This window comes from Aphis gossypii, unplaced genomic scaffold, assembly GCF_020184175.1.
Source record: "Aphis gossypii isolate Hap1 unplaced genomic scaffold, ASM2018417v2 Contig00051, whole genome shotgun sequence".
NCBI lineage: Eukaryota > Metazoa > Arthropoda > Insecta > Hemiptera > Aphididae > Aphis > Aphis gossypii.
The window spans coordinates 38,429-110,517 of record NW_026082992.1 but is presented as its reverse complement, the minus strand read 5'-3'; the positions used below and the strand labels follow the sequence as shown (position 1 = coordinate 110,517).

Genomic DNA, 72,089 nt, shown 5'->3' with positions numbered 1-72,089 from the left:
GTTATAGTCTTTAAAATGTGAAACTTGTAACTCTATGTTCAAATACCACTATACATTAAAACGGCATAAGCGTGAAAAGCATGGCTTAATTGAAAATGTTCAAAAACAAAAACAAATCAGTTGTCCAGTGTGAAAAAAAATTTTGTCAAAAAAAAAATATGTTGCGCCATTTAAGAACAATTCATTATAATGGTGATAATGATACAAATAGTATGGACACAAGTGTAAGACATAAATATTGTTTTAACATAACAGCTTAAAAAAAGCCTCAATTATAGAATTTAATTTTGTAAAATATCTATAGGTGGTAAAATGTAATGTTGAAAAAAAATGTGCCCCTTTAAAGACTCATGAAAACAAATACCTTCAGGTAGTATTTTATTATTAAAAAATATATATTTGAATTAAGTAGATAAGTAATTTAAAACAATCAATATTAGGTACTCAAAATAATATTTCTTTTTTTTGTTTACTGAAATTATATTAATTTTTTTCTTATCTATGCTTGACTACACTCAGTTTTGGCACACCGCCACAGAATAACAGAATTCTGTGACACCACTACAATTCAACCCCTATATCTTGTACCATATCAGTCTTAAATAACCATAAAATAAAATTACATTGGTAATGGGTGCCTTAAAAAGGGCCCAAAGGCCACCAAGTTTCTAGCTACACCACTGAATTAAATTCACCAAAAGATTGAATGAAGAAATCTTAATTATAAATAATTAAGTAGTTTAAATAAATTATTATAATGTATTATTTATTTGCTATACAATAAAAATTTAAAATTAATGTATTATTTCTGGTTTACAGTGTTGTCTTTACATTTTAAAACTTTTTAGGGTTTGTTTTAAATTGTAAAGTACATAATATTTGAATGTATAGTTTCCCAACTTTAAAATATACGTAATAAATTTAACCAAAGTATCTGTTGTAGAGTTTACTTCCAGAAGGTTATAAGTATAAAATTGTTGAAAATAAAATGTTGGAAACAGAACACTTTATTGTAAGGCTTGAAATTAACGATTTTGGAATTGAAGATTGGGATAATGGATAACAGCCTTAAACACTAAAAGTAGAACAACATATCTAACTTCAAATGTTAGAAAATCAACATCCATAAATGTTTTACTTAAGGTAATAACAATTTAAAAAAATGTACTGGTTTGTTATAGCCACGGCGAGTGAAAACATTAAAGTTTATATTTAAAAACATACTAAGTATGTGAATGTATTTTAAAACCTATAATTAAATAATTAGAGACAAAAGTGCTTGTTACTATTATGAAGATTAATGACATTCTGAATAAAAAGCTAGTAAATAATTGTTTTCAAAAAATAACAAAATCTAATATTGAAATGTTTACTATAGAAACGTTACCGTTGCCACCATAACACTAGGCCAAACAAATTTGCCACTCCAAGTCCAAAACATTTTGGTTGCAAGGCTACATTATGTTTAAAAGTGGTTCGAGATAATACAAATTTACAAAACCAATGTGAATCACTGTAAGTAAAATAATGGGGACAATAACTTTAAATATAAAAAAACTGAAAATTTTGAATTTTTTTAGAAATGATAATGATTCTGATGAAAATATATTTTTGAACTATAATACAAAAGCAATTATAGATCTTAAACATATTCATAATCATGAATTATTGTGTGCTGATGTATTAAATACAGAATCCCAAACAAAGAAGTGAAAGCACATTTTTTGAAGTTATTTGAAGAAGGAAAAACTCCATCAAAAGCCCTTTTTTCATATAAATCACAACTTCGTCTTGAAAAGGTAATCACTACTATGTTTATGCTGGTGATCGAGGTGAATTGCCTAATCCAGAATGGGTTACAATCTTTATTATAAAGAATTAGTAAATATTTTGGTGCTTCTCATGGCCAAGAAATGCTAACTTCACTGAAAGATGCAGTTGAACAATATAATGTAGACTGTTCTGAAACTTGCGCTCTAATAGACACTTTTGAAGATGGAAATTTTGTTATTACCATTGCAAGCCCATTAATGAAAAGAATAAGCTCTGGATTGGATGAAAGCGGGGAAATTTTATTTATTGATGCATCGGGGAATGTCGATCGTTATGGTTGTAAAATTTTTCTTATATACACAAATAGCTGTGCAGGTGGACTACCAGTCGGTTCATTAATTTTAACAAGTGAATCAACTTCCATAATATCCAGAGGTTTAAAGCTCTGGACAGATTTACTTTCCCCAAGTGCGTTAGGTGGCAGAAACAAAAGAGGACCAAAAGTTTTCATGACTGATGACTCAAAAGCTGAGAGAAATGCATTGAATGAATTTTTCCTGAAGCAATACTTTTACTCTGTATATTCCATGTTTTACAGGCAACATGGAGATATTTGTGGGACTCAAATCATGGTATCATTTTACAACATCGTCAAATACTTTATAATGAAATTAAAAACATGATGTATTCAAAATCAAATGAAGAATTAGAATCATTATATATCAAAGCCATCCAAAATAATTTAACCAAAAAGTACCCTAAATTTGAGTCTTATGTTTTAAATCTTTATGAAAGACGTCATGAATGGGCACTTTGTCTTAGAAAATCGATCATAACACGCGGACAGAATACAAACAATATTAGTGAGGCTGGTTTTAAAATTATAAAAGACACTATATTAGATAGAACAAAGGCATACTCACCAGTTCAGTTATTTTTTTTTATAGTCAATGATTTAGAAGCTTTTTATGAGATAAAAATATTGGATGTGGCAGCTAATCGGCCAGCACAGTATTTAAAAAAGAAGTTTCTATTAACTAAAACACAAATCAAACATTTAGAGTACAAACAATTAGGATCTATATTTGAAGTAAAAAATAATTCTAAAAACACAATATATAATGTTGACTTAGATCTTGGTATATGTTCTTGTCCAGAAGGAGATACAGGGAAACCATGTAAGCATCAAATATTCATAGCAACAGATCTTAAGATTGATCTTTCACTTTGTTTGCCAACCACTGAAAATGTAAGAAAAAAATTACATACAATTGCTACAGGTAGTACAGAAATTCACCCTGGGTGGTACGGAGCACATACAAAAATAAACACTAATGATATTACTGAAAAAAATTCAAAAACCACAGATGAATTAGAAAAAAACACAGATAATTACTTAAATAAAGAAGTTAGTGAAATGGTTGAAGTCTCGGATGAAGCAGACCTATTAAAAACAGAAGACAAATGTTCAAATGAAGAAAATAATGACTTGAAGTATTTGATACAGTCGTTAAAAAAATAAGGGAAGCAATAGAATCAGACCCAACTACTTTTTACCAGGGATTAATGCCATGAATAATTCTTTCAAGAAAAATGTAAAAACACATGCAGGTCTGCTTTCAGCAATGATGACCTTTGGAAAATATTCAGGTATTGATCCCAATTCTAAGAAAATTAAGCTGGTTGGAAATAAACGGATTGGAACTCAACCAACTGCCAGGCCTAGGAGAAAAACCGAAATCGGAGGTAGAAAAAATTTAACAGCTGGGAGAGTACCCAAATGGAAACGTGCACCTGAACATAGTTATGGACAAAACCAAAATCTAGCTGTTTACCTAAGAAACAAAAATCGTTTAATCCTGATGTGATTCCTACAAAACCATATAAAAATCCCCATAGTTTAGCATATTGCACATCACATGATAAAACTTTAGGAACACTCACGGTAAAAAGTAAAACATTAAAAAATAATAATTATGTTCCACATAAATAATAAGAATATAATATAATTTTGAATGTTTAATGTACCTAAAAATATTTTAATTTCTTATATATAATTATTTTTAAATTAAAATAAAGAATTGAGAAGATAATATTTTATTATTTTATTATTTTGTTAATATTATTGATATTGTATTTGAAAATTTACTTCCCATTGAGAAATTAACCGTTATCAGTGATTAAACACCAGCTGCAGCTGTGCGCTGTTATCAATTATATGTATTATAGACGAAGCGAAGATGGGTGGGTTAAATGCGCCGTGACACGTTTTAAAATTTCGCGTCCGGAGCGGCGTCGCACACTCGCACATACCAATAACCGTGGTTAAATGAGTTAATTAGGCATGACAATAACCATCGTATAATTTTTGTATTAGAATTATACGTAAAATGTTACTGTCTATAAATTCACTGTGCCGTTGATTTGCGCTTCCCCAGTCGTATACACCAACGATAGAGAAGTGGTACTTCCACCGGTGACAGCACGACGACTAGAAGATAAGATGAGATAAGATTATACAGCGCGTAATAGTCCCTAATATTTTGTAATTTTGTACAGACGTACAGCACGGTCAGATTCTCACGACTGATGTACTTGCCAAATGGCAAAAACGCCAAGAATAATTGTACATTTAACTAGTGCACAATTATGGTGTTCACATGGCTGACATACTTGACTATAGTAATACAAGTAATATTGGCCGTTCCTTTGACTTGTATCACATTCACATTTACCGACAATCTTCGGGAACGGCACCAGTAACAAATAAATGTACAACTACTGTACAAGTATGTCGATCTGACGGCATGGCAAGTAACCATCACCAGCACCAAATATTGACGAAATACATCAGTCGTGGGAATCTGTTTTATTTTAAATAGCTATAATTATTATTATTATAATTAACATATTTTATAATATATCATTTATTGCTTTGTAATACACTCTAAAGTCCTAAAGAATAAAATAATATTATTTATTATAGATATATGATTGACGAATGACGATTATATTATGGATATATCATCGTTGCCACCCCTTATCTATAGAAAATAATAAACAATGCGTGCCCAAAGCCGCGATAACGCTAACCGCGAATTACCTATCCTTAACAGTACTTTTTATAATCATAATATATATACCTATATTATATTTAACAATATAGTAATAGTTAAAACTATAATAATTAAAACATGGATAATAATAATAATAATAATAATAATAATAAGAAAAAGAAAACAATAAAAAGAAATAAATTATTAAATTATTATTGATACAATTCAAAAAATAGGGAAATAAATTCGTTATTATTTGGTTTCCAAAAAGATTGCACAATCACTTCATATGTCCCGAAAAAAAAAATAGTTATACTGCTATCCACTCTGCATAATGACACTTCTATCAACCAAGACACAGGAGATTAACAAAAACCAGAGATGATTACATTTTACAACCAAACTAAATATGGCGTTGATAGATTAGACCAAATAAGTAGTCTATATAACGTTTCAAGAAATTCTTGTCGTTAGCCGCTTACCATATTTTTTAACCTAATTAATATATCATGTATAAATGTTTTAATGTGTATAAATTTAACAATATCAACAATAATATAAAAGATCAGACTTTTTAGAAGCATTAGCTTTACAACTGATGAAACCGAATATTGAAAGACGTATTAAAAATTCAAAATTACCAAAACATATTAGGAGTCGTGGTATGAAAATGTTAGGTCTCGTTGAAGATACACCTATTTTGTCTGTACGTCCTAAGGAATTGGTAGATGTTATTTGTGTGGAAGAGCAAGAAACAAAAGTACGAGAAAATCATGTGAACGTTGTTATAAATGGGTGTGTCCAGATCATTTAAAATATATTTTGTATTGGGTGTTGTGATGAAAAACAAAGTGAAGAATCATCTTAAATTATTTCAAAATGTATTTTTTTTATGATTTAAAGTTAACATGTAAAAATTTATAAAGTACTATTGTTTTTTTTGTAATTATTAATATAGAGAGCTAAAATATATGTAAAATACTTAAATATTAATATGTTTATACAGAAATATTATAAAAATTTAATAACATTGAGTATCATTACAATTAAAGAAAACATATTGTAATAAATTATTATTTATTCTCATTTAAGTTAAAATTCATAATATTCTAAAGTAAAAAAATAAAAATTTTAATTTTTTCTTTATTATAATTTAAATTTCCAATATAGACTTAAAACCTATTCAAAAAAAAAAAAAAAAAATGGATTACAACTGTAATCCGCGTGACTACTGGCGTACTATCAAGGCACGCGACCTACGCAGCAGGTTAATATAAGTATCAGAGCACGTTGCACTATTAACATTATAGGTTCGAGATAAAATATAAATAAGAATATACTTGAAAATATTTTATTAAAAATATAAAACAATAAAAATCGAATTAGAATAAAACAAAAATAATGCGAACGATAATAATATCGTTCATAGAGGAGTTTCATTATAGATTTCATGTGAAATCTATTATGAAACTTTTTTTACTTATTCCGTGAAAAATCAAATGTACCGCGGGCACCTGCTCGAGATTGTAGGCGACGATCTTTTCAGTCGTCATCTGCACTGATTTCGGCAAGAAGACGTTGATAACTCCACCGCCATCAAGCTCGCCGTAAGACGCACAAAATTGCAGGCCCGAACTTAGTGTCTACAACCTTCATTGACTTTACAGGGTAGGTTTTTAAATCCCCGATTGAGAGATTTACTGTATTTGTTTGTTGTTTAAGATTTGCTAAGAATGCCATCGTTACTGAGAACAGAAAAAATAAATATTAGAATATTAGATAAAAAAATAAATTGACGCGTATGCGCGTTCCGTTATATGTAAATAATAATTTTTATTACAATAATAATTTTAACAATTATTTTTTTTTTAAAAATATCCCATCATTTTATTAGAGTAAAAATTAACTCACTTTAAGTATATAGTATGAAGATGACTATGAAGATGACGAAATTATTGCCGATGATGATGATGACGATGATGATTGTCGTAGACGTCGAAGTTGAGCTAGTACTAAATTAAAAAAAAATATTGACTATTAATATCAAATAAAAATGGTGTTTAATATAGAATTATTTAATTAATTAAATTATCTCGCTTATACTCTCGAGGAGAAATGCGACTGCATATAATAATTATTATTAAATAAAACTCACTTTATTCGAACGGAGATGTTCCCACTGTGCAATCAATGTTTGAAAACATTCTAATTATATAAATTTTAGGTTACATTTCGAACATAATTTTTAGATGTTACATTTATGTAAAATAATTGTTTTAAATAAGTAAGTTAAAAAAAGTTCGATGAATTAACATTAACACGTTAGCCGCCGTGTGCCCGCTGGCGGTCATACCGCGGTCGTTTATTGATACGCCAAGTGTGTTTTCCCAAGTTATTACTAATTTGTATGTATTTATACCTTTGGTTCTAGTGTAGCTATTAAATCGATTCCAGGAGTAAAATTATTAGCGATAAGTTCTAATTTTAAACATTGTTATAACTTTGTATACTCGCCGGCGACCATGTGGCGTGGTGATAATACAATTTTACTTCTGACGCCATATACCTGCCGGCGACCAAACGACAAACATACTATTATTTTCTAAATTGTGTTTGTTTTAATTTTTTGTAAATGAAGTTATCAAAATGGCTAGCTCGAGCATGCCAAAGAGGCAGCGTATCAATGATTTGCAATGATGATGAAATAGTTAACGAACTTTTTTGTGATGAATTGAGTGATTTTAGTGATTATAGTGAAATTGACGATTCAGATGCTGATCATGATTATTTTCCTTCTGAATCAGAGAATTCAGTAGTAGATCGACTAATACAGGTAATAAAACCTTATTAATTTTTATTTAATATTTATTATTCATTTTTATTTTAAATTTTTTAAATTTTAAATTATTATTTTTACTTTATTTTATTTTATTGTATTTTACAATACGGACGTTTATAATTATTATTTAGGCCGGGACACATTTTTTAACACGGAATTTTTTATTCATAATTTTAAATCAAATATTTTAATCTAGTTGACATATTATTTTAAATTGTAGAGAATAATCAGGAATTCAATATTGAAATTAATCATAATACGTCTTCTACCGTTTGTGGTTCGATGTATCAGGAACATACCAAAAACCACTTACCTTCAATAAGACTCCGGGATTCAAAATTGATATTCCTGATAATGCCTCAGCTTTAAATTATTTTAAGTTATTCTGTAGTACAGATATTTTTGAGCTTATGGTAGTTGAAACTAATCGTAACGCTGAACAGTTATTTCCAAAGAGCAGGCTAACCAAGTCCAGTAGATTCTCTAAATGGTCACCAACAAACGTCGATGAAATTGAAAAGTTTATGGGCTTACTCTTGTGGTTTGGTTTAGTTCAAATGCCGAGTTTAGAAAGCTATTGGAGTACCAAAATTAGATACAAAAATAATGTTGCTCCTAAAATAATGTCTCGAAATCGATTTGAATTACTCTTAAGATTTTGGCATTTTGCGGATAACGAGGAAACCCCTGACAATGATCGTATCTATGAAGTTCGTGATTTGCTCGAACGTGTTGTAAAAAATTATCAAAATGTCATGGAACCAAATGAGTACTTAGCAATAGATGAGTCAATGGTTCCATTTCGTGGTCGATTGAAATTCAAGCAATACATACCCGGGAAGGCTCTTAAATATGGAGTGAAACTATTTAAAATATGTGAAAAAAATGGATATACACATGATTTACAAGTATATGCTGGTAAAAGTCAGGTAGATGGTAAAGGTCTAGCACTTAGAGTTGTAATGGAGTTAATTAGACCTTATTTAAATGTAGGACGTACTATAGTTACAGATAACTTTTATACATCCATGCCATTGGCTCGTGAATTATTGAAGAACAACACACATCTGGTAGGAACATTGAGAACAAATCGTGTGAAGTTACCTTAAGTGTTAAAAACAAATTTGAAAAAAGAACAAATAATTGGAAAAGAAAGTACAGACGGGGTAGTAATGGGGAAATGGTACGACAAACGAGATGTTGCAATGTTGTCTACCAAACATGGTATTGAAATTATCGATACAGGCAAAAAGAATCGAAATGATGAACCGATTTTAAAACTACAAATAATTATAGACTACAACTCTGGAAAGGCAGGGATAGACTTATCCGACCAATTATCAAGTTATAATTCACCGATACGTAAATCAATACGATGGTACCATAAAGTGGCCACTGAAATTGTATTAGGTACATCGGTGGTCAATGCTTTTATTATGTATAATATGAAGAAACTTCCAAACAAAAAAATTTCTATTACGAAATTTCGAGAAATGTTGGTAGATGAACTGTTAGGATTAGATCAATTAACCAACATATCTGAAGAGCCGTCTAATTCAAATAATAAACGTAAAAGAGTCAAACATGTTTTTGAAGAATCTGTAGAAAGGGACCATTGGAACAGGAAAATCAGAAAAATATGCTTACACTGTTACTCACATAAAACCACAGTTTTAGGTTCAAAGTCAGTTGCACTTGCAACCAAAAAGGTAAATACGCTTTGTTCAACATGTAAAATGTATACGTGCATTGATTGTTTTAATAAAAATCATGTAAATGAATTATTAAATATTAGATAAAATTATTATCTTTATTTTATATAATATAATTATATGTTTTATTTAAACTAAAATTAATTTTGTGTGTAATTTATCAGCTAAGCAACAATTATTTATTTTTAAACATTTTTTTAATACTTTTTAATAATAACTAAACTACTTTTGTAATATCAATGACATGTAAAAATGACAGTATTTTAGTTGTGTCAATGTTTCATAAGCACCAATTTATTTCCATATTTAACTATACAAATGATATGTTTGTTATAACAAAATAATCGTTAAAATTAAAAATATGTTGTGTTTTTTTATACCAATAGAATCATCATGTTCTCCTCTACGCCATAGTACTGTTTAAAAATGCATTATCGTAACGCCACAAAAATTATAAGCATTTGTTCAAATATGAATTTATGGTCGCCGGCGGGTATATGGTGGTTAACGTGTTAATTGAATATATGTTATTCAAAACCATACACATCAAATTAATGTAATCCTAAAATGTCGTAAAAATGTTTGATTATCATGGTGTTTAATAATAATGTTAAAACTACGTCTTATTTATGTTTTTACATAGAATATTATATAATATTCTAAAAATAAATAAATATAATTATCTTTATCTAATAAAACCCAATAAAACCCCTATGACTAAATAACTACTAGTACATATATGTTATTGTTGACGGCTTACCGCGGTATGGAGTGCGACGGGTCGGCGGCCGCCGGCAAATTCAGTCGCCTGCATTCAAGCATTCCGTCTTATAGAAAAAATATCTGCTATCTTCATTACCAAATATTGATATTTTCGCAATTTTATGGTTGATCAGTGATTACAGTTTTATTTTTTTACTCCACTATTAAGTGTTTTACAGTTTTCATCTTACACAATATAATAAACATTGTAAAATGTCAACTAGGAAGGTAAGTTAAAAATACAGCGTCGGGTGTGCTGTCTCCGTCTTACACTCTAACAAATATAGGTACAACATTACACATTTGTCGTGCTGTTAGTTTGTTAACTTTAATATTAAAATAAGTTAAAACGTTAAGTTATGTTATACACTGATAAGACGGAGACAACATATTCGAATGTGGTTTTATCAATAATTTATTTAATAAAATAATGGTTTACATTGTAACGAGACAGAATAAAACGACACTAAATTCCGGTGAATAGTGTATCAATGTTACCCGCGATCGACACGCCACCAGTAGACCGGTTGCCAACCAATATCACATGCGCGCTCGAGAGCGCATGACAACCACGCGCACTAGATGGCGCAGAATGACAAAACCACTAGGTATCTGATGTATATATCAACAGCATTTTTTTACACATTTAGTGATATTAAATGTTAATCGCAACAAATTATAAATGTTACATCAATTATTAAGCGAGTCAAAGAGAGCACAAATGACCACTAGTAAAGGATATTAAACACAATTACGAAAACAACACATGAAGTAATTAGGCTTCTACTAATCAACTAATCGATAACTACACGATAAATATGCCCTGTGAAATAGCCTGCAGTATCAGTAGCGAGTATTTGACTCGAGACCGTATCTGATATTTACCGACGAGGAAATACAAACAGTGCGGCCGAGTCAAATAATCGCATCACCGTATCGCCGCTATACTTGTACCGTGTTTGGTGCTTATATCATAAGTACAAACAGCACGGACAAGTCCCGTTCCTTTGCGCTGCCGAGTCCAGCAATCGCCGCCGCCGTAAATCGCGTCTTCGCCGACATTAAATCGTACATCCGCCACTATACTTGTACCGTGTCTGGTGCTTATCTAATAAGTACACACAGCACGGACAAGCCACGTCTTTTTTGACTACCACTGTCCATGCAGATACTACTACGGAAAGCTGCCAAACCACGATCAACTAAAGCTGTGAGTTCAAGTTCAATGATATATATATATATATACTATTCAATCCTTGTTATATGTATTTTTAAATGTACATTACCTCGAGTGATTAATTAATAAGGCAATAAAGAAAAGAAAATAACGTAATTATAATAAATGTTATAATGTGAAGAAGAAGAATAATAAAAAATCAATAAACAAAAAAAGAAAGACAAAGTGATTATTCATTTTATATTACAACATTTACATGTGTCATGTAGGTATATAATTTGTTTATATTTCAGAATAAGACGACATGGGGTATAGTATTATTTTCAAAATCGAAAGATTATAGTGTTGTACCGACTAACTGGCTCGTTCAAAATGATATTTTCAATTTAACAAATTGTAATATAGAATATTGTTATTGGCCAACTGGAAAGGTAACTAGCATGGAAATAATGGAAGCTAAGGATCTAGAACAGTCATGGTGTATGTACAAGATAAAATTACTCGGAGGAAACAAAACATATGGTATGTATGAATGACAAGTTAATTATTATGTAAATAAACAAAATACAATAATTATTAAAGGTTAGTGTTAATCCTAATAAATAATAAAAAGAAATAAAAAATACATCACATTCTATTTTCATTTATTTAATTTTTTTTGATTCATATAAATATGAGTTAGTGGAGTTTTTATTTTGGTAAAAATGATATGCATTTCGTAACATTAATATTTGTAAGTGTATCTATTTTATAAATTGAATGATTATTACTATTTCCTCTAAAATTTAAATTATATAGGTATGGCACTAATAATATTGCCAATAGTCTAATGGCATGGCACCTATGTTAAATCGGTTATTATAAGACATAGACACATATTATTTTATTTATTATTAGCTAACTAATTATTTTCGGTGATTTTTAATTTTTTAATGGTCTTAAGTGTTAAACTATACTATTATTTTTAGATAATTTCAAAAAAGCATGGCATACCAGAGTGGAAAAAGAATCAGAAAATTAAGAATTTCAAATACCATCCAAAGATTCCAAACGAAAGAAAACATTATTTGATTTAACTGATAGCAGTAGTGACGAAGGTATAATAAAGAAACTTGTTTATTCTATTTTTTTAACCAGTTTAATTGTTACACACTTTATTTAAACTATAATTAAGCATAACTGTATAATTATGTTACTAGTATTTGGTGTTATACCTTTAGAAAAATCTCAAAAGAACAAAAAAGTGTATACAGATTTACAAAATGCTGAAGCTCTTTTAAATTCGCAACAACCTTTTATGACTAGTTCACCAAATTTTTCTTCATACCTTTTATCTAACGAACATCAATCAACTTTAGCATATCATCCATCTAATGAATTAACTATTAAATACAACATTTAGGATTATCCAAAATGTATAAAGATAATGAACAAATTGCAAAACAATGTAAAATGATTACATCTTTAGCGTTTTTACCAGTTGATGAAATACCTAATGAAATAGTTAATATGTATTTAACTTTTACTCCAGAACTATTTCCATTAATATTTTATTTTGAATCAACATAATATATTAACGGAAAAAATGGTACACCTAGATTCCCCCTTAAAATTTGGAATGTCAGGCACCAAACTATTAACAATTCACACGGCTGCATGGTACTTGCGTCCCAAAAAAAAATATATTTTTCAGGTAGTAAATTTGACCGGTAAGTTGCGTCCCGTTTTGGGGGACGCAAGTTAGCCATATTATTATCATCGATATTATCTTCAAAAATCATTAAAATCGATAGTATCGTGTCAATAAAATCGATAATTCATAAATTGTACTGTAATAGTATATTATATAATAACTTAATTAATACATATGTCTTAATTAATAGCGTTAATACTCAAAAGAAAGATTATTGAAAAAAAAAAACATTTAAAATTAGATTACTTAAATAAACAAATTGAAAGTTTTAAAAAAACGATATTTCGCCATTAAATTTTATAATTAACGTTTCATTAAATTTCAACCAATATAATAATTCATAACATATGATTTTTTTATTATTTTTTATTATATTATACTATATTTATTATGACAAAATGTATAACATGAATTTTTATATTATTATTATTGCAATTGAATTGAACTGATAATTTATTATAACCATTTTTATTTGTATTAAATTTGTATCATCAATGTATATTTTTATATCGATTATATCGATATTTTCGGGACGCAATTAAGTCATAGAAAAAGGTATACCGGGACGCAAATACGCTATGACCTTTTTGAATCTTTTTTTTGCGGGACGCAACTCACCTACTGATAATAATTTCGGACGCAAATAGTATGCTCCCATTCACACAGGACAAATAATTTTACCGAAGGATGGAACAGTTCATTTAATAAATTGGCTGGACCAAAAGAATTTGTTTCATTAAGACCGAAATTATACTCTTACAAGACTGAAAACAACGATGAGGTTAAAAAAGCTAAAGGTGTGAAAAAATATGTAATTAATCAACATATGTATTTTAAAAATTCTATAGAAGTATTAAATGAGTGCATAAACCATATCTCTCTTGATAATAAACAAACTTGTAGAAACATGAATTTTATTCAATCGAATAAACATTTTGTTCATTTTAAAACAATAAATAAGCTTGTACTAAGTGGTAACGATGATAAACGTTTTATAACAAACGATGGGATTAATTCACTAGCATACGAACATTATGAATTAAAAAAATAATTATTCTAATATTCACTATGTTTAAGAGAATCGATATTAAATGTTTTTCCACGCTATCTAGTGATAATAATTATTTCTAAATTTAAATTATTATCATCAGTAGGTGTCGTTCAAAGTGAAAGGAAAACATTATATGAATAACTAAAATAATTTAATTTAATACTGTTTTTTTTATTTTTTATAAAAAGGTAAAATATATAAAAAAAAATTATTTAATAATATCTCTCGATAATATCCATGAATTATGACTGGAATTAAAACCCATCCATTTAACAAGCATTTTATCTTTAACTTTTTTTATAATACGTTCAATTAGAAATGTGTTCGGAAAATCGGTCAATTTAATTTCTTGCTCATAAAAACCACCTAGAATTATATTGTTTGATCCATTCTTTAGCTGATAAGTTATTGGTTCTGTATGTAATGTAAAACTTTTGAAACTGTGAAAATTTCTGTTGTCCAATTCGGTGTATATCCTTTACTAAATATATGCTTATATTTTGATATTCTTACTTTATCATTAATTTTAAATTTTGGTTTATAAAATGTTTTATTTGCTTGTATATTTGATTTTATTTTACTTGTATTTATTCTAGCTTCATTGGGTTTACATTTAATTGATCTATGTTTTGTATGATTATAATTATAAATAATTTTTGATATTTTGTTATACCAATTCCATGTACCTGTTGCAGTAAAATGTTTGTATATATTATTTTTTAGAGTTTGTATAACACGTTCTCCAATTGAACACTTGATAACGCTATACGTACTATAATGTCTAATTTTATTTTTTTTTCATTAACTGATGAAATTGATTATTATAAAATTCTGTACCATTATCTGTTTGTAATAATTTTGGATTAGCTTGTTTAAATATATTAAACATACCTTTTGTACATTCTTTTCCTGTTTTATTTTTCAATGATTCTACCCATACATATTTCGTGTATGTATCTATAACAACTAAAACATACTTAAAACCAAGATTTTGTTTAGAATGAGATTGCATATCCATTAAATCAGCTTACCAAAGGTCATCTTTAAATCGCGTAATTATACTACGTCTTGGAAATACTTTTCTTGCAGGTCGATGTAGCTCATTAGCTAAACCCTCTAATGTAGACATAAAACTATAATATTCCTCTCACGTAATTCTTCTATAATAGATATGATTTCATTATTTACACCAGTATTACCAGCATTTTGGGACGATGTTAAAAGATTTAATCTAACAACTAATTCATTTGGATCATCATAATACACTAATTGTGTATGAGGTATTACATCTTTATATAAACCAGATCCTTTCTTAACTGACGGTGATAAACTAAATTTAAATAGCTGATCAGTTGGGGGTTCTTCAAATTTAGAACTAATCACTGAAGAAGAAAAATCAAATAGTTCATTTGATATGGTTGTATCATTAATAATGTTTCTTCGTTTTGCGCCTGAGCTAGATAAAAAGTTATCAAATTCTTTTAATTTTAATTGAGAAGGAGTTTTAACTTTTGTGTTATTTATTTTCAATACTTCCTCATTTAATTGTTTTTCATCAATTTTCATTCGATCATATAGAGGTTTTACAACGTTCATCCATTTGAAATATCTTGAGGTTTTTGGTTTCCCATCTGTCTTTAAATAAACTTTACTTGTTTTTAGAATATTATAATATTATTCCATATCTTCTATCGTCATATTTTTTGGTACTTTCTCATATAATAAAGACCAAAGTACTTTAGTTCAAGGGTAGTAATTATCAAGCAAGCGTAAGTTACCATGATCAAAAGTGACAGGAATATCTGATATTTTAAGTTGATCATTAACCGAATCATAATGCATGCCATACGATTTATCATACCGTTGTAATTTAGGATTAGAAATTAAAAAACTATCGAACGATGAATTTGATTCGTTTTCACTATCTTCATCACTAGTGATCGAGGTATTTTTTTTTTTAGTAGTGTCAGAAATAAATTAAGTGTTTTTTTCTGGAATTGAAGTCAATGGTTTGAGTAAAGGTATAAATGTTTCGCGGAAATAGTTATCAGAATCTATAACATCACGCTTCATGTTCATTATTTTACGTTTGATATTTTTTTTGATAATATCAAATTTTTAACAAAACTTTATCTTTATTCATTGAGAATAATGAACTTAATATATCTGTTTCCTTCAACTAAAGATAATATTATGTAGATTTTGTCTATATTACAACTATATTTATATACTATTTTTTTAATAAAAGTATGGAAACCACATCTATATATACCTTCATTCATTTCACGTGTTTTATCAATAACCATAAATCCGTAATCACTATGATTCCAGCAGAAATGAGAAATTTTCCAAAATTCTGAGAAATCCATATCCGCTGATGAATGATCATTGAATATATGTTTTAAATTTGTATCATCATGTTTTAGAATTATTAATAAATTTGAATTATCTCTTATCAGTTGCTTCGTAATTTTAGAATATGTTTGTGCTAAATAGAATACAGAGCTAGCACATCATCGAAAATTATTACAGAATTCTTTTTAGTTAAATTCGGTTTTATAACTTTATCAGCGTCTGAAAATATAAAAATGTTAGCACCTTTTATATCATCTATTATTTTTTTTAATAAAACATATTTTTCTTGATTAGAAGTTTTTGAGTATAAATAAATATTTTCAAATCTTATTCCGTTTTCATGAGTGATTAGATTATACATTATATTGTTTTACCTGAACCACTAGGACCGACTATAATAGCACGTATAGTATCAGGTAATAACGGTCCATGTCTTGACGTTTTTTTTATTATTTGAGTATCAACGTTCGAAATATCTAATTTATCTTTCTGTCAATCAAATCCATTTTTTTTTTCTTATAAATACTCTGGATCTTTTAAATTTATAACCAGTGAAAGATGGTGTGCTCAACCTGTAAGTAGAAATCAGATAAGACTGGTGAAGGTTTTATAAACTTCTTTATAAATACTGAAATAAAGTATGATGAAGGTTAAACAGAAAATAGGTATGAGTTATAAAGGTAAACATAAAAGTAATAAAAAAATAAAAAAGAGAACACTAGCTGCAAAAAAAGGAAAGGTTAAGAAAAATCCTAATGGTAAAAGATTGATTTTAACACCAGGTCAGACAGGAGGTGCGATTCCTCTAATTCCTATTTTCGCAGGGTTATCAGCTCTCGGTAGTTTAATGTCTGGGAGTGCTAGTGTTTATAATGCAATTCAAAATTCGAAAAAAAAGAAAGGTAGCGGATTGAATTTAATCAATAATGGATCAAGGAAAAAAAACTGATAAAAACGTTACCTGACAGACCACTCACATCTAGAGACATTATGAAATACATTGCAAAGTTTAATATCAATCATTTCCGAGGAGTCTTTTCACGAGATGACTTACCTAAAAAACCACGAACAATTGAATGTGGTATATTAAACTTAGACGTATCTTCAGGTGATGGAAGTCATTGGGTAGCGTTTTACAAAATTAAAGATAAGGTTGTATATTTTGATAGCTTCGGTGATTTACCTCCACCAATTGAATTACAAAACTATTTCAAAGGAAACACGATTATATATAACTAGCTGAACCCGTGCACTTCGTAGCCCGTTAAAAATCCTACCTGTTATATGTCTCAAACTGTGTGTTAAATTCGTTGGATTTCTGTATGTCTATTAGTTTGTTCTTTATGCATTCCTAAACAGTAGGACAAATTGCGACGAAATTTGGTACAGAGATGTATTAGATTTATAAGCAGAAGATAAGCTAAATTAAAAAGTAATTGGCCCAACCCCGGGAGGTGCTCAAATAGAAATTTTGAAATTTACGGTGGAAAGTTTTGTCTATAGATGGTTAGGCATGATTTTTTCCATGGCAACAAACAAAGGACAGACAGATTATTATTGAAACTAATAGCAACCATCTATAAACAAAAATTTCCATCGTAAATCTCAAAATGTCTGTCGATTTTATGCTCCTTGCGAAATTCAAAAAAATCAGTAGTTTTGGCTGTACGTTGATTCCACTTTCGTTGCCCGTTAAAAATCGTACCTCTTCAATGAATAAAAATACCAACTATAATTACATATTTGTGTATCACCTCCCCGTCACCGTACTCTAGATTTTTAAATTTGCAATTTTTTTTTTCTACCCATGTTATATTCGAGGCAAAAAATTCTCCTGAATAGTACCGTCACCCTGGTGTTAGGGCGGTGTGAATAAAAAATAATTAAATAAAACATATATAAGCATTTATAAGTAAGTAATTGCTTTATTGTTAATCATTTCAATTATAATTATTAACAAAAATCAGTTATATTTTCATTGTAGAGCTTTGTGGTATACGATGTTTTTTGTTTGATCACCTGGCGCATAGACAAACAAATCTGATGGTTTCCCAACACGGGAACAGGCAACATATAATTGACTATGTGAGAAACATGGGTTTTCCAAATTAATACCACAAACACTTAATGATTGCCCCTGGGACTTGTTTATGGTCATAGCAAAAGCTAGCAGCAATGGAAACTGTAGTCGTTTAAACTCAAATGGCACATCAGTCGGAATCATTGGGATGCATGGTATAAGAACATCCTCTCCTTTATACTTTCCTTTCAGTATAGTTGCTTCTATCACGTTGTTCAGTAATTTTTTTATCGCTAACCGTGTGCCGTTGCACAGACGCGGTTGGTTGATATTTCGCAAGATTATAACTACCGATCCAACCTTTATTTGAAGATTGTGAGGTGGCAATCCTGGTAAATCCAGCGAATTTAAAAATTCCAGTGGATAGTTGACTACATCATCTTGGTTAGTTGCCGAATCAACTGATTTATATATCCTCGATTCACCTGTAATTTGTTCTTGAATTTTGAAATTTAATTCATTTACATCTATGTTTTTAACACCCAATATAACTCGTTCGCACAACCAATCATGGTCTCTGTAATTTCGAGTAATATCTAGAAACACCTTTTGAATAAGTTCATCTTTTGATCGAGTTAACTGACAAAAACTTCTTGGAAAGTTAATGCAGCCAGTCAACATGTCTACAGAAAATTTGCCATTACCAATGTCAATGAGTTGTTTAGAGAATATGTTTTCAGATTGATCGTTTTGCAACTCGACACGCATATTCTTGCTTAAATGAAGTATTTCGACATGTTTCCACAAATTAGAGGATTTTAGACATGCATTGAGTTCATCAACTGGCGTTGATCGTGGAATCACTGTCAATGTTTGACGAAAATCTCCTGCTAATAAAATCATTGAACCACCAAATAGGTTATGATTGCTCCGTATATCTTTTAAAGTTCTGTCTAAAGCCTCCAACGATTTTTTATGTTCCATCGTGCATTCATCCCAAACAATCAATTGACATTGCTGCAAAACTTTTGCCATTGCAGAGTTCTTCGAAATGTTGCAGCTTTAAATTTCATTGCTTTGCATATTTAATGGAAATTTTAGTGCTGAATGGGCTGTTCTACCACTTTCAAGCAAAGTTGCTGCGATTCCCGAAGAAGCGAGTGCAAGTGCAATTTTATTTTGTGAACGAATTGTTGCTAATATTAATGAAATCAAAAAAGTTTTTCCTGTACCACCAGGTGCATCCAAGAAGTATATCCCTCCAGTTTCATCATTTGTTACTTTCATAAGAGTATTAAATACATACTTCTGTTGTTCATTCAACAGTGGAAGATTTTTTTGAATTAATTTATTCGAATTGTTGAGATCATACATTTTTTCTCGGTGCACCTCTTGGTTAAAAACATCATGCATTGGACAATTGGGCGCGATCAGGCCTAATTGAATTAATAGTTTGTTTGACATCATCAAGCACATGTCCTCAATTGAAATCAATGCTTCGTTATAAATGTCTTCACTGATTTGTATATTTAGATTTCCCATTCTATTCCGTATTTGATACAAAATATCATCACACATATAATCCTTGTACTTGATCCACAAATCGATTGGCTTTGATGGGTAGCATGTACATATGATTATAGAAAACAATGTTCGTATTTGTTGAGCACTTGATGATATTACAGCATCATTTAGAGTTTGATCCCAATGATCGTCATTTTCTAGCAATTGCAAACGTTGACAGGCTTTTCTGTAGGATCCACACAATTCACCATCAACAGTTCGTAAATGTTGGAATGATGTTGGGCCACGTACATTGACCAATAGCAGTCGTAAATAAAAACATTCATTATTGCTGGGATGTACTGAATAAATTCGACCAATCACATCGGTGGAATATACATCTGGGTATTCTAGAATTGGTTTTCCTTGTTTCCGTCGTATAAATATCCTTGAGGATTTATTCCAAGTATAATATTTTGGCATTTCAGAATATAACAATGTTTGTGCAAAATCATCGTTTTGGCGTGTCTCAAAGAAACTGGTTAATGTAGTAGAAGGTGGCTGAGCAGCTCTCTGTACTGCGTTCTGTGCTGTAAAATACACTCTTTGTCCATTTTCTAAATGCACAGCTAAATGAACAACTGAAGGGTGTCTCTCATGAATAGGAAAAGAAAATATTCGCCAAACTGCTTCATTACTACTAACATAGCGGCCCATTTGGTATTGGGTAACTTCATCATTGCAATTCTCTGCACCAATGACAATCACAGCCATATCACTCCCTTTGGTTACATATTTGCAAATGTATTTAATAGATTTCACTGAATGGCAAGATTCAACATTTATGTGTGCTTTGAACGTCTTTGATAAAATTGGTGAATATGGAACAATCCAACGATTATCTATTTCAATATCTTGTTGATTTAATTTGAAAATTGTAGTTCTTCCATTGTCTACTCTTGATCGGCGACGATACAGTGGATAACCATCATTGCCAGTAATTGTTTCTGATATTAACGTCCGTGGATATCGTTTTGAACATTTACCATCCATCATACACGGTAAATTTTGATTAAGAGTTCCACATGGACCATGTATCATGTTTTTGATAACAACCTCATGCAATTCAGGATCTACTTGTACATTAGGTATTTCAGCTGATATCACTGCATCAACTTCATTTGGCCTTATCTTTTCAACCAACCAAATCAAAATGTGTGCATGTGGCAACCCTCGTCTCTGCCACTCCACAGAACACATCCAGCAGCGTGTCTCACCAAACACATAATGTTTCACGATGAAATCCATTAAAGATTTCAACTTTTGTCTAAAGACTCTGGCTGTAATGTCATGACGATCAATGGGTGATTGCCCAGGGAATAACTCCTGCTTGATTTCTATCCAGTGCGGATTGCATGTAAATGTTATGAACAAATCTGCTGTACCATAATGACGAACATACGACATGGTATCTTGAGCATATTCGTGCATATGTCGAGGGCTTCCGATGTATGTTGCTGGAAGAATAATCATCCGACCAACATTCTGTGCATTTCCATCAGTATTAATCGCATCTCGAAGGTGAATATACTCTTCAGATCGGAGTTTGGTCTGATTCAACCTGATGAATGTTAATCTCTCCGTTTCAATTTTAACATACATGTCAACAACATATTTGTGATATAATCGCTGGCATTTCAATATGTGATTGTCTTCATTTTCGCGAATCATTAGGCGGTATGAATAATAGTTCATTGAACTGACTTTTTTGTTTGTTTCAGAACCTGTAAATATATTTTGTTTTTATAACATTGAAATATAAAATTAAAATACATAATATGGTTACTGATATATTATCGCCATAGCTAAACTAATATTAATAGATCTGGTGGTGGATCCAATGGTATCAATTTCACTTTACCATTTGAGCAACACAAACCATTGGCCTCGTTTTTGTATTTCAAAGCCTTACAATATGAGCAAACTGAGTTCATAGAACCAATAACAACACACTGGTAGTTACTGCAGTCAATTGACACATCGTAACTAAAAGCAGCTCGATTCAAACTTGCGCGATTATTAGTTGAATTTCGCGTTCGCACTTCCCGCGTTTGTGATATCCGAATTCTTTCACGTTCATTTCGGTCGTCACGTTCTTGAGGATTTTGGTTAAATCGGTAATTAGCTTCGTTGGTAGCATTTCGGGTTATTCTACCTAGATTGCTTCGTCGTATAGGAGGCATATCAAATATAAATTATTATGTTTTTAAGGTCTTCCCAGGAATATTTTATTATATTTTATTCAAACAATTAAATTGAATAAATATTGTCTACTAGCTGACCCGACACGGCGTTGCCCGTGTGTTACTTTCTTTTTTTGCATTTTCGTATACCGTGTGAGTTTTTAATTTAATCGTATTGATAGTGTTAATATTGTTACAGCAACTATTTATAAACAAAAATTCCATCGTAAATTTTAGCTGTCCCACCCGGCGTTGCCCGCGCAAAAGTCACCTCAGGTGAAAACCGAGATTTTTTTTATATTATATTAATAATAATAATAGCTGACCCGGCAGACTTCGTATTGCTTACTTCATGTTTTGCACTTCGTTGCCCGTTAAAAATGCCAATTCCTTATGACTCAGACTTTGTTCAATACGTTATTTAATATTCGATGGATGATGTTCTAGATTTATCTTAAGTTTTCTGTTGCCCGGAATAAAAATTCTGATTCGCAGCAGTATATTATCAGGTAGGCAATCTACCTGCGGTAGATCGCGGACCTAGTGGTATCTGTACGTAAGTGTATGATTTAACTCTAATAAGGTATCAAAGTTATACTAAGTTTGACATAATACGGTAGATTAATATAATCAATTAATACATAATCCTAACCTAGGTTTTGATTCTCAAAAATCTTGAATAACCCGGCTTTGCCCTTGTACATTTTTTTGTGTTACCTACTATAACTTTTATTTTATCAGTTTTTATATTTATTACAGTCTGCTTTTAGATGTTATGTTGATCCTTGGTTGCCCATGTATTGTAATATTGTAATTTGTCGGCAAAAAATACTTAACATTATGGTGTTATAAAAACCAAAAAAAAAAATATATTTATATTGAAATATTTATTCATCTCAATAACTCTTTATAAACAGTATTTTTGGTACTGCCTTTTGGGGCTAAAATAACCAAACTACTAGCAGAGCTTACTCTAGAACATGTGATATAGAACTGTCCATGTGAAAAACATTCTTCTCTCAAGTCAATCCCTGTCATGCTCAATGATTGTCCTTGAGACTTATTAATAGTTATAACAAAGCAAACTTTGAGAGGGAATTGTATTCCTTTTAATTCAAAGGGATAATCAGTTGGAATTTTTTAATTCTCGGGATTAAAACTATATCTCCTCTAGCGCTTCCAGTGATAACTATAGCGTTTATTACATTAGAGCTTTAACTTGCAATCTTGGTTACTTTCTGATCCAAATTTTTCATACAGTTCATCATTGAGGTACACCTCAATAAATACCAACAATAATTGTCCTGCTGCCACCAGCTCACATTCGACAACCATATAAATTAGTTTTTATTAATTTGTAAGAATTTAAACAATTTTAGATAAGAATTAAAAATAACCGTACATAAACTGGGATGCGCATATGAAGACGCATTAATAATTAATATTCGAAAATAATAAGTAAAACACCTTGTCCTCGTGTATGCGTAAATGCGTAGAGTATTTTACGACTTCATGTTATCATGTTTTTATACATAATAATTAGCTGTAATAATAAAGTGATAAATGTGTTAACACATAAATCAAGTTGTTATAGCAACCATTTATAAACAAAAATTAAAAACAAAATTTCCATCGTAAATCTCAAAATCCCCGTTTTAGCAACCCTTTAAAATGCGAATTTTGAAAAATCCTTTCTTAGTGCGCCTATACGTTGCTTAAGGAACCTCTGTACAAAATTTGAAGTCCCTATACCCAGCGGTTTGGTATGGGCGTTGATGAGTGAATCGGGGCGGTCTCCTATATGTATATAGATAATATAATATTATATAATACTTTAAAAATAATGTTATAAATTTATTTTAAATAAAACAATACTATATTATTTTATTAATAATCATATTCACGTAATAAAATTATAATAATATATTATAATTAACAGTTATACTTTGTAAATAATATTATAAATGTATATTAATAAAACGAAACTGTAATGTTTTCTTTATAATAATATTTCATAATGAAGTTATAATAATATGGTATTATTTTGTTTTTACCTTTAAAAAAATATTTTAAATGCATTCTGAATAAAACAATACTGTAATGTTTTCTTTATAATAATATTTTCGTAATGAAATTATAATAATATAGTATGATTTTTTTTTCGATACTGCAATATTATAAAAATTTTATGTAATTAAAACGACACTATATTATTTTACAGATAATATTAAAGATATAATGAATATATAATATTATGGTATTATTATTATTAGATTTTTGCTATCTGGGAAATTATCAAAGGCATGGTTTTATTCAAATTCTATGACAGTATAAATTAATTTAATTTTTTATTATTTCTCAGATAATTGTTTATTTAATTTTGGCTTAAACACTAAAATATAAATTGTACTTCAATATACCTGCATTATGAATATTAGCAGTCGTACTAAACGATGAAAAATTAAAAATGAAATTGATGTTATACTAGACGAACCAAAATTATTATATAATTTGCCTGATGAGCCTTCTCAATCTAAAGACACGACATTTTCGAAACCTTGTAAATTACTTACACAATCTTCAATTAATTGTTTAAAACCTAAGCAACTTCCAGGAAATTCAGAAGATGAATCAATATTACCAAAAACTACAATTTCTAATGATTTTACTTCTGTTTTTAATTGTCAAGATAGTAATAATTTATCTAGCCCCATTTACTTCTCCAGTAATGAAATCTGGTCTAGTCCTGTTGATGATCAACAAGATGATCAAGGAATACATCTTCAAGATATAAGAAGTTTTTTGGGAAGTTGGGCTATTTAGTTTAATGTGCCTCATAATGCTATTAATGCATTATTAAAAGGCTTAAAAAATTATCCTTGTTTTAATTAGTTGCCTAAAGATAGTAGAACACTACTCAGTACTCCAAAACAAATTTCAAATAAAATTAGGTGTGTTAACTCAGGATCCTATTATCATTTTGGTTTGACTGCAGGAATATTAAGATATGCTACTCCTAATTCTGAAGAAATTAAACTTGTCATTGGCATTGATGGATTACCGATTTCTAAAAGTAGTGGTGGTCAATTTTGGCCTATTATGGCTTATATCATTGATTCACGTTCAGTGTTTTCAACCGTTTTTCCTGTTGGATTGTACTATGGAAACTTAAAATCTAGTGATAGCAATGATTACCTGCACGATTTTGTAAATGAAGCATGTGAATACCAATGGTTTACATTTAAAAGTATCAATAAATGTTTTCTGCTGTGATTCTCCGGCCAAAGTTTTTATTTTAAAAATTAAATCCATTCTGGATTTTCATCATGTAGTAAATGTTACATTGAAGGAGAATATAAAAACAATAGGGTTTGTTTTCCTTATTCTTCAACAAAGTCCACTGAAAGAACACACCAGTCATATATAACCATGTCAGATGAAGATCATCACATTAATAATCAAGTTTCTATTTTATCTGAATTGCCTAATACTGATATTGTTAGCATTTTTTCGCTAGACTATATGCATCTGGTTTGTCTTGGTGTTATGAAAAAACTTTTGATTCTCTGGATGAATAAAGGCCCATTAAATGTCCGTATTCGTGCTGCAGCAGTACATGAGTTATCAAACTATTTATTAAACCTCAATCAATATATACCATCTGATTTTGTAAGGAAAGCTTGAGAACTAAGTGAAGTTTCACGTTGGAAAGCAACAGAGTTTCGATTATTTTTACTATATTTTGGACCCATAGTGCTAAAAAATATTTTAAATGAAAAGTGTTATATGCATTTTATGGCTCTTAGCATTTCTATGAATATATTACTCAGTCCAGATCGCGGAGAGTTATTAGAATACGCAAACCAATTACTTGATTATTTTGTAAAACAATTTGAAATTATTTATGGAGTACAATTTTCATCTCATAATATTCATGGTTTGATTAATTTATCTGATGCATATAAACAATTTGGTCCGCTTGATAATTGTTGTGCTTTCAAATTTGAAAACTTGTATCGAGACACACGTTACAAGCCATGCCTACCGCCCTCTTGTGGCGCGAGAATGTATGAAAACCTGAACAACCGCAACCAACGCAATATACAGAGCGCGTGCTACGGCAATTGATAATTAATCTCTCGGCCACCTACATTTCCATTTGCCAATTTAATATTAAATTACATAAATTAAGATTTGTATATAACTAATTCCACACCACAAACACTGCCCATGTAAAAAGTCAGAACATCATATTCCAATTCATTAAAGAAAAAGAAGAAAATACAGTACAACAAAAATCTTCATCTCCCCGTGACCGATCGACACAGAAGGGGATATAGGGGACCGCCTAGCTGGCCATCATCGACGACCTGTTCCCGTTGTACGCGACGGAGTTTAATACCGGACGGTTTTCACAGCCGTTATTCACGGATTAAACTCTCGAGCAGATTACAACCTTCCCGATTTTTCTTAACTTATACCGATACCGGACGGCCTTCACAGCCGTTATACACGGATCGCGTATAAGCGTAGGAAACCGACTCCGAGTGGCGACGACAAACTCGAAGTAATATTACTACATCGATTTGTGCACGCTAGCCAGCAGTCACCCTCCCGTTGCCAGTATCACAGAATAGAACAATCAGAATGGACACTGATAAAAATTTATACAGGCAGCATAGGACGCAGGCTCGAGTCAGTCACTGCAGGTCCGCAGTAGGGCCAGTTCATTAAACAGTTTGACCAGTTATATACATAAAATAAATATGGGATATCTTTATACGATAAAATAATATGCTATTTTAATCTAATTATTTCAAAATAATAAGTTAACTCTTCACAGACAATCATAGACGTATTTAATGAAAATTATATTAGTTTATTTGAATAAAAATGTTTTACAATAGAAATGAAAACATTTATAATTAGTCATAGGCGTGTCCAGACCTCCTTCGCAAATTGGAAAATTTTAGTTTTTATATACTACATTTTATACTACATCTATACCTACCTATATTTGTGACTCTTTTCTCAAAGTATTTAGAATAATAAATATTAATTAAATATGTTAACATCTAAAATTTAGAAAATCCCCGTTACTTACTAAAAAATATGTCAATTGTCAAGTTAAATGAATGCTAGCTAGGACATAAAGCAAACCATTAATGTAATTTGAAACTTAAATAAGGTACTTACTTATTAAAATTGAATAGGCGTGAAAAATATAAAATAAAATTATCATTATTAAAAATTATTTAAATTGAAAAAATGTTTGTGTTGCAACAAATAGGTTATTAATGAAAAAATGTAAAAATAACAAATAATACACATAATACAATACAATAAATTATCAAATTCTTTTTACAATTCCATACGCCTATCTACTTGGTTTTCATATTGTAGACAGATTTTTGTTCAATACTTATGGCTAACAAGGCCAACAATGCTTACAAATGGTCATACATTGAGCTTCCAAGTCTAGTTTTGATGAAACTCAACTTAGAAAAATATCTCTTATCTGAGACAGTTACTGATTCTTTTACAATATAGGTAATACATATTTTTAAAAAATGGTATCTCTTTCAGAATCAGCAAACCACTTTATCTAATCTTCACATTATTGTTTAATATTTTAATATAAGCGACTAATGGTGAAACCTTCCAATAAGTAGTTGGAGAGGTAGCTGTCCACCCTATAGACACGCCTATGTAATTAGTCCTAACAAATTTAACTAGGCTACATCATTGAACTTGAAATAGACAAGGCTGGTAAAAGAGAACCAAAATGATTTGTATTATCACTTTTATCATTTTGTAATACCTCTATATAAATAAAAGTATTAAACTAATGTATGTTTTATTATAACCATTTTTAAGCTTATAGGGTGATATAAAAAATAAACATGATATTTTTTAGTAAGTAAATTCATTTATTTATTTTTGCAAATAACAATAACAATAACAATAACAATTACAAAAAAATATGTACAAAATTTTATTCATGATATATCAAAATAACATAAGTCATAAATACAAATAATTATAAAAATTAAAACATAATAAAAAAAAATTTTAAAGGTGAGAAAGAATATCCAACTTTCGATGTTTTCTTCCTGTAGTTAACATATCTTTATTTAGTTTATTGATGGAATGAAAAATTCTTAACCGAATGTACAACTTTTTAAGAAACTCTATATCAAAATTTTTGCAAGGATGATCGAATGGAATATTGTCAAATAAATTTTTTAGTTTTGAGCCAACATTTGATTCTACTGCTAATACTGGAAAGTTGACAATAAAAACATCATCCAATTGATTAATATAGTTGAAAAATTCATTAGGTGGCACATTTAATTTTCCAAAGTTTGAATGATCAGCAGTTACATATGCTTTATGATGAATGAATAAAAATGATTGATCCAATTGTTGTTGGTGCTGAGCATAATGTACACATAAATCACAACTGTGTTTTTCAAGACATTTCTTTATTAAATAACCACAAACATAGGTAAGGGCGTTTTGTGCTGGAAAGTACAATTCACGGTAATCTGTGGTACCAATTTGCAAATTAGAAAAATCAAATGGAGTTTTTTCTGGAAATAGAACACATGATTTGCTGAGTGGAGGAGAAATGTATCCAATGGTAGTTAAAACTTCAGCCATGTCATCTAAGCAATTAGATCCTTCCGAGTGTTTGAAGTAGTTGAGGAAGAAAATTTTTTTAAAAATCCATAGGAATTGTATGGGTGTGGGATTTACATTATTTCCGCTTTGGTTACGAAATTGTCCAAAAAGATTTTCGAGACAATCCTGATTGAACCTGTAAGTACATAGAACAAAGTCTGGTGCGAGATCTGGTGTTTTTGAAATGTCATCCCACAACTTCAATAATGAATTAATTGTTATTGTCCAGCCTTCCAAAAAATGCATCCGTTTAGTAACATCATTAATTAAAATTTCACCATCGACCATTTTGGGATCTAGTACTTTCATATTTTTAAATACATCAAGCATATGTAATAAATGTTCCCTCTGGCTTGCTGTGTTTTTAAAAGGTCGATTAAAATCTTTATTTCAAGATACCTTTTTTTTTAATTTAACAAGTCAAATAATTTGTCCATATGTTCAATAAACGTTATTGTAGCATTTGCAGTTGAAGGAAATGTACCACCTTGAACACAACATTTCATACCAGCTGCTACAGTGTTGCTAAAAATTTGACTTGCATATTTAACTTTCATTTTCTGGAATGGTCCTGGATTGATATGAATTTCAGTTAACTTCGGTGCAAGGCGATTTAATCCTTGGTCTGATTTATAGAAATCAACAAGATGTTTTTTACTTGTAGTACTATTTAAAAAAGTCAATTGGTACTTGAAGAAGTTATTCCTAGTAGACTTAAGTAAATGTGGTACATCAAATACATAAAATATTTTTCTGCCATTAACAAAAAAAAATGGACGTTCACACGATACATTCATGGCCTTTGCAAAACTTGTAAAATTAGATCCTTGGTCAGTTGTTAATACTCTTATATTGAGTGATGTCTTTTGGATACGACTAATAACTGCAAATATAGTATTTTGAAGATGAAGTCCAGTACAACTATTGTTGATGAAAAAGTATGCTATAGGCTGCTTCCAATTATAATTTATGCTTCTTAACATAAAACAGAGTACATGCTTTGCTGGTTCATATGTTTTTCTGTCGTACGAATTATTAAACCCTACTATATAATCATGTGACAATTGTAAAATAAATGTGTTTTAATTGACATCTCATCAATACATAAAACACAATCCTTTGCATCATCATTTAGATTATTTATTTTCAATTCTATGGTTTCAAATATGACATCATTTAATCCAGGTACTATATATAATTTTTTGTGTTATTCTTCGTAAAGTTCTTGGACTGGGTAATAGCAACAATGTTTTTAAAAATGTGTATACTTGAGGACCAAAGAAAAATATTGTTAGAGCCAACTGCTTGATTTCATTTGAATACCGCACGCCTTGAGGTTTTCTCTTGCCCATTTGTACATACTGTTTAATAACCATGCTCAGATTAGGAGGTAACTGTGCTTCAACAACTCGATTAAATAATTCTACTGAAGTAACATCTATTTCATTTGCACAACTTTTTTTGTGTACTTCTTGACTCAATGCTTCAAATTTCTGTTCTAATTGTTCATATTTATTTTTAATGTTTTGAAGTTGAGCTCTATACTTTTGTTTTCTAGGTGTATGTAATGAGAGTAATTGAGTCGTTTGTGTTGATGAGGACATTGGTTGATCAGTCGAACATGATGTACTTTGAGATGGTAAACAAGAATAAGAAAATGACTCTTCTTGGTTTAATGGAGTACTTGTAGAAACTGAAGCATTAGATATTGGGTTGGAAATACTTGTATCTTGACAGGCCGTAGTAGTACAAGAATCTTTCTTAGGAATCATTGTGAAATCAGTAGGAACAGCATGAGGCAATAGAACTTTTTTTTCTGCAGTTTTGTACATACATTCCAAGAAATGATCTGAACAAACCTTGAAGTACTCCAATGATTTTCCAATTAAATCTTTCCGATTACAATTTATCAACCATTGCTTGGACCTAAAATGGTAGTATTAATTAGATACAGTTATTGATAAGCATTAATAAGTAATAAGAGTTAGAATGTTGATGACCTAAAAAAAATGTAAAAATGCCCTAAAAACTTCAAAAAATGAACTAAAGTCTAATTAAATACCTAAGTGAAAAAAATGTATGTAATAATAGTAATATTTATTAGAGATATGGGTGTGATAGAGGATGTAATAGTAATTTAAAATATGAATTTTAATATTAATAAACAATAGTATACATTTTCATTTAAAGCATATTTAAAATTATTAAAAAATTTTAAAAACAAACTATAAAGTAAAATATAAATAAATAAAATTTAAGCTAGGTATAAATGCATTTTTTATTCTTAAAGTCATTTTTTTCATATTAAGGGTCATTTTTCTCAAATATTAGGTTTTTAAAGAAAATGTGTATAACATACCTATTACATTAAAAAAAATCATTTTAATATTATTGTTGTGAGGTTTGTAGGGTTATACATTGACAAAACAAGTGCTCTTTCGACATTGTATGATCGTTGTATGTCTTAAAGAGCACTTGTTTTATCAATGTGTAACACCACAAACCCCAAAACAATAATATTAAAATGATTTTTTTTAATGTTATATGTTATACCAATTTTCTTTAATACCTAAAATTAGAGAAAAATGCCCCCACATTGTACTTAAACTACAAAAAATTACCCTTCATATGAAAAAATGATTTAAAAATGTTGAAAAATTACGTTAATAATAAAAAAATGCAAAATAAAATTAGAATATTCTGCCACAAGGGAGCAAGAATCAAATTTTTAGCTAAGATATTATTGTATAGAATCAAAAGAAAAAATGCAAAAGTCATCAACATCCTAACTCTAATAATTAGTAATAGTTAACGTTCAACTTACATTAATTCGTCTTTTGGAAATTTAAATAGTTTACACTTCTTCGTTGTATACTTGAACGAATTTATACAACCTTTCACAAGGCATACATAACCATGATGATTATATTAATATAAATCGGACAAAATAATTAACTAAGAAATATTCGGTATATTATGCACAAAATGACACAATATAACAATAAAAGCACAATTTTCGGCAGAGAGTTGTTGTCTCTAGTCAATGAGTCAAACGATAAACAATAAAAAACGTTACAAATTGCGATAACAATAAAACGTGGTAAAAATCATGAAAAATCAGTGCTACCAAAAATGCAAACGTTACAATTATATATTTTCTCAGATACTTGGCCCTACTGCGGACCTGCAGTCGTTGATTCTCTATAATCAGCTTGCCGCCCAGAAGTGTCCTACCCCTGCCAGTATTACAGTGCATTGTTTTATATTTTATTTCACCGCGACAGTGTTCCAAACTTTCAACAGCGAATACAGCAGAGCCAGAAGATCCAGACGAAGTTAGTTACACCTCACCTGCACCATCTACGTGAGTTTTATGTCCGATTCCCCTCAGATATTTATGTATATCCCACTTTCATTAATTCTTTTTATATAACTTAAATCGGTACTTTTAGTACTTATATTATAAAAGAAAATATTGTAAATCATTTTTACTTGTAAAACGTAATTAAATTTATTATAATAAATAAGACTTATGATACTGTAAAATCTATGTCTTCAAATTCATATATACCAGTATCGTAACAAACTACATGAAAGAACTGAAATCATTAATAAGAAAACACGAAAAACCACTTGAGCAAGTTGTCAATCGTTACTCAGAAAGAAATGCATTAACTATTGAAGAAATTTTTAATAACCCATCTAATAAAAATAAAAATCTATATTATACAGAAAATCCTATTCTTGAACAAGAACATTATGATGGTCCTTTAATTGAAAATTGTACTGGATCTCAGTATAAAAGATTATTTTTCAAGACTTTGAAAATAAAAGTCAAAGGAAATGCTGATTGTTTTGCCTTAACAGATAATGAGCTAATTATTAAATGTTTGAATATTATTTATGATAAGGGTGAAGTTTATCTTATTGGGAAGTGTTTTAAAACTATTACATCTCTATACAATGACCCAATAAATTCATCAATGTTAAATATTTACCATGTGGATAAAATGTCAAACACGGTTAAAAGTTGGCATGTTTCTAAAATTGTTAAAAAAATGATGATTATTGAACATAATAATCAAAAAATAGCAATGCCAATCATCCATACAAATAAGGATTAAATACAAATGTATTGTATTTATTTTTCTATAGTCTTATTAAGTTATTAGATTTAAATTTAATATGTAAATAATAATAGTTCTAATTTTAATGACTTCTAAAATTAATTATTTTATAAATTGTTAAACATATAATGTAAATTAAATTAATTTATATATACAATGCTTATGCATTTTAAATACCTAGTACCTACTATTAATTAATAGTAATATATATAGTTTATAGTTATGTTGTTTAATAAAATTGGGAATAAAATATAAATGTATCTATATTAATTAAAAATATTACTTCAGGCATAATAAAAGGAATTACTTATAACTATAGACATATAGGTAGGTATATTATTTTAACTTATATATTATATTATATTGTAACAATTTTATCATATTAAAGATGAAGTTCATTATTTATTTATTATTATTACATTTTTTCCAGATGAATACATGGATCGTAGTTTATTTTTACAAAGACAATTCAGTCGAAGCAGTACCTAATATTTGGTTTAAAAAAACATTTGTGCTTGGCCCAAAGACACTAAATTGATCAACAAATCAATTGAAACTAGAGTAAAACCAAATAAAAAAGATTTTACATTTTTTTCTGCAAGAAAGTTGGGAAATAAAGATTATGGTATGGATTATTTCTTTCAAACACTTAAGAATATTTTAGTTTTTACAATTCCAAATTTATTTTTTTACATTCTTTATCAGAGGCCCGAGGAAATATACCTAAAGTTTTATATAAATCTGATCTCTCGAGTGCTGAAGACGATGAAAAAATTACAAAAAGTCCTAAGAAAAAACAAAAAATGAATATCACACTACCAGTTGTAGGCTGTTCAAAAAACAATTCATTAATTGCTAGTGATTTTCCTCCACATTTTAATAACACATTGATTAAAGGTAATATGAAATAACATGACTACCTACTATTAGTATTGATATATTTATATCAGGTATTAGCTTTTCACCATATAAGGTCTATTATATTATTTATTACTTGTTTCATTGTTTGCAACTAATTTATGTTTTAGGAATCACAAATCAACACCATATATTTATACTAAAGAAAAAAACAATGCTACATTTTCAAAAATTAACTCAGACTCTGGTGACTCTGAAAATGATGCTGTATGGATCATTGAAGATTTTTCAAATCAGCAAAAAAGTAAAAAAAAAAAATAAATAATGTTTATTAGCATGTAACTTATATATATAGCAATATAACAATTGGATTACACACATATTATAATAACATAATAATAATTTTTTTTATAGACTCTGATAATGAAGTGCAACCTGAACAACTGAATGATTTTATTACGAGTCAAAATTTGAATTGGTTATTTGACGAAACTAATTTGATTTTTGAAAAAGAAATTAATTTTTCTGGTAGTAAATGGTCTGTTGAAAAACAAAAAGATGATTTACCTATAATATCTGGTGCAGTACTCAAAGATAAATGTCATGAAGATCTATCACAATCACATGTCAAAATATTGAATTTTAATGACAAAAATACCGAAGACGATGAAACTTTAATTAAAAAGATATACAAGGTACCTATTAAGTATATTTAATATTTTTATTTTAGTTTTAATAATTTTCAAACTCTTTATACGAAGGTACATACTATTATTTCGGAGCTAATACCATATTCTTCTATTTAAAATAGTTTATAAATACTTTTTGGGAGGTTTTAAAGATTTGAATCTTTAAAAATATTTTCAAATATTCACCATTTAGTATTTTATTTATTTCAATGAATTACAACATAATTAATTTGTTAAATGTGAAATTACCTAAAAATTTACAATAGTAATATAATACTACAATACTACAATATGTTATGTGGTGATTTATAGTGATAACAGCTATCAATGTTATCAGCTTCATAATGAGTGTGATTTATTATTGTAGATTATAAAGGGCCTTTGAGCCATAGATAATAAAGATATGGATAGGACATATCGGTATTATCAGCGGTATTTAAGGGGTCCAGTTGAGGCCAAACAAGTATACCTATATAGAGTATCAATTATCATTATAAAAACGCCTCAATTGCCTTCCCCTCCAGGCACGCGGCCTCAAATATATTTAACATAGGCGTGGCCTATCCATATCTTTATTATCTATGCTTTGAGCTCAATTCTGTTTTGATTCACGTTTTTGCTTTTTTTATAATGTCTTAAGACAACACTGTGTTATATTATTAAGTCAGGGAAGAGTCGTGAAAGTTGGCAACAAAATTTAGGTTAATGTTCTTTTTTTTTACTTGGACTATGTGTGTGGTCGATCATCAATAGTTCTGTTACTTTTTCGACGTGGTTGTTGTCTTTAGTTGTTTTGAGATCCAGCTGCAGCTGCCTTTCCACGTGGTTATTTCTTATGTAGCATGAATTTTAATCTAAGCATTTTGGTAACTATCGTTCGTCGGCAATCTAGTGCCTAAGATATTAATTGTTTTTTCCCAGCAGGTTAATCACAAATTGCCATTAACCGGCTCAATGAACCGTTTTCCAGTGTGTCACTTGTGCTTCCCTTTTTGTTCAATGTTGGTGAATGGTGTTAGTGATTGCAGCAGAGTAGTCACACATGCACGGGTTGTTTAAAACTTATTTGTTAGTCTTAATGTTTTTATTTACAATCCCGGTGTGGTTGCGTGGAACCAACTATCTGCAGCAGTCATGTTGTGAGTATTGGCCAATAGGTCTTATGTTAATTAGCTGTATTTAGTTACCTGTAGTATATTGGTTGTGCCATTTAGGGCCAACATACTATTCTATTATAAGTTATATAAATTGTTACTGTACCTATTCTATTACAAAATGAGTTGTACTGCAAGAGTCAACCATATTTTTACTTCATAAGTTATTCTTCTTCTTCTTCTTCTTCTTGGTTTTCGGCCTTCAAGACCATACCGTCCAGCAAATTTGCCTCCAGCTTTCTCTTTCTAACGATAATTCCTTCCAATCCTCTCCTGGCTTTACTTTTTCCACGTCTTCTTTTACTCTGTCTTCCCATCTTAATCTTGGGCGTCCCAGTGGTCTTTTTCCTTGTGGAACCCATTCTATCACTGTTGTCAGCATCGATCCTTCCTTACGCCAAGCATGTCCAGCCCAGGTTAGTCGTCTCTTGGTAATGTCTTCCACAATATTCGGGTTTTGATACATTTCTTTTAGTTCTCTATTTTTCCGGATTCTCCACTCCCCAGTATTGACATCTTTACATGGACCATATATTTTCCTAAGTACTTTCCTTTCAAAAACAACTAATGAGCTTTCGTCTGTCTTTCGTAACGTCCATGTTTCCGATCCATAAGTTACTACTGGTTTTATAATAAGTTATTATTTATTTATATTTTATTGTAAACTATTGCAACTGGTTGTATAAGCATCTAAATTATATATAGTCCACTACATATTTTAATTTATTATATTCATAGTAGGGCAAAGAATTATTATTCAGATTAATTAACCTTTATACCTACATAATTGATTAATTGTAATAATGCAAATTAAATTTTTTCTTTAAATTAATCTAAAATTATAGGTAGGTATTAAACATTAATTTTTGTTTTACACTTTTAAATTTAAATTTGATTTTATTGGGTGTCTAATACTTAATTTAATATATTATTACAAATATTTAAATATCTCTAATTAAAATAATCAATGTCTACTATTTTTATTTTTGTAGAACTAAAAAGTTATGTAGTTAAAACATTAACAAGTTTGAAGTATAGAATTGATGGTTTGGAAACATTAACCCAAACAATTCATTTTAACGCCGAGAAGATTATTGATAATCATATGTCTGTACCTGAACATCGCTCAACTGTATCCTATGAAGATAATATATCAGTAATAGATATAGATTCATATTTTCCTATTAAATGTTATGATGAGCTAACAAACTTTGAAACAATTATTTCTAATTTAGATGTTCGTCGTGTTTTGGTAATTATATATAATATATTATATATTAAATTTTTAAATCACTACAGTATAGAAAACATAGCATATGAGTATCTAATTTAAGGGCAACCTCAGGCAGCTACCTACTAGTTTTTGTCAAGTGGTGGTTAGGCAATACTAAGTCAATTACCTGATACCGTGTGTTAAACTAGTTAATCTGTACCTGTGTGCAAAAGCATATCGCTTGAGTTTTCTCTAAAATAGAATAACAATACAGACACCAATAAAAAATGTTGAATGGAACACAATACATTTATTGTGCTAACTTATATTTCTAATATATATTATTTTTAATTATCTAAGTTCATCATCTTATTATATGTATATAGATTCGGGAATGAGACATATACAACACTACTTATGTGTGTGTGGTATGTGACTATGCATGTGTGCTTGGGTATAATGATAACTAATGGGAGTCAGATAAAAAAGTGTCACTAGAAAATCAGCTATAGTTTATAATTGTTATGTTGTGTATACAGTATACATAGTGCAATAAAGTAGAGTAAATGAACATTACTACTATTTCCAGTAAAAATTAATCTACTTTATTCATCCCTAAATTATTTTACACATAAAAATTTGATTTTAAATTGTAACTGGCACTAATTGTTTTTTAATTTTAATCAAAATTAAATATTAAAAAATAATTTCAGGTCTTTAAATTGTCTTTATTGATAAGTGGATCACTAGGAAACAGCATAAGACGAATTTTAGGAAGAATGTTTCAAGATGATTTATTACAAACATACTCTTTATTAGGATTCAAAAAAAGGAATCTTTTTCAGTACTTAAGTGCTATCGTTTGATATTTGGTAATAATTAATTACATATATATTAAAATATCAATTATAAACATTTAAAATTAATGATTATGATACATGTTTAACATTTCAGTTATTATAAGAAGCAATAGTAAGTTAAAACAAATTCCTGAAAAAGAAATTGACGAATGCATTGCTACTTGGTTGTCACGTGCTAAATTCAGATTGCTCAAAAAATCTAAAAAAGTATCACCTGAAGACACAGATTTTGAATAATGTATATTATATTTACCTTTTTTTTAATATTATATAAATAACTTTTTATTCATACTATTATTAGTATTATTATTAATGTATAGTATTACTATAATACAATAAAAATTATTTTGTCTTTTTTATAAAATAATAATTTTCTTATTGTTATTGGCAATTGCCCGTTTTGTTTTATTATAATGTAAAAAAGTTCAAATTCATACAATATATTATCTTAAAGTGTCATCTTATTTTATTTTCTATTACTTGATGATTTGACCTATTTATATAATAATAATTATTTAAATATTTTTATTCATATAATAATATAATACAGGTGATTTGTTATAATCATAGAAAATAGGTAACTTATTATTTTTTTTTTTTTTTTAATATTTGTATAATTTATAATTCTGTGCATTACCTACTATATACTTCTGTGGTGCATAATTATATAATTTTGCCTTTTTTTGAAACAAAATTTAAAATATTTACATGTTATTATTTACAAGGAAATTAGATGAGATTGATTGACGAGAGGGGGGTCACCCAGTAGCGGCACCCTGTGGAAAGATAACGTCTAACGTCCTCGCCTAACGTATTTGGCGACCACACTATTATAATTTTCGACACAGTTATTATTGACATTATGAATTAAACTTGAAGAATGGTGTGCCAATAAGTTTCTTGCAGCTAAAATGTCATTCCAAAGACCGGATTTTTCCAAATCGGGTACTAAATTATTTTCACCGTCTTTTGGACCCATACAAAAATATTGAGCACAATGTCCATGGTATCCAAATACATGGTAAGGTCCATTCAAAATGTCTGATTTTAATAATTTTATTTTTTCGGTTGTATTAGTATTCATTTTACTACGGAACTTTATGACTTCCGTAACAGCATATCGAAGACGAAGTAAATTATTTTTTAAAAAAGTTCTTTAAACGCCTGGAACAATATTACCATTTGTACATTTGCGTCGACCAGCTGTTTCACGTAGTCGGTTTATATAATTTCTGAGCAAATGATTTGTACATTCTATTTTTTCCGGTCCATATGGTTTAGTTAAATTCAAGTTCTTTATCACACTACTGTCACCATCTCCGATTAACTTATCATATATTATGTTGTGCATTGGAATACTCTCCTTGAAACCTTCAACAATTATACTTGACTCCATAGAAGTAGAGGTACTATTCCAATTTTTATAGCACACGTGAGACCTGGGTGGTTCATTTTGTTGGGAAGCACGGTGACAAATAATACAATATTTATTTTTAACGCCAACAAATTAACATTTTTTTGTATTCCATCCAAATATGGAAGCGACGCCAGATAAAGCATTATAATTGCTTTTATATGATCTTTTTGACCACGCCCCATCTGCAATTACGGTTACCAAGGGACGACCTTGTTCATCAACGTCTCCGTTTTCAATTGCAATTTTTGATTCCTCTTGTCCAGCTTTCTTCATCTCTTCCAAACTTACACTAAATATATTTTGACTAACTTCCTCATGAATATTTTGGTAAGTAGGAAATGACATACAATACATATCAAGTATACCACAAAATTCTTCCAATTGGGAATATCCTTGTCCCGTGTTTAGTATGGCAGAGGTAACCGCTGTATTTATATTGAATCCTTTTCGTTCGGGATCTTCTGAGTAAATATTTTCTATCGTACCACACATGTTACATTTAAAAACAAATGTGCTAAGAAATCCATTTTTTTTTTCATTTATGATTTGCAAGTTAGAAAATGTACAGTCAAACTTATTGTGTCGTATACTTTGAATTGCCTTGAATAAATATGCTATATCAACTATCCTTCTGCCTTGTAATACATATCTATTTAAAAAAATATTATTATATAATATACGTGGCGTTACGTACGAGAATGTTTTATTTTATAAAAAAAAAAAAAATTTGACTATTTTCCTCCACTTTCCATTTTCCTCCGATAAATAAAATAATAAAATTGTCATTCGTTATCAGAATGTTAAATTAAAAATAAAAGAACAATTCAAATATTTAAAGTATAATTATAATATAATAATACACTGTACGCGTTGAACTTGGCAGGTGGCTAAAAAGAGAGTTAATATAATAAAAAAGTACTCACGTCGATAAAAATGCATCAATCAATGAATAAAATAATAAATTAGTTAATTTGATCATAGCCATTTTTATAATACGGAACGTAACACTACAACACTGATTGGAGGAAAATAGACATAATTTTAGTCAAGAATAATGTGGAGGAAAATGGAAACCAACCTTTTTTTTTTGGGAGGAAACTAGACAGTGGAGGAAAACGGTATCTCGTTTTTGGAAGGAAAATAATTCCGCCCAAATTTGTCAGCCTAGGATGTATTTTCCAGTAAATGGTGAAAAAGGTGGTTTATGTTTTAATGACCTGAATACCCCAAAATTTAAGTTGTTTTATAATAATTATTGTAAGCTTAACATAATATGGAAAATCTTGTATATAATTGAACTTCAAATGCTAATAAAAAAAAATAGTGCGTTTCATAGGCGCCCGCAAAGGGGGGCAAGCTGGGTCATTTGCCCCCCTAGCTTTTCAAAAATATGTTTTAAATTGAATGTTTACAGATAAATTACTATTTATTATACAACAAATCCTAACATTGCCCCATCCTAAAGAATTTCTGCGGGCGCCTATGGTGCATTTGTATTCTTATAGTTTTTGAATAACTCTAAGAATCACTTATGAGCAACTTTGTATTAAATTTTCAAGTATTTTGACTCAGCCAAAAATAATTTATCTATATTTATATAAAAAAAAAAGTAATATTTTAAAAGCCTATAAATAACATTAAAATAAGCGAAAATTAAACCATGTAAAGAAATTGCAAATACAAATAAAATTTTTAAGTATCTACGACTTAAACTTTTTGAATAATAACAAACATTAAAAATCGTTTTAGGATAAATCGTTATCGTTACGCGATTTCGTAAACATTTAAAATTCAAATGCCCATAACATTTTTCCCATAATGACTCTTCGAATTGTCTTTATAGCTATTTGAAGTAAAACTTATGGAAAACTTAGTGTTATTTTTTTTTAACCTTAGACTTATTACAGAAAACCATTAATTTTCAACTACAAAATTAGTTGCAAATTTTCGCGATTTTGACATATTTTGTATAATTTGAACTTAGAATGCTTATAAAAAAAAAAAAGTGACAACGGTTTTTGATTTTTTTTTAACTACAATAAGAACGAATTATAAGAAATCTTGTATTAAATTTTCAAGTTTTTTTGGGCACCCAAACTTTTTTATGGACACTTCGAAAAATCGAAAATTCTAATTGTCTATACATAACTCAAACTATTTTGAAAATTTAACTGTGTATAGACAACTTTAATATAAACATTTCGAAAAAATTTTAAATATTTACAGTGATTAGTTTTTGAGTTATAACCATATAAAAAATCGATTTTGCCAAAAACTGGTTTCGCCTAAATATTCCCATAATTTTTTTTCCCGATTTTTTTGATAACTACTGGAAAATTTTTATTTTTGACATCTATACAACGCACCAAAGATATTCACCTTGCCATTGGAAACCACCCCCAAAGTTTGAAATTGATTCATTATTATTTTGATAAGTTATACTGTACACAGACACACAGACATACACACAAAAAAAAACATCATTGTTAAATCAATACATTCATCATTTCATTCAGAATCTAAAATATATAGTTAGGTATTGAAATAAAAACTTAACACATTGTACTTATAATAAATATTAATTACTTACTCATCTGCGTTTTTATCATGTTTATCTGATACTACTAATCTGTGCGTAGAATGAAATATATTATTTTTTATGTATGACATATCTGCATCGACTGCATCGTCCGTATTTTTTCTAAATAATAATAGAAATATTAAAAATTAATTATTATGATCGAGATCGAATAATTATAATTTAGGTACCTGCTATCAATTCCATCATTATTTCCCTCATCATTTTCATTTGATATATTAAAAGAATGATCTAAAATCTATTGCAAAAATCGATGAATAATACATTTTAATAGTACCTATATACTAATTATTCTATGACTCAAAAAAGTATTATTTATAATTTATTATAAAAAAATATTTATAGATACTTACTTGAATATCGTTATTCTCTAAGATTCTAGTATTTTTAGAATGTAAATTTTTCAAATTATGCCTTAATTTTTTCCGAGGCGCAGATAATTTTGGACGTGTTTTTTTACTAAATCGCCAATCACTCATTTTTATAATTTATTATTATTTGCAATTGCATAAAACGAACACAAACTATAAAGTTTATAGTATAAACTGAATAAACTGATTACTGATAAGTGATAGTACACTCACTATTACCATTGATTTTAATAACTAGTATTTAATATTTATAATCAATGCAATGCAATTATTAAATATGGAAAATATAAAATTAGAATTTTGAAAAAATACAAACTTGATAATAATAGATTTCATATCGCCCGGCTGTAGGCGAACCGGACAAACGTGTTCTATAGCACACGTACGCGCATGCACAAGTCATCATAATGACATTCGAAAAATATTTTTGTAAATACGCGACAGTGAAAAATGCTAATAAGCTGGAGAAAAATTAACATACTTCTAGTAATCAAATTTCAATTTTGAAAAATTATTTGAATTTGTAACCCTCTATACTATGATTTGTAGGAAATATATTTTGAAAATTTTGGATAGTTTAAGTGGTATGGTTCTAAATGACTTACTTAATTTCTCAAAATTAACTAGCACTTTAAAGTGTTAAAAAGACAAAAAAAATGAAAATGTTTTTCCTACAAAACATAGAAAAAAGACTAACAAGTTCAAAATTTTTTTCAAAATTAAAATTGGACTACTAGAAATATGTTTATTTTTCCCCAGCTTATTGGTCTAAATGTATGAAAAATCCATTCACTTAGAATCCCCTTAAAATAATAATATTTGGTATTCTAAGGAGTTAAAAATCTATTAAAAAAAAAAAAAAAAAAAAAACATCGGTATTCTATAAAATAATATTTTTTTACATAAATTAAATATATTACATTTTAGTGTTAAATTCGGATATTATTTTCTTTTTCGAATTTGGGGTATCTAGACACGCGGTAGCGTGTCAAGCCAAGTTCTAGCTACAGAACTAGCGAGCAGCACCGTGTGTAATATTACACGAACCATTTGGAGCCACTTTTGACCCCCTCACAACTCAAAAACTATTCCACATAAACATGTCAAATTTGGCTCATATATCAAGACTTACGAGATACATATGTTTTCCAAATTTCATAAACATACCTCAAACCGTTATTTAGATATTAACGTCCCAAAATCGTCATTTTTATGACTGACTGACTTACCTATAGATCAAAATTCTAACCCAGTTCCAGATGACCTAGAAAATTCAAATTTGGCATACAGATAGGTAGTTAGGTTAATACAAAGGAAAAAATCAGAAACTTGAAGATTTTTAATTTTTAATTTTTTTTTTAATTTTTTAATTTTTAATTTTTTATCAATTGATTTTATTATAATTTTGCAATTAATTATCTATTATGTTTTATTTTTCAATTAATTAATTAATTGCCTCTAATTTAATGTAGTGTTGACTTAAACTGAAAAATTAAATTAAAAAATTAAAAAAAAATTAAATTAAATTAATAAAAAAAAGAAAAAAAAAATTAAAATTAAATTATTTTTTTTTTATACATATGTAGGAAAACACAATAGTTTATTAAAAACCATTTGAAAATTATTTTAATATGATTTAATAGCTATTAATAATTTACTTACAAAAAAGTAATGATATCCCAACAAAACATAAATGTAAAATGATAGCCAAGTTCAATTAAATAATATGCTTTGGTTGTTGACTTCAACGACAAAAGAAGTGAGATCTAAATGGATGCCAAGTTCAATGGTCAGTCCTGAAATTTATTTATAACAACATAAAATATAATTTCTTCTTATCACTTAGGATAATGTTTGAAGCCTAAGGTCTGACTTGGCTAGTTTCCATATACGAATTATGTTATAGCCTTCGCAAGTTCTAAAGTTGTAAGTTCTTTTTTATCCTTCTAAAAATTTGGCTTGCTGGTAGAAACTAGCTATCGAACATAGTGCTCTTCCATGACTGTTTTGGTTGATAATTAATAATAATTCGTATATGACAACTAGCCAAGTCAGACCTTAGGCTTCAAAACATTATCCTAAGTGATAAGAAGAAATTATATTTTATGTTGTTATAAATAAATTTCAGGACTGACCATTGAACTTGGCATCCATTTAGATCTCACTTCTTTTGTTGTTGAAGTCAACAACCAAAGCATATTATTTAATTGAACTTGGCTATCATTTTACATTTATGTTTTGTTGGGATTTTCTTTACGCGGAATATCTTCCCACTCAAAATCACTCAAAATGAAATGATTCCGCGTCATCTGAAAATATGATACGTAATTAAAAAAAAAAATATATAATTTTATCTATATTATTAAGACTCACTTAATATTTCTCTATCGTTGGGGAATTGTGCAGATAATAAATTTAGGATGGACGGTGAATTCCAGCTCGACATCTCCTGTGTAAACTGTTGCTTGTCTTGCAATGGCGGACTTGAATCGGGTGATTTTCACGGAAATTGTTGTCTGGCATTAAACCCGAGCGAATAATCGACGCTGGGTTCACTGTGTTCTGCAGCTACAGTAAGCATGAAGTCACGTGGATCATAAGACTCGAGGAATAATTGCGGCGACTAAAAATAAAATAAAGTTTAATTTAAGTAGTAGTATGCGGTGAGGTACAAAATGATAATAATAAAAAAAAAATAATGATAATAGTAGTTGAAAAACTTACCACGCATTGTTTCTTGGGGATATGGTCAAAAAACGAGCACTCTGACATATTAATATATTATTATCACACGTTCGAAAATACTTAACTCTAAAGACTGACTGACTGACTGATGAAGAAATGACCATCAATGTTCCTGTATGTGAACATATAAATCCCCTCTACATCCCATCCACGTCTTATCACACAGCAACTGAGTGGAGATTTTTAAAATAATAATATTACCGAGATCGTGAGCTATGTCGGGCAAGTGGTGTACAAGTGTGCGTGTGGCGATAAGGACGATAAGGAGTAATGATTAACTTCGCCCCACCACGTGTACATATATTTAGCTCGAGAACGATAATATTAGTCGCAGTGAGTATAAGGGGTGTTGTATAGTTTATAAATATATTTAACTCGATATAGCATGAGTTGAAATACTAGGGGTAAAGCATAACTATAATATTACTTTTTAAGGGGTTATGTATATATTATATATATATTTTACTCTATACTATATATATTACGTCAAAACACCACGGTTGGCATTATAACTATATGATTCATAGGAATACTGGGGACCGGTCCAATGTGTGATCTACCGATAAAATACCTATATTTTATACTATAGTGCTAAACCTAAATAATTATCGATATGATATGGATTTTACGACTGTATTGTATTTTTAAAATACATCATTTAAACATTCAGTTACCATTTAGCGTTCATTTGTGTCATTTCGTTTGTTGGTGAATTTTTTCCATTTTTTTTTTTGTAACTATAGTTTTGTAACGATTTAAATTTTAAAATGAATTCTACTACAACAATGGGGTATTTATATAGAAATATAATTATTGATGAATTGAAATGCGTTGAATATTTAAAAAGTAAAAACCTTTTAAGTAACAATCGTTTGGTTTGTTCAAAAAAGAATAATGATGGCATTGAATGTGGTGGATAATTACGTGAAACAACAAGGACTAATAAGGACTAGTAAAAAAATACATTCGGACGGTACTTTTAAAAAAATTGTGACTATGAGGTGTACTAAAAAAGGATGCCAAACATATCAGTCAATTCGCGCAGGACATCCATTTTTTACTTACACAGACCTCAATGGTAAATGTCATAGTAATTTAGCTCTAACAAAAATAATAGAACTTGTCTGGTATTGGGTATATATGATACCAGTGCATAATGCAGTTTTGTGGACAGGTAGAAAAAAATCCACTGTAATTGACTGGTACAATCTGTGCCGTGACGTGGTTGTTGATCAGTTTTCAAAAAGACCAAAAATGGGAGGTCCTGGTCAGCGCCGTCGCGTGAACCCGGCAAATCGGACATTTGCCGGGGCCTCGCGGTTTTCATTGTTTTTTGGGGCCTCGCTCTTTTAACCATATTTTTCGTAAACTACAATATTATGTTTAAAATCTAATATAATAATTTATCAAACAATATTGTTATGATAATAATAATTATAAAATTATGATATTTAATTGTAATAAAATCAATTATTGAATTTTAATATATTATACTTGTGGGTATCAAAATATTAGTTGATCAATGTAGAAATTTAATTTAAGGAATTGCCCCCGCGCGTTGTCCATCTATTTTATAGTTTCTAGTATAATGTGTATTACAGATTAGATACGATTACATACGTTTATCATGTTTATTATAATATTCTAAATATATCTTTAATAGATATTTGGGTGTATACCTATTAGAATTACAACGAAAATGTTTATACCAATACCAGTACTCGATTTTTATTTATTTGATTATCGTGATATCGCCGTTCTGTTTTTAACACTATAATTTTCTTGATGACCATCACCGAGAGAAGTGAGAACCTCAAAATTCATAAGCGAAACAGTTATTACATTACTTTTTAGGTAATTTATATTTTATTTTTAACAAATAAATATTTTGTCAATAAGCTATAATTGAAATAATCAATTTAGTTTTTCAATTATGACTTTGAGTGCGAAAACATGATAGCATAGATTTTAATATCAAGCAATTAAATATTAAATAGGTACTAACATTTTATTAATAAAACGAAAATTTATTGAACAAATATATTGGATATGTTCTATTAATTTTATATTTGATCGATATAACTATTTATAACTATTATCATTGTCCATTGATTATAAAATAAATAGTATATTTTATAATCAATGCTATTATTTATTTTGTCGACAAATATTATCTTCCTGGTTTCATATAATATAAATTCATTACAAATAATAACGATTATGATGAGATATTATGTACTATTGACCATGGATATTACATACTTACATATTATATAACTTATATATTATACCTACTCGTATAATATAAGGTATACTAAAAACGTATTATACTATTAAATACATATTTTTTTTTTCTGTTAATCCGTCAATTAACTTCATCTATTTATTAGACAATATTCATTAGATAACAAATTTATTTATTACCAATAGGAATATGTATATTTTAATTTCATTTCAATTTTTATAAATTAATTATATTATTTCAAGGTGTTGATTGCGAAATGGGTCGTCATCGGGATATTGGTAGAACATTTTCATCAGGTCATCAAAATCGTTTAAAAAAACAAAAACTAGATAATTTTTTAAAAACACAGCGTGGGGCAATGGATAAGTTTAATATTGTTACTTCTTCTCCACCGATTGACGTAAATGTTCATAAAAATGATAAAGTAACTAACATAATCGCTAAATCTAATGCAACATCTTCTTGTTCACCTCAATTTTTACCGAATGCTAGTAATTTTAATGTTGAACCATCTACTTCAAAAATTGATAAATCTCAAGTTGATAAATCAGTTATGCTTCCAGTTAAAAATATCTTAAATTGTGATAAAATTAAAAATAGCTGCTCAGATGATAATAAATGTATGTATTTATCGGAAGATTTACGCGATCCTTCCCGTTGGCCAGAAATCATGACATCCAATATCAAACAGGCAATTTTAGAAATAGGTCCTATTAGAATAACTAACATAAATTTTCCCGTAAAATCACATGATAATAATAGAAAGTTTTCTGAAAAATATTATTACAGAATAATGCCTAATGGTGAAAAAGTAGACAGAAATTGGTTAGTTTATTCGTTATCTGCCGATTGTGTATATTGTTTTCCATGTAAATTATTTAATCATGAGTCAAGTTCGAAATCAAATATTGTAAATATAGGTTTTGATGACTGGAAACATCTACTTGAAACACTTAAATCTCACGAGGTTTCTAAATGTCACTACCAATGTATCACCAAATGGTATGAATTAAAAAAACGTACATCTTTATCGAACAAAATTGACAAATTACAATTACAGATTTTTGAAAAAGAAAAACAACATTGGCGAGCAGTTTTAAAAAGAATTATTTCAGCTATTAGTTTCTTAGCAAAGCATTCTGATGCTTTTCGTGGCAGTTCCGATGTTATTTACACTAAAAACAATGGAAAATTTTTAGGTATAATTGAAATGCTTGCTAAATTCGATCCAATAATAATTGACCACGTGAATAGGATTAAAAATAATGAAACACACGTTCATTACTTAGGACCCCAAATTCAAGATGAAATTATCAACATGCTAGCTTTAAAAACAAAAGAAATTATTTTAACTAAAATTCAACAATCTAAATATTATGCAGTAATTATGGATTCTACGCCTGACATTAGCCATAAAGAACAAGTTTCTATAGTTATTCGAACAGTTATCATGGATTCAGATGAAGAACCATCTATTAAGGAATATTTTTAAATTTTATTGAAGTTAAATCGACTACTGGATTAAATCTATCAAGTGTTCTTATTAAGAGTTATCTGAAAATGGTTTACAACTTTCCAACTGTAGAGGCCAAGCGTATGACAATGGGCCAATATGGTTGGTCAGTATAAGGGAGTTCAAGCAAGAATACTGAAAAATAATCCCCGCGCTTTTTTCACCCCATGTGCTGCTCATAATTTGAATTTGGTTCTTCAAAATTCAGCAAAAGTCTCAACAAGAGCAGAGCAGTAACATTTTTTGGGTTCGTGGAAAGAATTTATAACTTTTTTACAGCATCTACTCAACGCTGGAATGTATTAAAAACTCATTGTGATTTATATAGTGTAAAAAAGTGGTCAGCAGAAACAAGATGGGAGAGTCGCTTAAGCAGCGTCAAAGCATTACGTTTTCAATTCAAACAAATTATAAATGCCTTAGATGATATTATAGATATAACTGACGAACCCATTGCCAAAAGTGAGGCCCAGTCATTATATAACGAGGTGGGAAGTTTTGAGTTTATCATTTCTTTAATTATTTGGTATGACATTCTTTCAGAGGTTAATATAGTAAGTAAACAACTTCAAGATCCAAAAATGCAAATTGGCATATCTGTAAGCATGTTAAAAGGATTAATCACATTTTTGGAAAAATACCGAGAATATGGTTTTCAAAAAGCTGAAAATTTAGCAAAAGAACTTGCAGTTTCAATTGATATTGAGCCGGTTTTTAAAATTAAACGACATAGGAAAAAAAAAAGAAATTTTGATTATGAATGCAGTGATGCAATATCTGTTGATCCAAAAGAACTTTTTCGAACAGAATTCTTTATTTTGGTATTAGATTCAACAATAGTGTCAATAATAAATCGTTTTGATCAATTACAAACCTATAATAACAACTTTGGTTTTTTGTTCAACTTTGGAAAACTAAAAAATATGCCCGATGACGAAATTCGTAAATGCTGCCAAGACTCAAATTGCATTAACTGATGTTATTGATGGCGAAGAAAACAAAGATATAGAAGCTATTGATTTATTTCAAGAAATTCTAATAGTCCGAGAAATTGTGGAGGAAAACCTAACAGCTTTGCAAACACTGTCGTTGCTCAAGAAAACCAATGGTTCATTTCCGAATACTGAAATCGCGCTTCGTATATTACTTACTATACCTGTGACTTCAGCAGGAGCCGAACGAAGTTTTTCAAAACTTAAAATAATTAAGAATTATTACGGAATAGTTTATCTCAGTACAAGTGACGACGAATTTGGCACTGATTGCTATTGAAAATGATATTGCCGATCAAATTAACATGGATGATTTCATAGACTCTTTTGCAGCTCAAAAAGCAAAAAAAAAAAATTTTAATTTACATATTTTATTTGTTTTACTTTTGACATTTGAAAAATAAAGGAATACCTACATTTAAATTACGAGTATATAATATTATCATTTGTAATTGTAATTCTTTTTGATTCATCAATATTTGTAATATAAGTACTAAACAGTGTAATCTAAAACTATTTAATAGTTTTTAGAAATTAATTCTTAAATATTTAATTCACATGTAAAAATAAAAGTATAAAATTTAATTTGAATTGATTAGTAAACAATTTATTAAACGTGATTGTGGTCAGTTTTAAAAATTTTGCCAGAGCCTCGCAAAACCTAACGACGGCGCTGGTCCTGGTTACATTGTACAAATAGATGAATACCTCTTTCAAGGGAAACGAAAATATAATCGCGGTCGCTTACAACGTGGTGATTATGACCCACAACCACATGAAGATAGTGACGAAACTTCAAATAATGAAAATGAAGCTCCGGTAGAAAATAATCAACGAAATTATGGAAATAGAATACAGGGACCGTGGGTATTTGGTTTGTGTTGTAAAAAGACAACAAAACTGAACGTCGATTTTTCATTGTAGAAAAGAGGGATCGTCAAACACTTTTACCAATAATAGAAAGAGAGGTAGAAATTGGTACAACGATTCACAGCGATCAGTGGCGAGCATATGTTCTCTGAAGGATCATGGATTTATTCATCAAACTGTAAATCATTCCGAAAATTTTGTAGATCCAATACTGGAGCTCATACTCAAACAATAGAGTCATTGTGGAAGTTAGTCAAGTCCAAATATAATATAAAAGTTAATGGTGCATCTCCACTATTAGACCGCCAACTTAAAGAAGAATGGTGGCGGTCATGCCACCCGGTACAAACTCAAATATTTGACGATTTTTTATCAGATTTAAAAAATACTTTTGTAGTATGAATATATCAAGCAACATTATAGCAAGTTAATCACAAATTTGACCAGCCATTCATTAGTAGATCACACATTGAACCGGTCCCGTTAATATATTTTAACATATTACATATACAACGAATTTTTATACATTTAAATACAAAATGCGCGGTTATTTCAACGATTATACAATATAATATACAGATATTTTATCAGGTTAATACATAATAAATATGTGATAATTTAACAATAAAAATATTAACAACAAATCTTTATTTTGCGAGATAGTGACCGTGCGCCAGAGTCGCGATATTGTCCGGCAACACATACCGCTTATCGTCTGCTCTGTTTAAGACGAGCTTCATAGTTTTATAGTGCGCACTTCATGCTTTAACGATCGTATAGAAACATTTTCTCTATACGGTGTAAAAGGCATGTGGCTATAGCGATGTGACGGGGATGGTGTGACCACCGTCGGCGGAGACGTAGCAGACGTTGAGGCAATTCGATGTATTTGGGCGAAAGCTTTCAGTGCGGAATCGGCTGCGATCATTTTCTCCACTTTACCGTCGAATTCATCGTCGCATTCGTACGATTCTACATCGTTGGCAAACAAGCATCGCTTATGTTCGGCGAATGTTAAATGATTACGAATCACGTGCCTCATAACACCTTTCGCGCGAATACAAACGTCCTGTTCCACGTCGTAGGCGTACGATTTAGCACGCAGCGCTATGTACTCGTAAACGGTACTGCCATTTGTCTCGTTCTTGAACAGGCCTGGAATCCGTTTCCTAACAGTCGAATAGCACTTGTGGTCGTTCAGTAAATTTGAGGTATCCATAAATCGCATAAGATTCGGATTGCCCATCAAGTCGTCGTAAAAATCGTTCGTCACCACACGATAGAATAGTGAATTTGAAACATACAATAATAATAATAATAATAATGTAATATAATATATATATATTGTTATTCAAGACTTCATATTGTATACACACCAGTATCGGTGTATAGAAAATCAATCTTATCGCCGTAATGCCGCTTCATGACATCTTAATGAAATCTGTACATTAAAACTTTACTGAGTTCTAGTACGGAAAATCCTATGTAGATGGGCTTACAGAAATCCACTTTACTGTTATGCTGGATAACAACCGAGAGATTCTCACTATAAGTAGTGCAATACTTGAACGTTGGACGATTTATGAGCTTTCGCTTTCTGACGAAACACGATACGAGTTCCAAATTAAATCTTTTTCCGCATGTTTTCAATCGTCTTACCTATATACATGTAATAACAATCGAGTTGACATAATTTATAAAAAATTCGTAAATTGTGAAATAAATTTATAAAAAAAAACGTACCGAAAACCGAATTATTTAGATCCTTAAAGAATTGTTCTTCGAATTTGTTAGCAGCCTGCTTGCGTAATTCTGTGTTCAGATTTATGTACGGGGCTAGCCACAGAGATTGGCGGAACTCCAACACTCTGTGAGTCTGAAATGTACGAAAAAGTTATAAGACACGATCCGTATACACATAATAATAATAATTTTAATAATCACTTTTTCGACTACAACACCGTGGACCATGGCCTGTCTTAAATTCATATTATGAACCACGTAGCATTCTTTCCGCAAAAATGTGACCATCAACTTTCGAACGCTCGATTCATGTGGTATACTGGCGTGGGGTAAGAACGGCATATCGTTGTGAGCATCGTGCAGGTGTTGCAGATACGATATGTCGACTTCGTAAATTCTACCCACGTCGTCCGTTTCGCTCATCCACTCTAGCTGGGCTAGCGTGATTTCTGGATTCCCCGGGTACCATTCAAAATCGCTTATCAGCATATATTTGCACATTGAGTACCCGTACAAATTCTTTGCTAAATATATAAGGGTAAAACATTGATTCACGCATATTATACAACTTATATTTTATAATCACCATCTAGGTATATAAGGGACGTGCTGGGTTCATCGGCATTGTATCCGGGCGTATTGGTATTGTTGGCACGCGCGTGACGCTTACTAGCCTGAACCAGTCCGCCGCGAGTGGCCGACTCGATAAAAAGAACTTTCTCAAAGTCCGTCAAAAGTGAAAGTTGAACTTTCGTAAACTTCAGTATGCAATCAAAACTGAATCCGGGCGACATGTAGTAATGCGCAAGATCCAGGTAATATGTGGCCATACATATATCCCTGAAATTCTCAAACACGTCGGCGCTTATCAGCACGTCGATTTTCAAGTACAAATCGCTGTAAGTGCCGAGCGTCGTACAGCCGAAATGATTCCAAACCCGTAATGCGTGATTGTAATCCACGTCGCTCACGTGCGTCTCCGTCAACACACTATAGAACTGAAACTTATCCGGTAGCGACGTCACACGCAATTTATCCCACGAATCCGTATATTCGTATGGATAATCGCCTTTCCGCGTGGTCAACGCCATCTCCGAAGGGTTGAACACTTTCGAAACTTCACGGAACTTATCGAGGAAAGGTTCTCCGCAAAGTTTGCCAAGCTCGTCGCCATGAACCGACACGTATCCACAAACCTGACGGAGAACGAGTTGTTTATATACTTCGAAAATGAAATATACTTTTCCTCAGTGTTTGAAATTACCGACATTCTGTTATTACCATCGTCCAGCAAGTCTGTCACGATAAAATGTGCGTCGTAGTTGGAAAGATTATGCAGGAAGCACGGGACGAATTTAGGTGTTTTTTAATTTGAGATTGCCGTGTTACATAGTGTTTTTAGAAAACCACCCGACAAGTGATCGTGATGTGCAGTTTTACAGTTTTGTTCGCTAAACGTACAACCGCACAAGTCGCACAGCGTCTTGCTATCGTACACGAGGAAATCCTCAACACTCATAATAATCGGTACATTTACTTCTTTATATAATCTGGCTATCTTATCAGCCACATCGATGACAGCGCGGACAAAACGCGCTGCCACATCGTCTTCGGTCGCCGAGCCGCGAAAAATCCTGGGAACTCTCGGTATGTCGAATTGTTCGAACAAATCTGACGGTACCCCCTCCGCTACGACGACGAGGTAGCCGTAACTCATGGGATAGTGTTAGCGTATCGCCGTGGTATTAACGCCATATTTCTGGTCCGTTTTCAGTAATAAGGCTTCAAAGTCGTCATACACTACGAACGGGAGACCACGCCTTGAACTCGAGCGATAGCCCCTCTTTCGGCATCAGAGGCAATACGGGTTTGTGCGTACCACATATTAAACGATGCTCTGCCAGCGCCCGCTCGCCGTGTAATTTAAATTTTAAAGGTTGACCGTCGAAACTGGTAAAACATCGCTGACAGAAAAATAACTGATGCTCGCGATTATTTTTTTGTGGGCTGATTAAACGCGAAAAATGCGTAATATACGCATAATGATTCTCGCCATCCTTTCCGGCGATCAGTAACAGGTTGAAGTGGTCCGCCTTTTCTTTGTCTGCGACTCGCAGCGGGTACGCAATAGATTGAGTGGACGATTTTGTTTTATTATTTTTATTTTTTCGCAATTTCTTATACCGTATAAATTTACGGTCGTGCCCGGATTCGATCTTTCGAATAATTTTATTTTTGACACGGGTATGGGGACCGATAACGCAGAAAAGTCGTACAGATTCTCTTCTCGTAAATAATTTGCATCTACTCGCATGCGGTTGTCATGCAGTACATGTTTGGTAAGGATCGCTCACTTGAAACATTGCCGGTCGATATTTTGAGGGTTAAAAACGGCCTTCCGATTCAAAATACTTTCCGGTAACGGCAAGTACGACGATCCCCCCATAGGCGTGTACTCGTACACGCCTAAGAGTAAGCCGTCGATACACGATAAGGGGAATCCACTGTATTTACCGGCGTAAGAGTTTTCTTCGGCAAGAAGCGATGTGAAATCGCGATCGATCAAACCCTCAACATTGCTGTGCACATACAGTTCTCGGGCCGAAGATTTAAACGCACGGTTTTGGATCGAATTTTGCATGTTGGGTATGACGTATGTAGCCTCCAATTTCAGGTTGAATTTGATGGGGCCAATACATACTGGTACAGGTATTAAATTATATAAAATAAAATCATTTTGATAAATTAAAGGTAAAGAAATTATAAAAACTAGGTTGTCGTTAGCATAATAAATAGTAATATCTGAGAGTTTCACCAGTTCATAAATGTTAGTTATGACTAAGTCAGTGGGTAAATCGGTTCCCCCTGGTAATGATACTTTAATATCTTTAACGTGTTCTAATAACTCCTGTGGAGTTATTAAACTTGGGTGAATAACTCCTATCTTTGCTTGATGTATTATTTCTAGTAACGTATTTGTTTCCAATATATGTTTGTTTAATTAATAGATTAACTTGTATAAAATGATTGTGGTAAGTAGTAGTATTTTTAATTTTGTTTTCTGTAATATTTGTTAATTCGTTTATTTCTAATGACATAATAAACATATTTGTTTGTCCTATATCATGGTTAGTTGTACTACTTTAATTTGTTCTTTAATCAATTTAGATTGTGAGGTATTTTGTGCTACTCCTATGTTAAAGTTAAACTTTTTTATGCATTCTAAGTTACATATTCCATAAATTAACCTAGCTGCTTTTGCTGCGAATTTAAGAAGAGCATTACGTTTGCTAATTACGGTCCTATAGAATCTAAAAACTGTTTCTTTTGTTTGTTGTAAATTGTTAATTATGTCGTCGGCTACAGTAAGTAGACCGTTACAGTTAAAGTTATTTGCTACTGGGTTATGCATATGTTCAACACATAATACTTTTGTTTTTTCAATCATAATATTTATGTAGTCAAATTGTTCGTTATATTTAGTGAGACTAATATATGCAGTAAGGTCCCATTGAGAAGTTATAAGTTTCAACGGTCCGCGATTTTCGTAGTAGATACCGGAATGTTGAGTTAAATGTTCGTCTGTGAATCTTAATGTTTCCGACGTGAACGGTATCATTAAAATTATTAGTCTGAAAGTTGTTTATGAAATTAATAAAACTGATTATTTATTTACTATATCGTTAAAGTAAATTGTTATGAACTAATTAATATCAGTTATTACTAAAAGAAAATTGTATTTATATATATATATACGTAAAAGTAAAAATATTAAATAAAAATGTATCCTAGTAAAATAAAACCAAAATTAAAAATAATAAAAAAAATATACCCATTTCCATTAAAAAAAAAATGCCAATATAAGCTGAGTTAGCTTAATAAAATAATGAATAAGTGTATTATATAAAAGAAAATTAACCAATGATGGCGTCATCTATTTGGACACTATATCTAAGTCGTAGATATTTAAACAGACATCCAGACCAAATTACATCGGTTACGGGGTTATGTGCTTCTACACACCCATGATCCCCTCCACAAGTTAGACCGTGTGCTTCCGTTAGACTCAGCGCACGACTGTTTTTTACTATATTCCCGATTTAATGTGAAACTATTACCGTTTTTCCGCACAGTAGTTGTAAGAAAAATTTTCCGTTGGAGTCAACGTCCCATCCTCTTATTGAAAGAGCGATGTGCGGTGCCCCTAAAGCGTCCAGTATTTTGATGTCTGTACTACCCTTCCATAGTACAATCACATCGTAATTTTTTATTAGGTTAAGAATTTGTTTTTTAGTTAAGTTAGTTTTAGTTGAGTGGTCCGAGTCATATATCTGGGCAAGTATCGGATACAATGTTTTCGGTTTGCCTTTAAAAATCTTTACTAAATGGTGAACCATGTTTTTCCATTCTTTTTGCGTAACCGCTCTATTTTCTTTTAGTAGCAACGCTCGTCCTTCCAGTTTCGTAACTAGACCTGGCGAGTGTCGACCCATTAATGCTCCTGATATCAGAATTAAGTTGTCGCGCCCTAGATTTGTAAACTCGAAATCCATGACTGCGTATTGATTTTTACTACAATTCATTACCCCCAAAAAAAATACTTATGTCACAAAAAACAAAAAAAAAAAAAATAATAATAAAACAAAATGAAGTAGAAATAGAAAATTAAATGAAAATAATAGACAAAAAGAAAAAGATCGAGAGGTTTAGAACAAGACTAGATTACAGAAGCGTAAGTCTAACATAGTCAAATATGTCTGTTGCGTCTTCGGCACTGTCTATATAGGCTTTCAAGTATTGACAAAAAGGTTTTGTAAGTGGACATTGGTTTTTTGTCATGTCGTGTGTAAAATGGTTTAGTGTTCTAGTTATGTTTAAAATTTCTTCAGCTGGAAAAGTTTGAAGTAAATTTTTGTTCGCTAGATCGATATGTTTTAATAAACAATTTGGTATTTCGTCGTGAACTAAAACATCAGCGTTGTGCTGTTCGCGTCCTATTACGGCGCTAAGTTCCTTTAGGAAAATATGTTGTTTAATTCTAAAACAGAAAAATAAAAGAAAAAAAATTGTAGCGGATAGAAAAGTAGAGAAAAAAAAAACTGAAACTAAATGATTGTTAATATAGATTAGACTTATTGACTTGAACTTTGTTCATCGTCGTAATACCGTTTAACATTATTTTTATGAATACGGTACTCGCGTCTACCTTTTTGTATTGTTATGTTTTCGTTATCATGCACTAGTAACACTTCATATGGCCCTTGCCAGTTAAAGCTTAGTACGTGTTTCTTATTATGTTCTCTAATAAGTACTTTGTCACCTACGTGAAGTTTGATTTCGTTTAGAGATTTGTCATAGTAAGTTTTGTTTGTTTCTTTTTTCTTAATTAAATTGTCCCTAGCTATTTTATGAGCTTCCTGCATCGTACGTTTAAGATCGAATACATAGTTATCGTAATTGTATTGTGGTTCTGGGTCTTTATTAAAAGCTGATGGAATATTTGGTTTAGTACCGAACACGAGTTCGTAAGACGTAAAATGAGTTGAAGTGTGAACAGTTGTATTATAGCAAAAAGTTGCGTAACATAACAGTTTATCCCAGTTGCTATCTTTATCGACAAAACTTCGTAGATATGTTTTTAACGTTTTATGACTACGTTCGAGAAAACCGTTTGTTTGTGGATGCCAAGCTGTTGTCTGTACCTTTTTTATGTCTAGTAGTTTACAGTCCAGTGGCGTAGTTATGGGGGGGATGATGGGGATATATCCCCCCCAGAGCCTTTTTTTTTTAATGTTTAATGCATTGACATATAAAATATAATATATTATAATTATGAATATAAATTATAATCCACCATATCCTTATCTTGGCTCTCAAATTATTTATTTCGCCTATCATATTATCATACACGATACAATCATACGCGAAACGCAATACCATAGATCAACCAAGTGTTTTTCCTACAAATTTCTATTTATAGACATCTGTGATTTTTTCGATACGTAATTGTCATGATTAACTGATAACCACTGAGCGCAAAACGATGTTTTGTTTGATGTGACGACGTCTTTTACTATCCACATTCCACGTAACATTGTTAAAATTACAACACTGAAGTTATAAGTATTATAACATCAAAATATTATAGTTTTACAGTTTTCTGTTTTTGACGCCTCTGTGACTGTGTATGTTTAAATTATATTTCCATTACTGGTGCTACAACGTTTAATATGAATGAGGATAAAACTAACAAAAGAAAGAATACTATTCTTTCTTTTTTTGTAAAAAAAAACCAAAAGCCAACAAAGTAAATGAAGATGAGGTAAGATCAGTGTTACAAATTACATTTAAAAATGAACTTTTGTAATATTATTTATATAAATTATAATTATATCAATTTGTTCTATTTAATTAAAAATATAAAACAAGAATAAACCGAATGAGCCTTCAGCTAATAATAAATCCATTGAGTTAACTTCAATTGAGGATAGTGATGGTCGTGGTCTCCCATCTCAAGTTCCAATTCATGTAAGTACCTACTTACTTTATCTCATTTTGATCAAAATTATTGGTGCATACTATACTCTATGGTGCATACTAAATATTTGCATGTATTTATGATTTTATATTTTTATATTTGATAACCAACATATCCACATAATGTATTGCGCTTGAGTTTGTTGTAAGCATATGTTTTAGAGTTGAGTTATTAATTTACTAAACATTTTATAATATGCTTATTGGCTTATGTGTATTATATAAAAGATTGAAGAACCTTGAACATACAGCAATATCACAAAAATGATGTAGGTATTGTGGTACAAGAAATTCAATTTCTGATGAAGATAAACATCTTGTAAGAATATAATTTTATATCAAAAATTGTATAACTATACATAAACAAAAATGTATTTTAGATTCTAACTAACGTGTGGGTTCCTCCATCTAACTATAAATTTCCTATAAGTGAAAAAAACAAAAAACGTGGCTTGAGGTTTAAGTACAAGTGGCTTACAGAGTATAATTGGCTGTCATATTCTGAACTTAAAGATGGAGCTTTCTGCAAATATTGCGTTATTTTTGCTAAAACTGGTGGAATCAATAGTCAGCCATTAGGACAGCTTGTAATTAAAGCCTTAAATTAGTGGAAAAATGCTAAGGAGGTAGTTGTAATACGCACTTATTGCATGCTTTTTTATTTATATGCCTATGGTGGTATATTGTACACCCAATATATATTATTGTTTATTTTTATTTCAGATTTTTCGTACACATTCACAAAGGAGCTATCATCAGTCTGCCATTTTGGATTCTGAAAATTTTTTAAATATATATTCTCATAAAGAATTGTCATAATTGATCGACTGGATTCCGAAAGGTATACAATGACATGAGTCATGTTATTATTTTATTATTTGTCAATATATATTTATGATATTTTTTAAAATTTTAATAGAACAAAGCAAATTAAGTCAAATAGGAACCGCCTTGTACCAATTATTGATTGTGTAATATGTGTGGTCGTCAAGAGCTAGCATTGCGTGGACATAATGATTCTGGGAGCATATACGGTTAGTACTTGTTTTAAACATTTATTTATTTCACCATAGCTTTTTGAATTTATATATTTGTTATATTTTGTATCACTTAACTGTAAGTCATTTATGTTACAGATTGTGATAATATAAATCAAGGCAATTTAGAGCCATTTTAAAATACCGCGCTGATGTGATGATTATTTAAAAAGTATTTACAGAAAGAAGGCAGAAATAAATTCATTTGTCCTCAAATACAGAATGAAATAATTTCAGTGTGTGGTGATGTAATTTTAAAAAAGATTGTGAATCAAGTCAATGACTCAAAATGTTTTACTGTGTTGGCTGATGAAACCACTGATATATCAGTGGTTGAACAGTTAGCCTTATATGTGTTAGATATGTTGACAAAAATAAAATTTGAATGAAGATTTTTTAAAATTTATTCTGTTCAAGTTTGACAGGCAAAAATTTAGCAGATTCAATATTGAATGGTAATTCAAAAAAATATGGCTTACATTTTTTAAAACAATTTATTTTGATATTTTAATTTGGTATAATAGGATTGATGAGTTGTGGGGTTGACTGCAACTATTTATATGGACAAGGTTACGATGGCGCAAGTAATATGGCAGGCCACATGCAAGGCGTTCAAGCCCAAGTTAGAGCAATGTATCCCAAAGCATTGTACATACATTGTGCAGCTCATTCTTTAAACTTGGCTGTCTCAACAGCTAGTAACATTAAACCTATAAGGAATTGTTTGGGAATTATAGAAAAGTTGTACGTTTTTTTCAATACACCAAAACGTAACAATGTTCTGCTGTCTTGTATTGAAAATAGTGATACTGATATTAAAGTGAAAACTCTTAAACGTCTTTGTGCCACAAGATGGGTACAAAGATATGATGCGGTTCATGATTTTGTTGAGCTATTTGAGTTTGTCTTAGAAGCATTAGAGACTATTTCAGAATGGAATGATTCATCAGGTTCTACTACAGATGCAAATTTACTACTGAAAGCAATAGATTCTGAGTTTATAGTGTCAGTCTATGTTGTTAAGGTATTTTTTTTTTTTATAAATCTTGAAATAAAAAAAAAGTATCTGTAGGTAAAAATTATGTAATTAAAAATGCCATTTCTTATGTATTTAGCTGTTGTTTCATTTGGTCTTCCTTTATGTAAGCAATTACAAAAAAGAAAGGATTGATTTAAAGGAAGCAGTTTACTTGACAAAAGACATTGTTTCAGAATTGAAATCTATGAGAAGCGAATGTGATAACGAGTTCAATAAAATATTCCTACAAGCAAGGTTAAAAAATTACATCAATATATGTTAAGTATATAGTATATACTATTTATTTATACAACATTTAAAAAAATAGGAAATGGCTGTTAAATAGATATGAGTTGACAATCAAACGGTTGAATAAAAGAAAACAAATCGAGCAAATCCATTGTCTCATTGTTCTGATCAAAAGATGGATGCGGAAACTTACTATAAAATAACTGTTTTTATTCCATATGTTGATTATTTCATTACTGAATTGGAAAATAGATTTTTGGCACACTCAGACATTTTCAAAGGTAGTATAATAATATAATATTATGTAGTCTAATATAAAAGATTAACTTATGTATAAATAATATCGTAGTATTATATAGTAATATTAACAAATATTATTTATTAGTGTATTTAAAATTGTTTTAAATTTTAGGGTTTGAGAGTTTATTTTCTTCTAATACAATTTTAACTGAAGTTGAAGAAACTTCATTTATGAAATTAGTGAATTTTACCAACAGACGTGGAAAACTTAGACATTTTACTGGTTGAGCTAAAGTTGTGGAGGCGCAAACTAAGCAGATCATCTATAATGTACCAAAATCAGCTATTCAAGCGCTTATTGAATGTGATGCTAATATATTTCCTAATATATTTATAATAATCAAAATTTTATGTACATTGCCTGTATCCACTAAAACACCTGAGCGGATGTTTTCATCCCTAAAAAGAATAAAAAACATACTTAAGAAATACCATGACTGAAGTAAGACTAAAAATCATTAACTTTTTATTCATTGTCATAAAATGATTGTCATTAAATTTTCATAATAATCATTATTTGTTATTAAACAGGATCGATTGAATGGATTAACTATGTTGGCTGTCCACAAAAACATTCATATTGACACAGAGGAGATAATAAACGAGTTAGCCAAAAAACCTCGAAAATTGGATTTTATTTTATAAATTATAGAATTTAATGAAATTAAATTTTTGTATGTATTATGTAACTGTGTATAGAATTATGTTTAAAAAAAAATAACCTGTTAGGGGGGTGTGGGGGGCAAAGCCCCCCACTTCACGTTTATCAATAATTAAATATCCCCCCCCCAGAACCAAATCATAACTACGCCGCTGGTTTACACATGCCCTTGAAAACATCGGATAGAAAATTGGTTCTACAATCGGTTAGAACTGACTTTGGAATACCATACGTGCACACGTAACATTCGACAAATGCTTGTGCTACGGTAGGTGCGTCCGTGGACGATAATGCTATGGCTAACGCGTAACGAGATAACTCGTCTTGTAGTGTTAGTATATACATATTTCCTAATAAAGTTTTTGGTAGTGGTCCTACTATATCTAGGCAAATGCGTTCGAAAGGTTTTACCACTGTGCTGGTAATTAACATCGATTGTTTTGTTTTATTATGGGATTTATTTTTCTGACATAGCTCACAATTTTTAATATATCGTTTTACGTCTTTTTTAATATTACGCCAGTTATGGTTTAATTGGAGTCGTTTTACGGTACGCGATATTCCTGCGTGACCCCCTAGCGGTGAATCATGATGCTCGTAAATTATTTGTTGTTTCTCTTCTTCTGTATATTGTCTACCACTATATATTTTAACTACAATGTTTGTACCTTTAAAGATATATCTGAACATTGTTCTGATTCGTGCGTAATTTGTTAGAGAGGACTGACCGTCTAATTTAATGGTTGAAAAGGCGTTTATGCCGTTATTAATACAATACGTTTTAATGTTTACTATCGCTTGGTACACGCCCTCTGGTTCAAGAGGCGTGTTATGTGTTTTTAGCATATTATAGAAAATCATCAGAGGCAACGTATCGGAAATTACACAAAACCGGTTTTCGTCCGTGAATTGTATTTTATTAGGATCGACATTATTTACGATACCTCTTACATCGGGATGGGTTATTTTTTTGTCCCCCGGTATCGGTATAATTGTGGTTTCACTTTTAATGGCCTTGCTAATGTTGTCGTTAACCTCTACAATTTTTGAATTAAAAATCGGTTTGTCTTCCGCGGCTTGAAATTCTACGAATTTTTTATTACTTACTGTTGTATCGATTTATATTACTCGGATACGCGATAAACAGTCCGCGTTTGAGTGTTCCGGTCCTGCCCTGTATTTTATAGTATAGTCATAATCAGCCAACTGTAATCGCCAGCGCATTAATTGAGACGATGCGTCTTTAATACCAAACAGGTATGTTAAAGGTCGATGGTCGGTGATTATGGTAAAATGTCGACCATAGAGATATGGTCTAAAATATTTCACGGCCCATACGATGGCCAACAATTCTTTTTGAATAACGCTATAGTTATTTTCGGCTTTGTTTAGTGTTCTACTCGCGTAAGCTATAGGTTGGTCATTAGGTACGTTCCCTTGAGAAAGTACGGCTCCTATGGCATATTGCGAAGCGTCAGTACACAAATTAAATTTCCCTGCTTCCCAGTCTGGATAGGCTAGCAGTGGCGGGTTCATTAAAGCTTTTTTATGTTCTTGGAAACTATGTTCGCAATTGTCCGTCCATGTAAATGGTACATCTTTTTTAAGTAAGTAAGTTAGTGGTTTTGCTATTTTAGAAAAATTGTCGACAAAACGTCTATAGTAATTTAGTAGTCCTAGAAAAGATTTTATATCTTTCACGTTTTTAGGCTTGGGATAATCTTTAATGCATTTTAATTTGTTAGGATCTGGTGACACCCCGTTTTCGTTAATTACATGTCCCAAATAGATAACTTCTTTCCGTAAGAAAGAACACTTTTGAGGTTGTAATTTTAATCTATGCACGCGCAGTCGATTGAAAACCTGTTCGAGTTTGTTTTGGTGGTCGTTTAGACTGGACCCATGTACTACGATATCGTCAAGATACGCTGTACACATTTCCTCTAGACCCATAAGAACGGATTTCATCGCGCGAGTAAAAGTAGCGGGTGCTGAACTAGTCCAAATGGCATACGAAATATTCGTAGTGACCCGATTTAGTGGAATAAGCAGTTTTATGCACATCAGATGGTTCGATATTAATTTGGTGATATCCGGAAGCTAGATCTAGAGTACTAAATATTTAGACGACCCCAGAGATTCGAGAATTTCGAGCAAGTTCGGCAATCCGTACGCTTCGTTCTCGGTTACTTCGTTAAGTTTTCGGAAATCTACACAAATTCGTAACTTGGGTTTCCCTGCCGAATCTAAATTCTTTTTCTTTACTACTACTAATGGAAAGTTAAATGGTGATTTAGAATCGCGTATTATATTATTACTTTTCATTTCCGTAACTTGTTTTTCGATTTCTTCTTGGTACGTCTAGGGTAAACGATACGGACGTATGTTAATGGGTTTTGTGCATCGCGGCGTGTTTATTGTATGTGTCACTACCTCTGTGGCACTTAAATAATCGCCGGGCAAGTAAAACAGGTCCGCGTAATTACAACAGAGTTCTAAAATATTATCGCGCTCCTCTTTGTTTAAATCGTCCGTGTTAAGTTCGTTTTTTAGTTTCGTTATGCGATCCGTTTGGTCGTTATCTGCAAAGGATGCTTTAAGTACGGTTTCATAATACGGTTCCCATTCAATATGTCGTGTTGTTAGCTCGTCAATAATAAAAGGTTCCTCCGAAATATTTATTATATTGCTTATTATGTATTATTAGTGCTAACCGTACTGATGCTATTTGGTATAATAACGTTTTCGTTGACGTCTTGTTTTTTTATAGTTATCGCGTCATGTTTAATATTTTCGTCGTTTTTAATTAGAAGTACACAGTTACTTCGTGGTGGTAATATAATTTCTTTTAAACCGGTTTGTTCGGGTATGGTTAACGTATTTTTATTATAGTCCATAATGACTTTGTTTTGTTTAAGAAATTTCGCCCGATTATACCTGATTCGTTTATTGGAAAATCGTCGAACACGACGTCCGAATTTTACAAGGACGCCTACTTCGCTAATTTGCATAGTCGTAACCATAGTCCCGATCGTAAAAATAGGTGTTTCATTGATACCTTGATAGTTCGTTTTTCGCATTCGTTAATAACTACCTGTCCGTTTAATACGGAGAGTTTAATGAGATTCATTTCTGCACCTGAATCGATTAATAATTTAATGTACTGAGGATCGAAATTATGTGAACTACAGATTATGTGTTCCTCCTCGAAATTAGTAATACTCTTACGTGATTTTGTTTTATTTCACTGGCGGTTCGATTCAATTGACTAGTAGTGGAATTTTCGTTTTCATTCTCGTTGCTACTAGTGCTATTATTTTTTTCTTCGTTATACCTGCGTTTTTCTACAATCTTTAACAGTGTGGTTATTCTTTTACAGTATGTGCAGAACCTAACCTGTCCTTGATATTCTTTTTTTACTACAACGGGTTTTTCGTCGCGATACTTATGGGATTTCTAAAACCAGTGCTGCCCGATTGCTCGCGTTACTACGACACTCGTTTGCATAATGCCCCATTTTATTACATTTATTGCATTTTTTAATATTTTTTTTATTTGCGTTATTTTCCCGTTATTTTTATTCGTGTTAAAGCGTCTATTTAAGTTTCTTATGTCCTCCTCTTCTTCGATAGCAAGCGTAATAGCTTCTTCGAGAGTAAGAACGTTTCGCGCTCGTAACAAACTTCGAATTGCGGGTTGTGCCCGTTAATAATGCATTGCGCGCTCCCGATTTATGCGTGTTCGCGACTGCGGGCAGCGTCATTTTTATTTAGCCCTACCGTTAGTGCGCTTACCAAATCGTGGTAACATTTTTCGGTGCGTGCGGCGAAGCTTTTAATATCTTCGTCGTATTTTTGTTTAATATTGTATAGATTTGTTTGTAAAAAACCGATTGAGTGCGTCGCCCCGAATACTTTCCGAAGGTGAGCTTCGAGTGCGGGCCAATCCGGAATATTGCGATAGCGTACGGCTTGAAAAGCTTCCCCCTTTAAACTTGTTAACATTCGTTTGAAAATCATAGGTTTAAGAGTTTCGTGGACATATTCCATTATATAATTACATTCAAGTATATATGACGCTAAATCTGTCTCAGATCCCCCCGTAAAGGTCGGAATCATGCGTATTGCAGATTCAATTCCTAAAGTTACCCTCATGATGGTTGTTCGTAAAGTTTGTGGGTTGTATTTAATTATTTCCCAACACCGATTAGGACTCTCAGACATATACTAAAGAATTTATTTGCTTATATGGCAACTTACAAAGTGTTCATTGTTTGTCCGGTCCTGTAGTTGTCCTGCTTGAAAACTGCGCTGCGGCTCGTTTCGCTGCTAGGCTCGATTTGTTAACTTGTCGCAACTTATCCGTGATCTCCTTCCGTTGATCCTGATGTTGACACACTCGAGGTCCGCTGATGTACTTGATTTTGGGTTGGATACCAAAATTCTTCTTTCAGGTGACCCCACACCTGACACCAAAAACGTGTAGTGATCTCTCACTATCGTTATAAATGAGTGCTTGACATCTGCAGTTGGATCAAGTTGTCGAGAAAAAGATTACGGGTTTTAAAAGTGAGACAAAGACACAATGTTAATACAAGAGTTTTATTAAATTAAAGTTACAATTTATTACAATAAAACAAGTTTATAAGAATTTGAGGACAGCACGTTAAGTAGCTGCCCGAGAAAAAGCTAATCTAAATTTAGACACAGACTAGCTCTATGTAGATGTGAAAAACTAATTCTAAAAACTAAGACGGACAGAGACCTGTATTTATATGGTTCTCTGTACCCCCTGGTTGTACATGATAGAGACTAGGAGATGGACAAAAAGGTGTGTTATAGAATGTTGTCATTGTAGCTACAAAAGTGGTTTTGTGCCCAAAACACTTAACCCTGGATCGGACTTGTTGTTGTGCTATTATACCAAGGCGTGCGCATCTATGATTTATGTGCATGGCTTGTTTGTCAAAAGGGAAAGAAAAAGTTGTTTGTGACTGTGTTTTCCCATACGCTTTGATTCTTGGAAATTGCCATCAAATTTAATTACGTATTGCTACGAGTATGATAATAAAATATTTAAATGCGAAGAACCTTGTAGTACATGTAGATAAGTTAAAATAGAAAAGAAAATAATGAGACGACTCCGTCGGCTTACTACAGCGTTAACGGTAGGTAGGGACTCACCAGAATCAGAAATAATAGCGCAAACAGTGCGATCTCACGTGCTAAGCGTATTCATAGCGGGTATCCCACAAACTATCGGTTTATTATTAAAAACGCGTAACATACAATGTTTCGAAGAAGCCGTTTTAATTGCAATGGAAGAGGAAACAACAACAGAATTTTATAATAGCATAAAAGGGTATAACAAAACACCGAATTATAAAAATAATAAATTTGATAAAAAAAAACACTAGAGATAAAAGCGCGATTAAATGCCATCGTTGTGAGAAATTGGTCATTATGCTAATGAATGTAGAACAAGCGAGCATAAATTAGCTACTTTCAGGAATCCGAATAATGGACCAAGTCCAAAGACCGAATTTTAAACGCGAAATATTCTAGTAAATTCTGTAAATATTGTAGAAAAACGAATCACGATATAAGGGAGTGCCGTAAATTAAAACGTAACGAACAAGATAAAACCGTAGAAAGAAATGGTCAGGAAAATCACGATAGGTCTATCAGTGAAATACAATCGGGAAGTAACGTTCGTATTATAACACCAATAACACAGGAACATATTACGTGTTTTTCGGATAAATTTGTTAAAAACGAAATTAAATTTTTAATTGATAGTGGTTCGGAAATGAACATTATAAAAATTTCAAGTTTAAAAGGACACATAATTGTGAATGAAAAAGATAAAAAAAAGATTAAGGGCATTAATGCAAGTCCGGTAGAAACAGTAAGATTTGTGGTATTTCCAATTTACATTAACAAACAACTTTTTACAGTTAAATTCGATATTGTATACGATGATTTTCCAATACCTGAAGCAGGTATAATAGGCATAACATTTTTGAAATTAAACAAAGTCGTCTTAGATTGGGATAAGGAAATATTAATAATACCAGAAAAAAAAGAAATAGATAATAACGCATTAATTATTCCACCGCGAAGTAACTGCGTTTTACAAATTAGAGCGGACGAACAAATTAAACACGAATTTATTACGATAAAAAAATACGAGATTAACGAAGACGTAATTATAGCTAATAGTATCAGTCCGGTAAAAGGCGATAAAATTATAAGTAATATAGTAATATATCGGAGCAACCATTTATTATCGATCAATTAACCACGAGTAATTTAAAGTGGGAACATTTTAATGATTGTGTTTTTATTGCTAGCGAAGAAAAATACGCGGATAGTAAAATTAGAAAAATTAAGGAAACTATTAAAACGGAACACCTTAACAACGAGGAACGCGATAGTATAATAGACCTTTGTAGCCGTTTTTCTGATTTATTTTTCTTTGAAGGTGATCAATTAGGTGCTACTGATATAGTTACACATAAAATTAACACTCCTAGGTGCGTTAAACCAATAAATATACGTCCATATAGGCTACCGCATGCATATCAAGATGAAATAGAGAAACAAATAAAAGAAATGAAGGAAGCTAATATTATACGTGACTCGGTATCACCGTTTAATTTTCCTTTGGAAGTAGTTAAAAAGAAAAAAGATGCAGAAGGGAAACAAAAAATGCGAGTATGCGTAGATTTTCGGAAACTTAACGAGGTCACTGAAAACGAAGCGTATGGGTTACCAAATATTCTAGAAATATTGGAGTCATTAGGCTCATCAAAATACTTTTCGACTTTAGACCTTGAGAGCTGTTATCATCAAATAATGGTAGATAAGGGGGACACGCATAAAACAGCTTTTTCTACAAAATCAGGTCATTATGAATTTTTGAGATTACCATTTGGACTTAGTTCAGCGCCTGCAACGTTTACACGGGTCATGAAAGCAATTTTAATGGGTTTAGAGGAGTTGTGTACGGCGTATCTAGATGACATCGTCGTCCATGGGTCAAGTTTACGCGACCACCAAAATAAATTAGAACAAGTATTCACACGTCTGAGATCGCATAAACTTAAGTTACAGCCAGCGAAATGTGCATTCTTACGAAAAGAGGTGGTATATTTGGGGCATTTGATTAGCAAAAACGGGGTAACACCAGATCCGAATAAATTAAAGTGTATTAAAGATTATCCGAGACCTTTAACTGAGAAGGACGTTAAATCCTTCTTAGGTTTACTTAATTATTACCGCCGATTCGTTGACAATTTCGCCAAAATTGCTAAACCTCTAACGAACTTATTGAAAAAGAACACACCATTCGTATGGACTGACATGTGCGAAGACGCTTTCCAAGAATTAAAAAAAGCATTAATGAACCCACCTTTGTTAGTATACCCTAACTGGGAGAACGGGAATTTTAACTTAATGACGGATGCAAGTCAATATGCTATTGGGGCCGTCCTTTCACAAGGAGAGGTACCAAAAGATCAACCAGTAGCTTATGCAAGTAGAACGTTAAATAAGGCCGAAACAAATTACAGTGTAATTCAAAAAGAATTGTTAGCGATAGTATGGGCAGTTAAATATTTTAGGCCGTACCTATACGGAAAAAAAATTAAAATAATAACTGACCATCGACCATTGACATATTATTTATATAAAAGATGTTTCATCTCAATTAATGCGCTGCTGGCGTTTACAACTCGAAGAGTACGATTACGAAATTGTCTATAGAGCGGGACCACAGCATGCAAACGCTGACTGTTATCACGTATACACGTAGTTACAAATAATGAGCCAATTAACGATTTCGATGAATTAAAAAGGCGGAAAATAAACCGATATTTAATTCTAAAATAAAAGAAATAGAAGGCAGTATTAAACACGCAACACCCGACGAAAACGTAATTTTACCTATAACAAGCGATAAAATAATAACGCATCCGGCGATAAGAGAGATTATTAGTAGTAACAATTTGCTAGGTCAAATAACGTTTAATGAAAGTAATTTTTTTGTTGTTAAGCAATTAGACAAATTAATAATATTTTACAATTCAAAAAATAATTATTATACAGAGATGAACGCAGAACAATATTATAACGCGATAGCCGAAATTAAAGTATTCTGTGTTGGTGAACAAATTAAACAATTTTCAATCATTAGATTAGAATGGTTAACGACATTGACCTGTTTCGAGCGCATACGCGCAATGTTTCGTTTTGTTTTTAAAAACACTGATATAGAAGTAACGATGTATAAAGAACAATGTTTTACGGAAGACGAAAAAAATCAAATAATTAAAGAGTATCATGACACATTAGTAGGGGGGCACCAACGTACCTCCCGTACAATAAAAAGATTAAAAATGAAATATCAATGGAGAAATTTAAAACAAGATGTAAAAAATTACATTAAAAAATGCATTGTTTGTCATTGAAACAAATCGGGTAAAAAAACAAAACAACCTATGTTAATTACTTCTACCGTAACTACTACGTTTCACAAAATATGTTTAGACATCCCAAGTAGCAAAGAAATGTTTTAAAAAATGTATGAAAAATATATAATAATATTATTAAAAATGTTTTTTAAATGTCTTAATGGCCGCTTTTTCATTACTTTGAAAATGTTTAATTAACATTTTAAAAAGGTTGTAAATACATTTTGTTTTCAATGATAAAAAATATTTTTAAAACCATTTTTAAAAATTTTTTTCATATACTTAAAACATCTTTTTTTTTACTGTTTTTAAGGGTTTTTTAAAATGTTTTTTTTATTTTATGAAACACCAAAATAGCTATATAATATGTGTATAAATTATCAGATCTATATATAAACTATATATAGACAGACTAATGGTTCTTAACCTCCATCTCAATAATATAGGTAAAAATAGCTTTGATGGAAACAACTAACATCCATGTTGCTAAATCATAAAAATTACATAAAATATATAATTATTTATTTTGCAATATATTTTTTTTTTAAATCTACAATGGATTCAGGAAAATAAAAAAAATCAACAACTGTTATTATTTTAAAATAATATTCATAATATATTAGATATAGCCCAGTCTATAAAATATATATAATATAATACTAAATGTATAATGATGATTAATAGTAATTATAATATTATATGAATAATGAATTACGTAGTATCATCTTCATCAAATGATGATGGTTGTAGTCTGTGGCTGGCATATCTTCAGCAGATTTTGTGTTTCTTTTTTCGTCTACATAAATAAAACAAAAATAAATTCAGCATAAAATATATTTACTATAATAATTATAAACAATTTTATTTTGGATTAAAATGTATTATTTAGACATTGATGTATATAGATGATACCTATTTATTTTTACTATGTGTAAATGTATACACATATAATATTTGTGTCCTTGGGCTCAGTTTATATATTATATATAAAATAAATTCAAAATATGATATAAGCTACTTGTGAAAATTCAATAGTTTAATAACTTTTTAAAAATTATCACTTATTGGTACTATATACTGATAAGTATGTAAGTATATAGTTCCAAAATGAATGGCTATAATTCTTAACACAGCCATCAGTTCTTAATGGTGCAATGTGATTAAGAAATATAGAATATACTCAATGCCATATTATTATGTTTATTACTAATAAATTTATCATAATGAAAGAATAAATAATATCGCTAATTTATTTTATTATCATTTAAATGAATTAATAATAAATACCAACGAATAACAAAATACCTATAACACCCAACAAAAATTTAAAAAATTATAAGAAACTAGGTAATTTAGTTAAAACTGACACACTCTAAGTATTTCTATAACAGAACCCATACAACTTATATATCATTCATTATAATAATACAAAAAAACAAATATCAAAAATCAATATAAATTATTGACGTTGTATCGTAAATAATTAATGTTTAGTGTATAGTGCAAAAAAGTATACTAGGTATATATTATTATATGTAATAATTATATTA

The 72,089-nt window shown here is 30.5% G+C and overlaps 5 protein-coding genes, 1 long non-coding RNA gene and 2 pseudogenes across 6 annotated transcripts in view; 3 read left to right on the top strand and 5 right to left on the bottom strand.

Moving 5' to 3' along the window:
- Window positions 1-18,393: 18,393 nt before the first annotated feature.
- Window positions 18,394-19,473, bottom strand: LOC126553037 (ATP-dependent DNA helicase pif1-like). Its single transcript, XM_050208235.1, has one exon. It carries the CDS (start codon window positions 19,471-19,473, stop codon window positions 18,394-18,396), a length of 1,080 nt encoding a protein of 359 aa, XP_050064192.1.
- Window positions 19,474-19,500: 27 nt separating this feature from the next.
- LOC126553036 (uncharacterized) lies at window positions 19,501-22,184 on the bottom strand. The gene is made up of 2 exons (XM_050208234.1): window positions 21,881-22,184; window positions 19,501-21,725 (listed from the first exon to the last, which is right to left on the bottom strand). The coding sequence occupies exons 1-2, from the start codon at window positions 22,182-22,184 to the stop codon at window positions 19,501-19,503; spliced, it is 2,529 nt and encodes an 842-aa protein (XP_050064191.1).
- Window positions 22,185-30,040: 7,856 nt separating this feature from the next.
- LOC126553035 (uncharacterized) lies at window positions 30,041-31,772 on the bottom strand (the record flags this gene model as incomplete). Its single annotated transcript, XM_050208233.1, has 2 exons — window positions 30,041-30,794; window positions 31,693-31,772. Coding segments are annotated over 2 exons (834 nt in total), but the record flags the coding sequence as incomplete, so codon positions are not given.
- A 1,653-nt stretch (window positions 31,773-33,425) lies between these two features.
- LOC126553039 (uncharacterized) lies at window positions 33,426-36,884 on the top strand (annotated as a pseudogene).
- Window positions 36,885-39,045: 2,161 nt separating this feature from the next.
- LOC126553032 (uncharacterized) lies at window positions 39,046-39,909 on the bottom strand. Its single transcript, XM_050208229.1, has one exon. It carries the CDS (start codon window positions 39,676-39,678, stop codon window positions 39,277-39,279), a length of 402 nt encoding a protein of 133 aa, XP_050064186.1. The 5' UTR covers window positions 39,679-39,909; the 3' UTR covers window positions 39,046-39,276.
- Window positions 39,910-45,448: 5,539 nt separating this feature from the next.
- LOC126553038 (uncharacterized) lies at window positions 45,449-50,957 on the top strand (annotated as a pseudogene).
- Window positions 50,958-58,487: 7,530 nt separating this feature from the next.
- LOC126553040 (uncharacterized) lies at window positions 58,488-59,642 on the top strand. Its single transcript, XR_007606435.1, has 3 exons — window positions 58,488-58,586; window positions 58,694-58,792; window positions 59,525-59,642. It is a non-coding gene; the product is annotated as an uncharacterized LOC126553040 (long non-coding RNA).
- An 11,608-nt stretch (window positions 59,643-71,250) lies between these two features.
- The window catches only part of LOC126553034 (uncharacterized), a 3,096-nt gene continuing 2,257 nt past the window's right edge, over window positions 71,251-72,089 (bottom strand). Inside the window, exon 7 of the mRNA XM_050208232.1 lies at window positions 71,251-71,305. Coding sequence (XP_050064189.1) covers window positions 71,251-71,305 — 55 coding nt within the window. The remainder of the gene's footprint in view (window positions 71,306-72,089) is intronic.

Excerpts from the sequence above, each read along its gene's own strand:
- LOC126553037 (XM_050208235.1), bottom strand. The coding sequence starts at position 19,473 with ATGGCAAAAGTTTTGCAGCAATGTCAATTGATTGTTTGGGATGAATGC.
- LOC126553036 (XM_050208234.1), bottom strand. The coding sequence starts at position 22,184 with ATGCCTCCTATACGACGAAGCAATCTAGGTAGAATAACCCGAAATGCT. Across the intron at positions 21,726-21,880 it reads ATACAAAAACGAGGCCAATG|GTTCTGAAACAAACAAAAAA; the intron begins GTTTGTGTTGCT and ends ATATATTTACAG.
- LOC126553032 (XM_050208229.1), bottom strand. The coding sequence starts at position 39,678 with ATGTGTGGTACGATAGAAAATATTTACTCAGAAGATCCCGAACGAAAA.